Source organism: Chiloscyllium plagiosum, unplaced genomic scaffold, assembly GCF_037043375.1.
Source record: "Chiloscyllium plagiosum isolate Xiang-an unplaced genomic scaffold, Cpla_swu_hap1 HiC_scaffold_26, whole genome shotgun sequence".
Taxonomy (NCBI): domain Eukaryota; kingdom Metazoa; phylum Chordata; class Chondrichthyes; order Orectolobiformes; family Hemiscylliidae; genus Chiloscyllium; species Chiloscyllium plagiosum.
This window is the reverse complement of record NW_028270164.1, coordinates 44,997,756-45,069,844: the sequence shown is the minus strand read 5'-3', so window position 1 is coordinate 45,069,844 and position 72,089 is coordinate 44,997,756. Positions and strand designations below refer to the sequence as shown.

The 72,089-nt window shown below is 42.6% G+C and overlaps 1 protein-coding gene and 1 pseudogene across 1 annotated transcript; one reads left to right on the top strand and one right to left on the bottom strand.

The window, feature by feature from the left end:
• Positions 1 to 15,004: 15,004 nt before the first annotated feature.
• Positions 15,005 to 31,527, top strand: LOC148145151 (RNA-binding protein, mRNA-processing factor 2a pseudogene; annotated as a pseudogene).
• Positions 31,528 to 32,086: 559 nt separating this feature from the next.
• Positions 32,087 to 39,057, bottom strand: LOC148145150 (uncharacterized). The gene is made up of 5 exons (XM_087973396.1): positions 38,996 to 39,057; positions 36,398 to 36,487; positions 34,945 to 35,034; positions 33,451 to 33,525; positions 32,087 to 32,592 (listed from the first exon to the last, which is right to left on the bottom strand). Exons 1-5 carry the CDS (start codon positions 39,055 to 39,057, stop codon positions 32,202 to 32,204), a joined length of 708 nt encoding a protein of 235 aa, XP_087829522.1. The 3' UTR covers positions 32,087 to 32,201.
• Between the last annotated feature and the right edge of the window lie 33,032 nt (positions 39,058 to 72,089).

The following is a 72,089-nucleotide window of genomic DNA, read 5'->3' as shown; positions in this document are numbered from 1 at the left end:
ATGTGAAATTGAAGTGTATTTTTCAACCATGTGAATTGCAGGCGGAATGTGACTTGTGGCACTTGTCTTTAAAATAAGAAAAGATTAGAATCTAGGCTGTCTGTTTGATATGTTTTGTGGGTGTTTAGTCTGGTCCATAACAACTTGGTGGCTCTTGTCAAGATCAAAATCTCTTTTTCCAGATTGGATTTATGGTGCAGTGAATGGTGTGTATTGGTGTTATCTTTTTTGGTATTGCATTTTATTGTGCCTGTGCAATAATGCCTTTTTCAGAGGTTGAGTGTTTGTTGGCTGTGGAAGAAGTCACTTGGTGTGGTTTACAGAAGATACGTAAGACAAAACCTGTGGAATTGGTGGACAAGCTGGAGGTGGGATTGCCTTTGTCTGTGTGAATAGGGGAGGTAGTTGCAGCAATAGCTTGACATCTACGATTGCCAGACATCTTTGGAAATGACTAAAATTCAATTGAAAATTAAACAACTTGAAATAAAGCCAATGGCAACGGAAAAAAGAAATAATAGTCCTGGCAGAAGTAAAACCGAGAGAGAGAAGAATGGGACAAAGAAAGAGAAAGGAAGGAAGAAAGAGTTTTTGAACTTGAGAGTTTGGAACTGAGAACACAAAGTTGACTTAAAATGGTGGAGGTAGTATGAAGACAATCCCATTGTTGCCAAAGACTGGCTGGGATCTGTTTAAATATGTTCAAGCATTGCCTAAATTCGATGAGAAGCCTTTTTCTTTTCATTTCATTTGAGGAAGTGGCTAAACAAATAAAATAGCTGGTAACCATGTGGATATAGTTGATCCAAATAAAATTGGTAGATAGAGCTAGTGAGTTATTTACATCACTATCAGAGGAGGTACCTGTGGAGTATGACTGCATAAGCATGGTGGTTGAATTTTGCCTGACGTGGCGTATGTGTCAGGTAATTGGAAAACCACAGGCAGTAATAAAACCAATACCCTTAATACATTGCATTATGCAGTATCATGGCTACAACGATTGTAGAAGGGTTACTTAAAATTTTTACTAAATATGGACTACCCACAGAAATACAATCAGATCAAGAATCCGATTGTACGTCAAAGTTATTCAAGGATGTTATGGTTAGTTTAGGAATAAAACAACTCAAATCTACCATGTACCATCTAGAATCGCATGGTGGCATCAAAGTTTAAAGACCATGTTGAGGGCTCATAGTTGAGACGTTCCAGAGGATTGGGGTAAAAGAATTCCTTTTGGACCGAATGACTCGACTAAATTTAGTCCATTTGAATTAGGTTTTGGGCATGAAGTGAGAGGACCATTGAAACCAACTTAGGAGGAATTGGTGAATTGGAGTTCAGAGATGATATATTTTGACTATGTCTCAAATTTTAAGGAGAGATTAAATAGAGCAGGTGATGCTACACCTGGCACTTGTCTTAAAGGGAATGTTCAGGTCTAGGCTATCTCCCATGGCATGTTTTGAGGGGTTTAGTCTGGTCCATAACAAGTGTTTTAAGCCTTATTTTTTCTTTGAATACAAAATGTTTCACACTTCCACAAAGGGACTCATCTCACTTCAGGTGGACAGTATTGAATGTTGAATCTTGGGATTACAATTCAAAGTTTTCCCCTGCCACTCCTGGTGAGATTGTGCCTGATCGTCACCAGTTTTTTTTCCAATGGTATAAATTCATCTGAGATTATACAGGCAAGCTTAGAGCCACTATGACTATTGTAGCTTGATACTCCTGGTTGCCTTTTGTGTAGATAGCTGACAGGTGCTGTGTGCTTTTAGGCTGCTGAATATTTAAAGATATATTCACAGTTTTCTGATTGAAAATTTTATTTTCCTTTTTTTTTCCCCCTTGGATGGCTATGGCAACTGAATGAATGTTTTTTTTTTCTCAGGCTAGTACTGTCTGGTCAAAATCTGCATCACTGCTACCATCTTGTAATCAGCAATAAGCTCACTGCTGTCAGGATCTAGTAAATGATCTGGAATATCACTGTCACTGACCCTCGTTACTGGTTACGCACAACCCAGATGGCCTCCTTCTTCAAGGACCGCTATTTCCCCCCCCCCCCCCGACGTGGTCGACGATGCCATCCACCGCATCTCTTCCACTTCCCGCTCCTCTGCCCTTGAACCCCGCCCCTCCAACCGCCACCAGGACAGAACCCCACTGGTCCTCACCTACCACCGCACCAATCTCCATGTACAACGCATCATCCGCCGTCATTTCCGCTACCTCCAAACGGACCCCACCACCAAGGATATATTTCCCTCCCCTCCCCTATCAGCATTCCGTAAAGACCACTCCCTCCGTGACTCCCTCGTCAGATCCACACCCCCCACCAACCCAACCTCCACTCCCGGCACCTTCCCCTGCAACCGCAGGAGGTGCAAGACTTGCGCCCACACCTCCCCCCTCACCTCCCTCCAAGGCCCCAAAGGAAACTTCCATATCTGCCACAGATTCACCTGCACCTTCACACATATCATCTATTGCATCCTCTGCACCCGATGTGGCCTCCACTATATTGGGGAGACAGGCCGGCGACTTGCGGAGCGTTTCAGAGAACACCTCTGGGACACCCGGACCAACCAACCCAACCACCCTGTAGCTCAACATTTCAATTCCCCCTCCCACTCCACCAAGGATATGCAGGTCTTTGGACTCCTCCATCGTCAGACCACAACAAAACGACGGTTGGAGGAAGAATGCCTCATCTTCCGGCTAGGAACCCTCCAACCACAAGGGATGAACTCGGATTTCACCAGTTTCCTCATTTCCCCTCCCCCCACCCTGTCTCAGTCAAATCCATCAAATTCAGCACCGCCTTCCTAACCTGAGATCTTCTTCCCTACCTCTCCGCCCCCACCCCAGTCTGACCTATCACCCTCACCTTGACCTCTTTCCACCTATCACATTTCCGACGCCCCTCCCCCAAGTCCCTCCTCCCTACCTTTTATCTTAGCCTGCTGGACAAACTTTCCCCATTCCTGAAGAAGGGCTTATGCCCGAAACGTCGATTCTCCTGTTCCCTGGATGCTGCCTGACCTGCGCTTTTCCAGCAACACATTTCCAGCTCTGATCTCCAGCATCTGCAGACCTCACTTTCTCCTCCTTATTGGTTACTATACCCTACTGTTAGAATGTTGGGTGGACTTGCTATTGATGAGCAATTAATAGGTTTATTATGTATCACTAAAAATCAAGTTCAATTGTATCTAAACTTTTTTTTTCTTGTGAGATGCCAGGCTCAACCTGTTAATTTTACTTTGTAACTTTTAAAATATTCTCACACAGTATTGGTAACAAGCACAAAAGCAGAATCAATTAAGACACTGGTTTAGATCCTCCCAGGAAGAATCCTTATAACCTGATGGTGAGAAGGATTTTGTAATGTCAAATGGTGGTTGAATTTTGCAATGTCAAAATGGTATCGTGAAACTATTCCTACTTTGTTTGACATTTCTTGACCAAGTGACACAGTACGTTGTATCTACCCTGTCATAGCTCCTCATAGGAGAGAGTGAGGAGTGCAGATGCTGGAGATCAGAGCTGAAAATGTGTTGCTGGAAAAGCGCAGCAGGTCAGGCAGCATCCAAGGAGCAGGAGAATCGACGTTTCGGGCATGAGCCCTTCTTCAGGAATGAAGAAGGGCTCATGCCCGAAACGTCGATTCTCCTGCTCCTTGGATGCTGCCTGACCTGCTGCACTTTTCCAGCAACACATTTTCAGCTCATAGCTCCTCATAACCTTGAATGTTACCTCATCTTCTGAATTCCAGATAAAATGGAGCCAATTTATTTAGCTGCATTGTAAATAACCCAGGAATCCAGCAACTGAACCTTTGCTGTACTATCTGCAATGCAAGAGATTATGGGTAATCAAAGATGGAGGACGGGAAAAATTTCTGGCTGTATCAGCTGCTCCTTTTTTTTTGAGGTATTTTAGGTGCTGGAGGTGATTTCCTCGAATTCCAGGAGCAGTAATTGCTGTTTTATATGCTGTTGCATTGTTTTGTAATTTTAGGAAAAAAAAGTCAAAACAACAGCAGTTTTAAAAGGGAGAAGAACAGACAAAGGAAGCACATGGTGAGGACAGTGCAGGAGAGAGAGAGAAAACCTGCACAGTTACTGCCTTTGCTGTTTGAATTCATGTATCGTTGGACATCGGAGTGCATCTGGGAAAATTATCAAACAGTGAAATTCACAACTGATCTTGGAGGAACTATTGGGCAAAGTTCACAGCACAGAGTCAGATAAGTTAATTGTTGTTTTAACTGTGGCCTACAGAGAATCTGCAGTAGTGAGTAGAGTGGTTTCTTTCTTGATTATATGTTTTTGGAGATATGTCTCTTGATTAAACTTAAAATATAAGCCATAGCTATTAATTTAACCTGGGGCAGTGTTTATAGAGAAATGAGACGGTGTTATTTTCTGGGTCTGTAGATTGTGAAGGAGCAAAAATGACCTTTAGTAGAGTGATATATGCTTCTTATTTCAGATGCGGGACTTTAAAGAGAGTTTAAGGGTTACTGCAGATTATATCTGCCATAAATGCTGTTGGCTGTGAATCTTATCAGATCGAATGGGTCAGCTGGAGAGACAGTTAGAAGCAATGAGGAATTTGCAACAGCAACAATATGTGATGGATGGCAGTTATAGGAAGGGGGGAAAGTCTCAGAGGTGGAACCTGTAATGTTAACTGCAGTCACATAGATGGGTTAATTCCAGGAAAGGTTAGAGAAGTAGGCAGCTAGTGCAGGAGTCTTTTGTGGATATACCCATTTCAAACAGGTATGCTGATTTGGAAAATGTTGGGGGTGATGGATTCTCAGGGGAATGTAGCATGAACAGCCAAATAAGAAGGATTTGGTGAGTTATGGGCCGAGTGCTGGCAGGTGGGAGTAGATTGGGTTGGGATAGCTGGTCAGCATGGACGGGTTGGACCGAAGGGTCTGTTTCCATGCTGTACATCTCTATGACTCTATGTCTCTAAGTATGTGCTTCTTTAAAACTGGAGATGAGAATGGCACCTATACTTTAAATCTCTCCAGGATTAGAATACAAGAATAAAGGAAAACATTTCATTTGCTTTCCTAGTTGCTTGTTTTACTTTGATGCTAACTTTCCATGTTCTTTGTATGAGCAGGATTAAGTGTACTTGAACATGAATATTTCTAAGTCTCGCCCCTTTTTAAAAAAGAAATCTGTTGATATATTATGATGGAATTAAATAATCTCACAATTGACCACATTACGCTCATCTGCCATCCTGTCCGTACACTAAACCTCTTTTCAGTCTCTTGGTGCCTTCCTCACAAATTTCGCCCCCATCTAGCTTTGCCATCAGCAACTTAGATATGTTTTATCTTAATGTAAGCTTTGATGTAGATTATAAATAGGAGGAATCCTTGCACTTGTCACACTTTGCAAATTTACAGATACCTTATTAATTTTTACTGTTTGGTTCCGATCTATTATCTAATCATATACCATGCTAATATACCACCCTCCAAGGCCTTATATTGTATATTAATCATTTGTGTACTAACGTATCAAATTCCTTTTAGAAGTTGTGTACTACATCCACTATTTCCCTTTTATCTTCCACACCAGTTGTCTCCTCAAAACAGATAAACTTGTTAATTGTCGTTTCCCTTTCTTAAAACTTGTTGGACTAGTTCTAATCATGCTATTTCTTTCCACCTGCAATGTTAAGACTCTCACAACAATAGATTTCAGGACTTTCCCAATGTGTGATGTCAGGTTTTCTCTGACCTTTTCATCTCTGTCTATCTTTTCTTGAGTAGCATTATATTTACTGGCTACCAATGTACTAGGATCTTTTCAATATCGAAGTAACTTTGGAAAATAATTGGAAACACAGCTGTTTTCTTTGCAGTTTCCAGAACTTTGATTAAGCATGTCAGGTTCTGGAAATTTGTTGAGTCTTAGACTCTTGAGTTTTTCCAATATTATTTCTCTGCTGATGTTAATTTCCTTAATCTTCTCATTCTTATTAGTAGCCTCTTTACTGTGTTCCATTTCTGGTAGAAAAGCTCTGTGCAGAAGGACACAACTATTTCATGTTTTTAACTGTTGTCAAAGAGCCAATGTTTATTCTCTTTGTTTTTACCTACATGGAAAAGTTTTGAAAATTGTTTTCTATATTCATGCACAGTTAATTTTATGTCTTTTTGATAAACCTTTTTTGATAATCCTTAAGTTTCTAAAACACCCTTAACTTCAGAATTACTGCTGATTTTTTGCAATATTAATGTCTCTTCCTTTTAATCTAATGCCATCCTTAACTCTCCCGGTAAGCCATGGATGGATCTTTCTTGCTTAGTTTACTTTTGTCAACAGAATGTATTTTGAACAATTTTAATTGTTCTGTTAAATGGTTAACACTGTTTCTTTATTGCAATATCTTTGAGTCCATTTAACCAGTCAAGCTTGGACAATTCTCTTCTCCAGAAGACCTTAAGACATAGAGCAGAAATTAGGCCATTTGGCCCATCCAGTCTACTCCGGCATTCGATCATTTTTGATAGGTTCTTCTATCTCATTTTCCCACTTTCTCCCCGTAGCCTTTGATCCCGTTGACAATCAAGAACTTATCTATCTCTGTTTCAAATACATTCAATGACCTGGCCTCCACAGCCTTCTGTGGAATTGAATTCCACAGATTTTCCACTTTCTATCAAAAGAATGTTCTGTTTATCTCCATTCTAAAAGATTTTCCCTTTACTCTAAGACTGTGCCCTTGGGTCCTTGTCTCTCCTGCCAATGGAAACATCTTTCCAATGTCCACTCTGTCCAGGCCGTTTGGTATTCTGAAAGTTTCAATCAGATCCCCCCCCCCCCCCCCCCCCATTAATCTTCTCCATCGAATATAGTCCCAGAGTCCTCAAATGTGCCTTTCATTCCTGGGATTATTCTTGGGCAGCAAGGTGGCTCAGTGGTTAGCACTGCTGCCTCTGATCACCAGGGACCCGGGTTTGATTCCACCCTCGCGCGACTGTCTGTGGAGTTTGCACACACTCCCCGTGTCTGCGTGCGTTTCCTCTGGGTACTCTGGTTTCCTCCCACAGTCCAAAGACGTGCAGGTTAGATGAATTGGCCAAGCTAAATGGCCCATAGTGTTCAGGGATGTGTAAGTTAGATACATTAGTCAGGGGTAAGTTTAGAGTAAAAGGATAGGGCAATGGGTCTGGGTGGGGTTACTTTTCAGAAGGTTGGTGTGGGACTCGTCAGACCGAATGGACTGTATCCACACAGTAGGGTTTCTATGATTCTCCTCTGGACCTGCAGTAGGGCCAATATATCCTTCCTGCGGTAAATTGATCACAATATTCTAAATGTGGTCTGACCAGAGCCTTATGAAGTAGACAGGCAGGAGGCTAGAAGGACGATGCAAGCCCGGCAGCATCAGGAGGTGCAGAAGTCAACGTTTTGGGTGTAACCCTTCTTCAGGACTAGAGGTGGGTGTGGGGAAGGTGCAGAAAAAGAGGGAGGTGGAGGCAGGGTGATGAGGTGGGGATAGGTGAAGGCAAGTAAAGGGTCTGACCTAGTTGGTCAATGGGAGGAATGAATCCGATTGATGGCAGTGAGCAGTGGCAGGAAGGGGCTTGGAAGGGAGTCGGGGTGGAGGTCTCTCATAGAGCTTTATAAAGCCTCAGAAGTGCATCCCTACATTTCTACTGTAGTCCTCCCTAGATGAATGACAACATTGTATTTGCTTTCCTAACTACTGACTCAAACTGCAAGTTTACCTGAAGAGAAACCCGACCAGGAGTCCCAAGTCCCTTTGAACTTCAAATTTATGAATTTTCTCCCCATTTAGAAAGTAGTCCATGCCTTTATTCTTCCTACCAAAGTGCATGACCTCACACTTTCCCATGTTGTATTTCATCTGCCACTTCTTTGCCCACTAATCCAACCCTATCCAAGTCTTTCTGTGCCCGCCCTGCCAATTCAATACTACCTGTTGCTCCATCTATCTTTGTATCATTTGCGAACTTAACCAGAATGTCCTCAGTTCCTTCATCCAGATCATTCATATATAAAGTGAAAAGTTGTGGCCCAACACTGACCCTCCTGGAACGCCACAGGTCACCGGCTTCTATCCTGAGAAGGAGCCTTTTATCCCTACCCTCTGCCTTCTGCCAGACAATCTGTCTTGTATCCATGCCAATACCTTGTCTCTAATACCATGGTCTCTTATCTTACTCCTGTGCAGCGACTTATCACAGGCCTTCTTGAAGTCCAGATAGTTTGCATCCATTGGCTCTCCATGGTCTAACCTGCTCATTACCTCCCCAAATAATTTTAACAGATTTTCAGGCATGGCCTCCCTTTGATGAAACTAAGCTGAATTTGATCTATTTTACCATGCATTTCCAAATATTCAGAGATCCTCATCCTTCACAACCAACTCCAAAGTCTTTCCAATGACTGAGGTCAGATTAATCGGCATCGAATTTCCCTTCTTTTCCCTTACTCTCTTCTTAAACGGAGTTACATTAGCGATTGTCCAGTCTTCTGGGACCCTCCCTGACTCCAGCAATTCCTGAAAGATCACTACTAAAACCTCAATTATCTCTTCAGCTATCGCCTTGAACTATATCTCTTATCCCTGCAACTAGCTTTGCCTTGTTTACAATTCTTGTTTTGTATTGGTGTATGTTTTCATATTTAGAATAAAATTCAGTTGTATTGTGAACAGTATTTCTCAGTGGAGCTTTTACTATGGCAGTCCTAATTCAACCTTGTTGCACAATACTAGGTCTGAAATAGCTTTATCCCTAGCTCTAAGAAACTTTCGCTGAATCAGTCCTTGACCACCATTTGATTGGTCCATACTAAGTGATGATTAAGTTTCTGCATTGATAATATTGTTCTTACCAGCTCCGGCAATGTCTTGTTTACTATTTGGGGATGTATAAATTGCTTCCACCAATGCTTTCTGACCCTTACTAGTCCTAATCTCCACCCATGCTGATTCTACTTATCGATTTTCTGAGCCAAAATTCTTCCTTGCTCATGTTTGTGTACTATTCTTTAATATCAGGGCTACATGTGCTTATCGTCCTGTACGCCAGTCTTTCCAAAATGTTTCTGGTATTAACTGCCTTTTGCAACCCATGCATGTCCCAATAATATATACCCTGTCTGGTTGTGTAGCTCCTGATATTGTAATTTTCCAAGGAGAAGCAGATTCATGCCAGTACTTTCTGTCATTATCAATGCAACCATATTGGTAAATCTCTGCGTCCTCTCGGACTCTCATATCCTTCTTAAAGTGGTGACCAGAGCTGGATGCAATAGTCCCGTTATGACTTAACAAAAGCTGTATAAAGGTTCAACTTAACTTGCTTGCTTAAATAAACAATACCTATATTTACAAAGTTGCCATATGCTTTGCGACCCACAAACTCCACATGTTACACCACCTTCAAAGATTGATACACATACACCCTCAGGTCCATTGGTCCCTACAAATTCATTGTGCTATTCTCTAAAATGCCTCTCCCTATAAGTTCATATGAACATTAAACATTGTATTCCCCTCATGTACCTCTGTCAAATCTTAGAAATGTCATTAGTCAAGCCACTTACAAATTCCCCCCCGACTCTCCTCAATTAACTTGAACTACTCCAAGTGCCTGCTGATTTGTTTCCTGTTGATTAGTTTCTCTAGCTCTTATCTAAAGCCTAATTTGTGAAAATGATTGGCTTTAGTTTCTAGCAATGTTTTCATCGTCTCTCTTGAATAAAGGATGTCACATTTACCACTTGCCAATTCTCTGATACTTTGCACATTTGGAGGGAAGATTAGGATATTAGTACAAGTGATCTGCTAACCCAGTTTTCACTTTCTTTAGTGATCTAAAATGCAAGCCACTTCTGTAAATCACTTGGACTGGGCTGACTCTCCTGCCCTATCACTGTATCCTTGTGAGGTTACTTTGCTCAAGTACTCATCAAATCTCCTTTTGAAATCGCCAATACAAACCACGTAGACCATTTGACTTGGGTCCATCTCACATAAGAATAAGATATACATATTTATCAGCAGAGGAATGTAGAAAGGAATAGGAAGAAGACGTTTGAATCTCAAGGCTGCTCAATCATTCAGTAAGATTAGATTACCTACAGTATGGAAACAGGCCAATTGGCCCAACAATTCCAAACTGACCCTCCGCAGAGCAACACACTCAGACCCACCCACATCAATCTCTATTTACCCCTGACAAATGCAGCTAACACTATGGGCAATTTGCCATGGCCAATTCACCTGACCTACACATCTTTGGACAGTGGGAGGAAACCCACACAGACATTGGGAGAATGTGCAAACTCCATGCAGACAGTCACCCGAGATGGGAATCGAACCGGGTCCCTGGTGCTGTGAGGCAGCAGTGCTAACCACTGAGCCACTGTGCCATCCCCAATTATGATTGATCTTCTAAATTAACTGTATTTTACTGTTTCTATTCTCATATTCCTTATTTTCCATATTGCTCAATAATCTATTCAGTCTTGAATATACTCAATGAATGAGCATCCAGTAATCTCTGGAGTAGAGAGTTTCAGCAATTCTTAACTCTGAAGAATCTCCTGCTCTGAGTCCTAGTAGCAAGCTGTTTATTTTGAAACCTGGCCTAGTAATGTTATCAGCCAGGAGAGACAGCATTTCAGCAACTACTGTTTATCTGTCTTTAAATTTTTGTTTCAGTTCCTCTAAACTTGAGCAAAAGTAGTCAAGAGTGTGGTGCTGGAAAAGCACAGCACGTCAGGCAGCATCTGAGGAGCAGGAGAATCGATGCTTTGATCATAAGCCCTTCATCAGCCCTTTCTTCCTGATGAAGGGCTTGTGCCCGAAACATCAATCTTCCTGCACCTTGGATGCTGCTTGTGCTTCTCCAGCATCACACTTTTGACTCTGATCTCCAGCATCTGCAGTCCTCACTTTGTCCTTGAGAAAAATAGGGCAATTCTACTTGTCATGGACAGCCCTCTCACCTTAGAAATCAAACTTTTGAACATTTCCATTATATTCCCTGTGAATATAATGGAAATGTTCCAAATGTGAATGCAGCCAAAAATTATCTTTTCTAATTTTCCTCCCTAAGGGAATAATTTCCTCTTTCCCCACATTCAGATCATTTGCCATCTTGTTACCTATCACTAAATGTTGCACTTTCTTGATATCCCTTTGAATGATTATCACACCTTATTTTCATACCAACTGGTTCTTCGGTATGAATAGTTGGAATGCTTTGACTGTAACCGAGGCCTGAGACCTGATCCTGCTTACACTCTGTAGATTACAACCGACCACTCTGAAAGTAACCCAACTGTGATGCTGTATATTAATCAATACTTAAATGCTGGTAATCAATTTCATGCATCAACTCCTTGTGAGACATCTTATTAAAAGCCTTTAAGAAACCAATTATATTATTTCCAATGATGTGGTGGTGCTGGTGTTGGACTGGGGTGGACAAATTTGAAAATCACACAACACCAGGTTACAGTCCAGCACATTTATTTGAAAGTACTCAGTGTTGATATGTGTGATCTTCTTTGAGATCCTCTCCATAAACCTGTTGGACTGTAACCTGGTGTCAAATTATTTCAAATGGTTTGCCTTTCTCTACTGAGCCAATTGCAACTTGAAAAAAACCTGACAGCTGATCAATATTATCAATTTCTATATCCCAAAATGCTAATTTATTCTAATCAGGGACATTTGTGTTTGTTCCTGAATATCATTGAGTGTCAGATGTTGCTGTAGTTGTTCGGGTGCTTGTGCATGTGCCTCAAAGTTTGGGTTTGAGTTCCATTGAAAATTAACCACAAAAGCTAGGTTGATCCTACAATAGACTGGAGAATTCTGCCTTTTATGTGAGCTGTTCAACCAGTTCAATGGATGTCAAAGATTGTTCCTTTAAACCTGTGGCTGGCAGATCCATAGGAGTATTGCTCTATTGTCATAGAGGCATAGAGTCATCCTTCAAATTCTGGTGTATTTGAGGCATTGAAAAGGACAACAGAACGAACATACGTATACCGGAAAGTATATTGGAATTTTGGACTCAAATCAAATTAAAACAGGGAGAGATGCTTATCCAGGATTATGAGATGGCATGATACTTATGGAAAACATGCGTGGGTGCACATTTTTAACTGATCATTTTTTATTGAGAGTCAATTAATGAGGCAATGAACTGTTAGAATGTTTTAAATGACTCCAACACAAAACGTAGCGGTGATGATTATTTGTGGCTTCTTTTCTAATGATGGTTACATTTACAGAAGCAGTATCCTCGAACAAAGCAGTGATTTGGAGGTTGTTACCCTTCAGGGTCTGCCCGTGCTCTATTTCTTTGATTGATTTCTTGCATGTTATGCAGGAGCATGCTGTCCCCTGAAGAATGGTTTTGTACAGACTCATCCAGTGTTACTTCATCATCTTGAATGCCTAAAACACACACAGGAGGATCTGCATCAGTATCGCTGTATGGTTTTGTTTGTCATTACATTGGTACCTTTGGATCCCTTTTCAACATTCTCCAGCATTAATTTACCTGTCAGAATAAAAAGTCTGCAAACAAGGAAAGACAGTTATTGATTCATCATTTATTTTTAATTTTTTGGAACTCAGCAATGAAATACAGAGGAATTCCATTGAGTAATGTTGCTATTCTTGGGGCAGGCCAGAGAGGAACTTGAGACAAGATTAATTTTGAGTTGGGTGCATGGACTGTGATAATGAAGTGAATCCTACTTTAATCCTGAACAGGACTAGGTAGTTGAGATGCTTGAAGTACAGGCCAACCAAGGGGACTGGCAAATTGTAAAAGGACTGACTATGAGCAGTACAGTTTCTTTTTCAAGAATATTGATTCTTGTACAGAAATTGACCTATTAAACAAAAACTTCAAATGTTTATATTTCTCAGGGCTCAGTTGTTGTATGTGACCTCTCTTCTGATTTTCAAGTAATGGGATGAGTATCAAACAAATTCAGTCCCATATCTCCAATCCCAAGAACTGACATTGGCCGGGTGCACGTTCATAGAGTGACAAACATTTTACTTTGGTAAAAGTAATCTGGACCCAGAAGTGGGTGTGGAGACTCAGGGCATTGAACTAGTATATAGAGTTAAGTTAGAAAGTTGAGACTTAAAAATGGGACAGATGTTGTATAATTCGGGTGTTGGAACCCCTCTGTATCTATTTTGCCGTGATGACCCCCAAAACAAGGAACAGTTCAGGTGCCTGCCTGGATGTTTAAATAAAAAATTGGGAAATTAAATTTGTCCAATGGGAGTAACTTGGGACATAGATAAATGTTTAAAATCAGAAGAAGCAATTTGGAAATGTAATACGGGGACTAAATGGAAAACTTTAATACCCGTGTGCAGAAAGACTGCTGAGGAAATAACAAATAAATCTAAACAGGCCAGTTAGGAGATTGACACACGTCAAAGAGGAATTACTGTGTGTGATCATGAGGGAAACCCTAAGTCTTGGGAGGTGCTGAATAGTCAGTGTAAGGCTTCTGATATGAGTAGAGAAAAACAGGAAAAGTTGGGAAAGGAGAGGCAAAATAAGGAATCAGGGTTGAAATGCCAAGCCGCACTATCAGGTGGGAATAAAGCGGTACCTCCTGACGAGTCTGATCTGCCAATAATGTTTCAGAATAATGACACTAATGACCAGGAGGAGGATTGTCTTCCAAAGCAATTGGCCATAATCAAATGTGCTGCCCAAGTAATGGACAATACGGACATCAGCAATAGCAATGCCAGAGCTGATCGAGCTGCCAAAGATATGGCAGCAGCCCGCAATTCTGTTGTGTCCTCTGTGAACCAGCATGTGCTCTAAAACAACAGGCAAACCAGGATCTACGGGGGATGCCCCTGACCCAGGAAAACAAATATGGAAGACGCATGGGCGTCACAATCTGCGTCAAAAGGACACTGGATCACTTCAGTTGGTCAAGTGTATATACCTGATGCTTTGTTACCCATCAGAAATTTATCTGTACCTCTACCAATGTCATCTACTGCATCGGTTGTACCCGATGTGGTCTCCTGCACATCAGGGAGACAGGACGCCTTCTTGCGGATCGTTTCAGAGAGCATCTCTCGGACACCCGCACCCACTAACCCTACCGCCCTGTGGCTGAACACTTCAACTCCCCCTCCGACTCAGTCAAGAACATGCTGGTCCTGGTCCTCCTCCACCACCAAACCTTTACCACCCGACGCTTGGAGGAGGAACGCCTTATATTCTGCAACCACACGAGAATAATGTTGAGTTCAATAGCTTCCTCAATTCTCCTCCCCCCACGTTATCCCAGTCCCAAGCCTCCAACTCTGCACACCCTCTGGACCTGTCCATCACACCCCCCCGCCCCACCCCGATCTATCACCTTTTCCCTCACCTTCATCCACCTATCGCTTTCTGAGTTACCTTCCCCCAAACCCCATTTATCTCTCAGCCGTGACCCACCAGCCTCATTCCTGATGACAGGCTTATGCCCAAATCGTCGATTCTCCTGCTCCTTGGATGCTACCTGACCTGCTGTGCTTTTCCAGCAGCACACTCTCAACTCTGCTTTGTTACCAATGCTTAGTGACTGTCTTCATACTGATACACACCTTGGCAAGCAGGGAATGAGAGAGGAAATGCAAAGACACTTTTAGCAGCTAACATTGTCTCTATTCACAGGTAAAGCATACCTTCAGACCACCATCTACCCCTCCACAACCTGATTCAAGTGTCACTCCACTTACCCAGGCCCATGGAAATTTTACCCATTGCACACTCAGTGCAAGTCTTATGCCTGGGAACCTTGTTCAGCGCTTCTGATAGACCATTGACCCAGAACGTATCGCACCCATTCAGGCGAACCCTCTTACTCTTCCAGACCAGCACTCCGTGCCCGCAGTAGGGGACACAATGGATTCAATCAGCTCACCAGTCATGAGCATGAAAAGTGATGAAGCTAACAACGGTGAAGAGGAGGTCCATGCGCTTTTTGTCAGTGGACTTCCTATGGATATTAAACCACGTGAGCTTTACTTTCTCTTTCAACCACTTAAGCGATATGAAGGTTAACTGATCAAGCTAACATCAAAACAACCACTTAGCTTTGTTACATTTGACAGCAGAGTGGGAGCAGAAGCAGCAAAGAATGCATTAAATGCTATTCGATATGATCCTGAAAATCCTCAGACTCTCTTGTTTGAATTTGCAAAGGCTAACACAAAAATGGCCAAAAGAAAACTTATGGTTACACCTGAACCTCGAAATATGCACCTTGCATTGGGAGCACACTTCATTACACGGGATCTCTATGATGCTGTAGGAACAGCATTTAACCCTGCATCTCTAGAGGCCTGGACTCCCTAGCCACTTTACACGACAGCCATTCCACATACTACATTCACCTACGCCAATGCTGCAGCTACCACACTTCAGGCAGAGATGTGCTAGTATCATCCATCTGAAGCATCTCCACAAGGATGGAATCTATTCAGTTTTGTTAAGTATTTAACTGCCCTTATCCAAGAATTCAGATTTCTCCATGGAGTGATAGAGCCATAGAGTCATAGAGCTGTACAGGACAGAACTAGACCCTTTACTCCAACTTGTCGAGGCTGACCAGATATCCCAACCCATTCTAGTCCCATTTGCCAGCACTTGGCCCATATCCCTCTAAACCCTTCCAATTCACATACCCATCCAGATGCCTTTTCAATGTTGCAATTGTACCAGTTTCCACCACTTCCTCTGGCAGCTCATTGCACACATGCACCATCTTCTGCATGAAAAAGTGCCTCTTACGTCCCTTTTATATATTTCCCCCTCACCCTAAACCTATGCCCTCTAGCTCTGGATTGCCCCACCCCAGGGAAAAGACTTTGTCTATTTATCCTATCTATGGCCCTCATGATTTTATACTCCTACTATGAGGTCACCCTTCAGCCTTCGCTCCACGGAAAACAGCCCCAGCCTGTTCAACTTCTCCCTACAGTTCACATCCTCCAACCCTGGCAACGTCCTTGTAAATCTTTCCTGAACCCTTTCAAGTTTCACAACATCCTTCCGATAGGGAGGAGACCAGAATCGCACGCAATATTCCAACAGTGGCCTAACCAATGTCCCATACAGCTGCAACATGACCTCCCAACTCCTGAAGAAGGGCTTATGCCCGAAACGTCGATTCTCCTGTTCCTGAGATGCTGCCTGACCTGCTGCACTTTTCCAGCAACACATTTTCAGCTCCCAACTCCTGTACTCAATACTCTGACCAATAAAGGAACGCATAACAAATGCCTTCTTCGCTATCCTATCTACCTGTGATTCGACTTCCAAGGAACCATGAACCTGCAGTCCAAGGTCTCTTTGTTCAGCAACACTCTCTAGAACCTTACCATTAAGTGTATAAGCCCTGATAATATTTGCTTTCCCAAAATGCAGCACCTCGCATTTATCTAAATTAAACTCCATCTGCCACTCCTCAGCCCATTGGCCCATCTGATCAAGATCCCATTTTAATCTGAGGTAACCTTCTTCACTGTCCAATACACTTCCAATTTACAACTATACCTCTTATGCTCACATCCAAATCGTTTATATAAATAACAAAAAGTAGTGGACCCAGCACCGATCATTGTGGCACTCCACTGGTCACAGGCCTCCAATCTGAAAAACAACTCTCCACCACCACCCTCTGTCTTCTACCTTTGAGGCTGTTCTGTATCCAAATGGCTAGTTCTCCCTGTATTCCATGAGATCTAATCTTGCTAGCTAGTCTCCGATGGAGAACCTTATTGAACGCTTTACTGTAGTCTATATAGATCATATCCACCACTCTGCCCTCATCACTCCTCTGTTACATTTTCAAAAAACTCAAACATGTTCATGAGACATGATTTCCCATGCACAAAGCAATGCTGACTATCCCTCATCAGTCTTCGCCTTTCCAAATATGTGTAAATCCTGTCCCTCAGGATTCCCTCCAACATGTTTCCCACGACCGACATCAGGCTCACTGATCTATAGTTCCCTGGCTTGTACTTACGACCCTTCTTAAACAGTGGGACCACGTTAGCCAGCCTCCAGTCTTCCGGCACCTCACCTGTGACTATCGATGATACAAATATCTCAGCAAGAGGCCCAGCAATCACTTCCTTGGCTTCCCACAGAGTTCTAGGGTACACTTGATCAGGTCCTGGGGATTTATCCATCTTTATGCATTTCAAGACATCTTGCACTTCCTCCTCTGTAATATGGATATTTTTCAACATGTTACCATCTATTTACCTAAATTCTATATCTTCCGTGTCTTTCTCCACAGTAAATACTGATGCAAACTACTCATTTAGTATCTCCCCCATCTCCTGCAGCTTCACACATAGGTCGCCTCGCTGATCTTTGAAGGGCCCTATTGTCTCCCTGGTTACCCTTTGTCCTGAGGAATTTGTTACATTTGTCCTGAATGTATTTGTAAAAACTCTTTGGATTCTCCTTAACCTTTTTTTTTGCCAAAACTATCTCATGTATACTCCTGCCTTTATGCTCTTCTCAGGATTCACTTGATCTCTCCTGTCTCTACCTGACATATGCTGCCTTCTTTACCAAACCCTCAATTTCTCTCATCATCCAACATTCACTACACTTGTCAGCCTTTCCTTTCATCCTCACAGGGATATGTTGTTTCTGGATTCTCATTATTTCATTTCTGAAGGCTTCCCATTTCTCAGCTGTTCATTTACCAGCGAACATTTGACCCCAATCAGCTTCTAAAAGTTCTTGCGGAATACCATCAAAATTAGCCTTCCTCCAATTTAGAACTCCAACTGTTAAATCTGATCTATCCTTTTCTATCACTATTTTAAAACTAATAGAATTATGGTTGCTGGCCCCAAAGTGCTCCCCCACTGACACCTCCGTCATCTGCCCTGCCTTATTTCCCAGAGTAGGTCAAGTTTTGCACTTTCTCTAATCGGTGCATCCACATATTGAATCAGAAAATTTTCTTGTAGACACTTAACAAATTCCTCTCCATCTGACCACTTAACACGATGGCAGTCCCAGTCTATGTTTGGAAAGTTAAAATCCCCTACCATAAACACCCTATTATTCTTGCAGATAACTGAGATCTCCTTACAAATTTGTTTTTCAAGCTCTCGCTCACTATTAGAGGGTGTATAATACAATTGCAATAAGGTGATCATCCTTTTCTTATTTCTCAGTTTCACCCAAATAACGTGCCTGGATGTATTTTCGGGAATACCCTCCCTCAGTACAGCTGTAATGCTATCCCTTATCAAAAATGCCATTCACCCTCCTCTCTTGCCTCCCAAACTGTCCTTTCTATAGCATTTGTATCCTGGAACATTAAGCCTGCCAGTCCTGTCCATCCCTGAGCTATGTTTCAGTAATTGCTAAGACATCCCAGTCCCATGTTCCTAACCATGCCCTGAGTTCATCTGTTGGGCCTCTTGCATTGAAATAAATGCAGTTTGATTTATCAGTCCTCCCTTGTTTGCTGCATTGTCCCTATCTGCCCTGACTGTTTGACTCGCTTCTTTTCTCAACTGTTAAAAATCACACAACACCAGGTTATAGTCCAACAGGTTTAATTGGAAGCACACTAGCTTTTGGAGCGACGCTCCTTCATCAGGTGATGAAGGAGCGTCGCTCCGAAAGCTAGTGTGCTTCCAATTAAACCTGTTGGACTATAACCTGGTGTTGTGTGATTTTTAACTTTGTACACCCCAGTCCAACACCGGCATCTCTCAACTACCAGTCTCAGATTGACGTCTTCTCTGACTATCTCCCTGGGTCCCATCTCCCACCACCCAACGCCCCCCCACCCACCCCAAATCTTACTGGTTTAAATGCGCCTGAGTAGCTCTAGCAAATCTCCCTGCCAGTATACTAGTCCCCTTCCAATTCAGGTGTAATCTGTCCTTCTTGTACAGGTCACTTCTACCCCAGAAGAGATTCTGATGATCCAAAAATGTGAATCCTTCTCCCATACACCAGCTCCTCAGCCATGCATTCATCTGCTCTATCCTCCTATTCTTACCCTCCACAGCTTGTAGCAACAGGAGTATTCCAGATATTACTACTCTTGAGGATCTCCTTTTTAAATTCCTGCCTAACTCTATATTCTCCCTTTAGAATCTCATCTTTTCCCTTCCTGTGTCATTTGTTCCAGTGTGTATAATGACCTCCTGCTGGTCCCTCTCCGCCTTGAGAATATTCTGCACCCTCTCTGAGACATGCTTGATCCTTGATCCTGGCACCAGAGAGGCAACACACCATTCTGATTTTTCGCTGCTGGCCACAGAAATGTCTGTCTCCACCTCTGACTGGAGGCTCCTTTAACACTATTGATCTTATGGACCCCAACGTACCCCTCATTGCAATGGAGCCAATCTTGATGCCAGAAACTTGGCTGTTCGTGCTACATTCCCCTGAAAGACCATCACCTCGTACATTTTCCAGAACAGTATACTTATTTGAAATGGGGATAGCCACAGAATACTCCTGTACTATCTGCCTACCTTTCCTACCTTTCTTGGAGTTAAACCATCTACCTGACTGCATCTGCGGCTTTTCTCTCTTCCTATAACTGCTATCCATCACACTCCCGAGCTCTTGTAAATTCCTCATTGGATCAGTTAGAGCAACAGTTAGAGGCAATCTATCTGACAGGATTTGCAACCAAAGACTTTTGTTGCAGATGTATTCTTCAGTAACTCGTAAACTCTCTCAAATCTCCCACATCTGACAAGAAGAGCATGTCACTCTACTAAAGGCCATTTTGCTCCTTCCAATCTGCAGACCTAGAAAATAGCACCGTCTCATTGCTGTACAAAACACCACTCCAGGCTAACTTAATACTTAGTGCTTATATTTTTAAAATTTAAGCAAATGGCAGATCCCAGTAAAACCATATAATCAAGAAAGAACCCACTGTATTGACTATTGTAGATTTACAGCAATGCCATACTTAAAATTATTTACCTATCTGTTTTTGTGCTGCGACCTCTCCCAAACAGGTTCTTCCAATATCAGTTGTGAATTTTGCTGTTTGTTAAGTTTTCTTGGACACACTCTGATGTCCAGTGATACCTGAATTCAAGCAACAAAGTTAGTAACTGTGCAGATTCACTGATGTAATGGAAGATTGGATTTTATTTTCAGGTTGGAGTTTCCTGAAGGAGTTTTTGGATAACTGGCTCATTTCCACTCAACTTGGAGGAGTGGAGTAGTCACTAAGGACTGTGGATTTAAGAACTTTACTGGTGAACACTTTTTTTCCACTAGGGAGAATCCTGGGGATCCTATCTTCTGCATGGACTAGTAATTCTTGTTGTTATAATCATTGTATGTTGTGTGTGAATAAATGGCTTAAATACTGGCTGTCAGATTCTCATGAATAAGCTGCTAGCGCCTTTTTCAGTCCCATGTAGTTGGTTATCATGGAATGATAAAAGTAGGGAATGAGATATGAAATGGTTAAGTTGTTCTGCTGACATGTAAGCAATTGGATGTCCGGGGTGTGTGTTTTCCTGTCTTGTAGGCAATTTGACAATCTGATCATATTCTGTAAATGCTGTAGTTAAAGGAATAACTTAATTACATATCTTTTTAAGGAACAACCTAATCGGACATTGTTTCTGGAAATAATCTAATCACTTTACGTTGTTTTTGGATGTGACTATTGGGGAGGGGGGAGTCTGTCTTGCATGCATGACTGACTGTGATGTAAAACCCTGAATAAAGGAGGGACGGTCCCTTTGTTCAGAGAGCATCGTGAAGAGTGTTCAGTGATCCTCCAAAAGCTTGTACTTATTGAAATAAATCATGCTATTCACAGTTGTTGGTGAGTTACAAGTGCGTGTCAGGATCTCAAGAAGGGAACTGAACTGTAGCATCTGGATAAAAGGACCTCACGTCTAATCTCTGTGCAAATTCACAAATAATAAACAGTTGTCATTTGACTTGAGAACAGTCAATAAGCAATCTTTTTAGTTATCCAGATAATAATTCATTTGAAGAATTAAACCTGGACAGAAGAAGAAAATAAATACAACAGTTGGAGAAGCTTCACTTAAACTTTGTCACTTTTGGTTAATTACAGAGTATGATACTGCATTAGAGCAAAATGTACAGGCCAAAGTTAAAGTGGGCTTGCCTGAAGAGGACCTGCATTTGGGCTCAGTTTGACACAATAATTGATATTTCCACTGTTTGAAAAGACTCTAAATGAGAATGGAAAGTTATTTTCAAGAACAAAAACGGTTTTAAAAGACATAAGAACTTGGAGTAGGCAACTTAACCGCTCAAGCCTCCTTTGCCATTCTATACAATCAAGATTGATCTCACTTTGGTCTTGTTTCCACTCTCCAGCCTGTTTCCCATAACCCTTCAAGCAATTACTAATTAAAAATCTATCTGTCTCCTGAAATTTACTCAATGTCCTGGCATCTACTGCATTTGGATGTACATAGAACAGTACAGCACAGTACAGGCTCTTCGTCCCTCGATGTTGTGCCAATCTTTTATCCTATTCTAAGATTGAACTATCATCCATGTGCCTATTCAAGAGTCGCTTAAATGTCCCTAATGTCTCTGACTCTCCTACCTCCACTGGCAGTGCATCCTAGGTGCCCACCACTCTCCATGTAAAGAACCTACCTTTGACATCTCCCCAAAACCTTCCTCCAGTCACTTTAAAATTATGTCCCCTTGTGATAACCATTTCTGCCCTCTAGTTATCTACTCGGTATATTCCTCTCATTACCTTGTATACATCTATCAATTCACCTCTCTTGTTTCTCTATGAAAAGCCCTAGCTCACTCCACCCTTCTTCATAAGACATACCCTCCAATCCAGGCAGCATCCTGATTAATCTCCTCTGCTCCCTCTGTGAAGCAGCTACATCCTTCCTATAATGAGGCAACCAGAACTGGAAACAATATTCCAAATGTTGTGTAACCAGGGTTTTATAGAACTGCAGCAAAACCTCACAGCTTTTAAATTCAATCCCCCATTAATGAAACTCAAAACACTGTACACTTTCTTAACAACCGTCTCAACCTGGGTAGCAACTTAGATGGATCTATATATGCTGTTTCTCCACACTGCCAGGAATTCTGTCTTTAATCCTGTATTCAGCATTTAAATTCAACCTTCCAAAATAAATCACATCACATTTGTCCAGGTGGAATTCCATCTGCCCCTTCTCAGCCCAGCTCTGCATCCTGTCAATGTCTTGTTGTAGCCTGCAACAGTCCTCGACATCACTGACATTTGTGTCATCGGCAAACTTACTAAGCCACCCTTTCACTTCTTCATCCAAGACATTTATAAAAACCACAAAAAGCTGAGGCCCGAGAACAGATCCCTGTGGGACACAATTGGTCACTGACCTTGAGGTGGAATACTTTTCATTCGCTACCACTCGCTGTTTTCTTTTGGCCAGCCAATTCTGTATCCAACCAACTAAATTTCCCTGTCTCCCATACCTCCTAGCTTTCTGAATGAGCCTACCATGGGGAATCTTATCAAATACCTTACTGAGATCCATATATATCACATCACATTTGTCCAGGTGGAATTCCATCTGCCCCTTCTCAGCCCAGCTCTGCATCCTGTCAATGTCTTGTTGTAGCCTGCAACAGTCCTCGACATCACTGACATTTGTGTCATCGGCAAACTTACTAAGCCACCCTTTCACTTCTTCATCCAAGACATTTATAAAAACCACAAAAAGCTGAGGCCCGAGAACAGATCCCTGTGGGACACAATTGGTCACTGACCTTGAGGTCAACTTGTCTTGTCATATCCTCAAAGCACTCAATAAGCCTTGTGAGGAATGCTCTGCCCTTTACAAAGCCATGCTGGCTATCTTTAATCAAACTATATTTTTCCAAATAGTAATAATAGATGGGTCTAATAGATTTCCAGGGGCCATTTCATTATGTCGTATCACAGCTAATAGGATTGTTGCAATGTTACTTAAATTTTTTGTCTAAAAATGGACTAACCACAGAAATTCAATCAGATCGTGAAACAAACTTTACATCCAAGTTATTGAATGAAGTTATAGATAGTTTAACAATAAAACAATTCAAATATACTAGGTACCATCCAGAAATGCAGGGAGCATTAGAACAGCAGCATCAAACTTTAAAGACCATGTTGAGGGCTTATAGTCAAGATGGGCGGCATGGTGGCACAGTGGTTAGCACTGCTGCCTCACAGCGCCAGAGACCCGGGTTCAATTCCCGCCTTAGGCGACTGACTGTGTGGAGTTTGCACGTTCTCCCCGTGTCTGCGTGGGTTTCCTCCGGGTGCTCTGGTTTCCTCCCACAGTCCAAAGATGTGCAGGGTCAGGCAATTGACCATACTAAATTGCCCGTAGTGTTAGGTGAGGGGTATATGTAGGGGTATGGGTGGATTTCGCTTCGGCGGGTCAGTGTGGACTTGTTGGGCCGAAGGGCCTGTTTCCACACTGTAATCTAATCTGATCTAGAGTATTGGGTTCAAAGAATTCCATTTGTACATAATAAATCAATTAAATTCAGTCCATTTGAATTAGTGTTTGGGCATGAGGTGAGAGGACCACTGAATTCAATTAAGGAGAAATTGGCAAGTCGGAGTTCAGAAATGACATATTTGAACTATGTCTCAAAATTTGGGGAGAGATTAAATAGAGAGGGTGATTCAACATCTGGCACTTGTATTTAAAATAAGAAAATGTTAGAGTCTAGGCTATCTCCTTGATATGTTTTGAGGGGTTTACTTTGGTCCATAACAAGTGTTTTAAGCCTTATTTTATCTTTGAAGCCTTAAATTTTTCTTTGAATACAAAATGTTTCACACTTCCACAAAAGGACTCTTCTCACATCGGTGGACAATATTGCATGTTGTATCTTAGGATTGCAATTCAAAGCTTTCCCCTGCCACTTTGGTGAGATTGTGGTTGATACTCACTGGCTTTCACAGTAGTATTAACTGATCTGAGATTTTACAAGCAAGCTTAGAGCTACTATGGCTATTGCAGCTTTATAATCCTGGTTGCCATTTGTAGAGATAGCTTACAGATGCTGAGTGCTATTGAGCTGCTGAATACTTAAAGATAGATTAACCGTTTTCTGATTGAACATTTTTTTTCAACTTGGATGGCTGTGGCAACTGAATATTTTTTCAGGCTAGTACTGTCTGGTCAAAATCTACACCACTGCTACCAATTGAAATTGACAATAACCTCATTGGTGTCAGGATCTAGTACAGTAATAGTTTATTTGATCTGGGATATCACTGTTACTGATTCTCCTTATTGGTTACTTTCCCCAACATGAGCATTTTGTGAAGCTGCCCTTATGGTGCCTTTACCAGTAACCGGACTCACTATTGATGAACAAGGAATAGGTTTATTACGTCCCATGAAATAGCAAGTTAAATTACAGCTACGCTGTGTGGTTTTTTATTGTGAAATGCCAGGCTCAATCTACGATGAAGCTCACTTCATAACTTCTAAAATATTCTCACATAGTATTGGTAACCAGCTCAGAAGCAGAACCAATTAGGAGACTGGTTAGGTCCTCCCAAGAAGAATCTTTATATCCTGATGGGTGAAGGTGATTTTGGGATGTCCATATGGTATCTTGAAACTATTTCCACTTTATTCAATATTTCTTGACCCAGTCATAGCTCTTTGTAACCTTGAATGTTTTAATGAGATCACCTCTCATCTTCTGAACTCCAGATAATATGGAGCCAATTTACTTAGCTGCTTTGTAGATAACCCATTTTGAACAGAGCAGCAAGGAGAGAGGGCGGAGAGAAACAAGGGCTGCTGGGAAGTTTTTAAGTGGGTGAGATCTGAACCTGAGACACTACACCGTAGGGCCTCCCTCCTATCCACCTGCTCTAACTTGACTAAGAGTCTCGGAAAACTCGGTAAGTTTTCAGGTTTTCTCATTTTTTTCTTTTATTCTCTTCCTTGTTTAGTCCTAAGTTAAAAATCACACAACACCAGGTTATAGTCCAACAGGTTTAATTGGAAGCACATTAGCTTTTGGAGCGACCCTCCTTCATCAGGTGATAGTCGCTCCGAAAGCTAGTGTGCTTCCAATTAAACCTGTTGGACTATAACCTGGTGTTGTGTGATTTTTAACTTTGTACACCCCAGTCCAACATCAGCATCTCCAAATCTTGTTTAGTCCTGTGTGGGCTTTCAGATTAGCCGGGTATGGCTGATAGGGCAGTTGCATGTTCCTCCTGCAGAATGTGGCAGGTGAGAGACATGACACATGTTTCTGCCGATCACATCTGCGGGAAGTGCTTCCAACTCCAGCTCCTCGAAAACTGAGTCAGGGAACTGGAGCTGGAGCTGGTTGAACTGTGGATCATCCAGAAGGCTGAGGGAGAAATTGAGAGGATGTGCAGGGAGGTGGTCACTCCGCAGACACAGGATAAGGATAGCTGGATTACTGGGAGAAAGTGAGGACTGCAGATTCTGGAGATCATAGCTTAAAAATGTTTTGCTGGAAAAGCGCAGCAGGTCAGGCAGCATCAAAGGAACAAGAGAATCGATGTTTTGGGCATAAGCCCTTTTTCAGGAAGATTACTTCTGGATTACTGTCTGGATTACACCTGAATTACTGTCAGGGGGCAGAAAGGGAACCTACAGTCAGAGCAGGAATCCTCTGTGGCAGTTTCCCTCAGCAATAAGTATACTGTTTTGGATACTGCTGGTGGGGACGGTCTACCAGGGGAAAGCCATAGTTGTCAGGTCTCTGGCAATGAGGCTCAGAAGGAAGGTGGGTGAGAATAGAAATGCGCTTGTGGTAGGGGACCCAATAGTTAGAAGGATTGACAGATTTTGTGGTCAGGAACGGGACTCCCAGAAGGTATGTTGATTCCCAGAAGGTATGTTGCCTCCCCGGTGCCAGGATCCGGGATGTCGCCGAACGGGTTTACAGGATTTTGAAGGCGGGTGGGAGGGGGTGAGTGGGTGGTGCGGAGTGAGCATCCAGAAATCGTGGTACATATTGGCACCAATGATAAAGCCAGGAAAGGGATTGAGGACCTGAAAAGTGACTACAGAGAGCTAGGTTGGAAGCTGAAAAGCAGGACAAATAGAGTAGTGTTCTCAGGTTTGCTACAGGTGCCAAGAGATAGTGAGGTGAGGAACAGGCAGCTAGTGCAGCTTAACATGTGGCTGCGCATTTGGTGCAGGAGAGAGGGATTCAGAAATTTAGACCATTGGGGTGCCTTCTGGTGAAGGTGGGACTGTACATGAGGGACAAGTTGCACCTGAATTGGAGGGGCACAAATGTCCTGGTTGGGAAATATGCTTGTGTGGTTCGAGAGGGTTTAAATTAGTTTGGCAGGGGTATGGGAACCAGAGCTGCATATTTGAGAGTGGGATAGTTAGATATGGGGCAGTGGCAGAATGTAGTGAATCTATCGGGAAGTTTATTCATGTGATGGAACAAAAGGATTGGTTCAAGTGTGTTTGCTTTAAAGCAAGGAGTGTCAGAAATAAGAGTGATGAACTTAGAGCTTGGATCAGTACTTGGGACTATGATGTTGTGGCCATAACAGGGACTTGGGTTTCACAGGGTCAGGAATAGTTGCTAGATGTTCCAGAGTTTAGAACATTTAAAAACGATAGGGAGAGTGGAAAAAGAGGAGGCGGTGTAGCATTGCTAATCGGAGAGTGCATCACAGCTACAGAAATGAAGGTTATTGAGGAAGGTTTGTCAACTGAGTCAGTATGGGTGGAAGTTAGAAACAGCAAGGGAGCAGCCACCTCATTGCGGGTTTTCTACAGACTCCCTAATGGCAGTAGGGAGATTGAAGAACTCATAGACTGGCAGGTTTTGGAAAAAAATGCAATTATCGCAGGGTGTTGTTGTGGGTGACTTCAACTTTTCCAATATCAACTGGAACCTCCTTGGTGCAGATGGTTTGGATGGAACCGTTTTTGTCAGATGTGTTCAGGAGGGCTTCCTCACTCAGTGTGTACACAGGCCGACGAGGGGAGAGGCCATTTTGGATTTGGTGCTCGGCAGTGAGCCAGGACAGGTGTCAGATCTCGTGGTGGGAGAACACTTTGGTGACTGATCACAACTGCCTCACATTTACTATAGTCTTGGAGAGGGAAAGGCGCAGTTACCAAGGGAAGATATTTAATTGGGGAAAAGGAAATTATGACACTATCAGACAGGAGTAGGGTAGTACAGATTAGGAGCAATTATTCCACAGAAAGGACACAACAGACATGTGGAAACTGTTTAAGGAGCAGTTGTTGCGAGTGATGCACAAATTTGCCCCTCTGAGACAGGCAAGAAAGGGTAAGATTAAGGAGCCTTGGATGACGAGAAAGGAGGAGCTTCTCGTCAAAAGGAAGAAGGCAGCTTATGTAAGGTGGAGGAAGCAAGGATCTAGCACAGCTTTAAAGCATTACAGGCTTACTAGAAAGGAGCTCATAAATAGACTGAGGAGAGCCAAAAAGGCTTGGTAGGAATGTTTAGACATTTTATTCATACGTGAGGAATAGGAGAATGATCTGGGAGAAGATGGGCCGATCAGGGATCGTGTAGGGAACTTGTGTGTGGAGTCTGAGCAGATAGGGGAAACCCTAAATAAGTTTTTTGTTTCAATTTTCACTAAGGAAAGGGACCTTGTTGTGAATGAGAACTTTGAGGAGCTGGGAAACAGGCTTGCACAAATCAAGATTGATGAAGTTGATGTGCTGGAAATTTTGGCAAACATTAAGATTGATAAGTCCCCAGGGCCAGACTAGATTTATCCTAGGTTGCTCCGGGAAGTGAGAAAGGAGGTTGCTAAGCCACTGGCGAAGATTTTTGCTTCCTCACTCTCCACAGGAGTCGTATCGGAGGATTGGAGGGAGGCGAATGTTGTTTCTCTTTATAGGGAAATCCCTGGCAATTACAGACCAATTAGTCTTATGCCTGTGCCTGGACTGGAGGGCTTGTCTTATGAAGAGAGGTTGACTAAGCTCGGACTTTTCTCTCTGGAGAGAAGGAGGAAAAGAGGTGACCTGATAGAGGTATACAAGGTAATGAGAGGCATGGATAGAATCAATAGCCGGAGACTTTTCCCCAGAGCAGGATTGACTGGCATAAGGGGTCAAAGTTTTAAGATATTAGGAGGAAGATATAGAGGAGACTTCAGAGGTAGGTTCTGAATGCATTAAATGCATTGCCAGCAGTGGTGGTGGAAGCAGAATCATTTAAGCAACTGCTGGACATGCACATGGACAGCAGTGAGTTGAGGGGTGCATAGGTTAGGTTATTTTATTTTAGCTTAGGAATTATTCTCGGCACAACATCGTGGGCCGAAGGACCTGTTCTGTGCTGTACTTTTCTATGTTCCATGTTCTATAACCCATAACCAAGGAATCCAGCAACTGAACCTTTGCTGTACTGTCTGCAATGCAAGTATGTTCTTCTTTAAAACTGGAGACCAGAATGGCACTGATACTTTAAATCTCTCTCAATCTTGTACAATTGTAACAATTGTTTGCTAGGGGATTCAAATGCAAGAATAAAGGAAAGCATTTGATTTGCTTTCCTAGTTGCTTACTTTACTTGCATGCTAACTTTCTGTGTTCCCTACATGAACAGGCTCAAAGTCTGTCTAAACATGAACGTTTCTGTTTCACTGCTTTCTTAAAATGAGAATCTGCTGATCTGTTATGATGGAATTAAATAATCTCACACTTTGCCACATTAAGCTCATCTGCCATCTTGTTGTCTATAGACTTAACCTGTCTGTGTCTCTTGTCAGGCGGAAGTGGGTACTGCAGATGCTGGAGATGAGAGTCTAGATTAGAGTGGTGCTGGAAAAGTACAGCAGGTCAGGCAGCATCTGAGGAGCAGGAAAATCGATGTTTCGGGCAAAAGCCAATTGATGGTGAAGGGCTGATGAAGGGTTTTTGCCCGAAATGTTGATTTTCCTGCTTCTTGGATGTTGCCTGACTCTATGTCTCTTTTCAGTCTCTTGGTGCCTTCCTCACAAATTTCAACCCAATCTAACTTTGCCATCAGCAGCTTAGATATGTTTTATCCTTATGTAAGCTTGAATCTAGGTTCTAAATATGAGTGATCCTTGCACTTGTCACTGTCCACAGACTGACAAATGCCTCATTAATACCTACTGTTTGGTTCCGATCTATTATCTGATCCTACACCATGCTCTTATAGCACCCTCTAATGACACAAGTCCTTTAATGCGTATTAATCTTATGTATAGTAACAGATCAAATTCCTTATAGAGATTTATGTGTACTATATCTACCGGTCCCCCTTTATCTACCCCACATGTTGTTCCTTGAAACAAATAAACTTGTTTATTGTCATTTCACTTTCTTAAACCTTGTTGACTGGTTCTAATCATGCTATTTCTTTTCAAGTGCATTGTTAAGACACACGTAATAATAGATTTCAGGACTTTCCCAATGTGTAATATCGCGTTTTCTCAGAACATTTTTCTCTGTCCTTTCTTGAATAGCAGTGTTACATTGACTGGCTACCAATGTACGAAGAGATTTCCAATATTGAAGTAATTTTGGAAAGTAATTGGCAACAGATCTGTTCTCTCTGCAGTTTCTAGAACTTTATATTTAGATTGTTAGGTTCTGGAAATTTGTTGAGTCTTAGTCTCTTGAGTTTTTCCAGGACTATTTCTCTGCTGATGTTAATTTTCTTAATCTTCTCATTTTTATTAGTCCCTTTGCTATGTTCCATATCTGGTATAAAACCTCTGTGCAGAAGGACACAGAACTATTTTATCTTTTTAACTATCTTTTTACATACACGGAAACATTTTGAAGATCATTTTCTATATTCATGCACAGTTGATTTCATGTCTTTTTGATCATCTTTTTTTGGTAATCCTTAACTTTCTAGAACACCCACAACCTTCAGAATTACTGCTGTTTGTTTACAATATTAAAGTCTCTTTCTTTAATGTAATACCATCCTTAACTTTCATGGTAAGCCATGGATGGATCTTTCTTGCTTAGTTTATTTTCATCAATTGAATGTATTTTGTTGAACAATTTTAATTGTTCTGTTAAATGGTTACCACTCCTTCTTTATTGCATTATCTTTCAGTCAATTTATCCAGACAAGCTTGGACAGTTCCCCTCTTATACCTGTGCAACTAGCTTTGTTTTGTTTCAATTCTTGTTTAGTATTGAGGTATGTTTTCATATTTGGAATAAAATTCAGTTGTATTATGAACAGTATTTCTCAGTAGAGCCTTTACTATGACATTATTAATTAACACAACCTCATTGAACAATATGAGATCTGAAATAGCCTTATCCATAGTTGGTTGCACAACATAGCGCTCTAAGAAACTTTCACTGAATCAGTCTATGAACTCATCTTCCTTGACCACCATTTGTTTGATCTAGACTAAATGATGATTAAGTTTCCGTATCAATAACATTGTTGTTACAAGGTCCAGTAATTTCTTGTTTACTGTGTGGGGATGTATAAATTACTTCCTCCAGTGCTTTCTGACCCAAAACAATCCTAATCTCCATCCATTCTGATTCTACTTGCTGTGTATTAATCAATCCTCAAATGTCTTCTAATCAATCTAATGTATAAACTCCTTGCGAGAAACCTTATTGAGAGCCTTTTTAAAACCAATTATACCATGCGATTGTGGTTTGCTCACTGAGCTGGTGGGTTGTGATGCAAACATTTTGTCACCATGCTGGGTAACATCATCTGTGTGACTTCCATGAAGTATTGTTGGTCTGCTCTGCTTGATACTTGTATGATCCGGTCTGTTAAGTGGGTGGTGTCATTTCTAGTTTCGTCTGCAGTGGTTTGTATTTGGGTCTATTTCTACATGCTTGTTGATGGCATTTCGCTTTAAAAACTAGGCCTCTAGGGATTCCTGTGCATGTCTTTGGTGAGCTTGTCCTAGGGTGGTTACGTTGTCCCAGTCAAGTTGATGACCCTCCTTGACTGTGTGTATTGAGATGAGGGAGTTGGTCGTGCTGTTTTGCTGCTAGTTGCTATTTGTGTATCTGCATTGCTATTTTTCTTCCAGTCAGTCTGATGCAGTGTTTATGGTTACTTGGGATTTTGTATTTTTGTTGGCCCTGCATGTTGTAGCTTTGGGGTCTTTTGACCTTGTGAGTAGTTGGCATAGTGTGTCTGTGGGTTGGTGTGCTATCATGGTTCCTAGTGGTCGTAGGAGTCTGCTTGTCTTTTCTGATATGTTGTTAATATAGGGTAGCACAAAACCGGAAATGACATCACCCGCCTTCACAGACCGGATCATACAAATATCAAGCGGGATATTACAACACCGCTTCACAGAGGTCGCACAGATGATATTACCGAGCACAGTGACCAAAGTTGGGTATGACAACTTGCCAGCCTCGGTGATCAAACCAACAGCCGTATCCATGATCTGAACTACAAATCTTCACAAAAAACCTGAAAAACAGTTATATTATTTTCAATACTTTTGTCTTTCTCTACTTAGCCAATTACACCTTGAGAAAAGCTGAACAGCTGAATTATATTATCTATTTCTATCCTTATGATGCTAATTTATTCCAATTTGGCACATTTAATTTTGTTCCTGGATATCATTGGGTGTCAAATGTTGCTCTAGTGTGCTTGCTTGTGTGCCAGAATATCGTAGGTTCCAGATCCATTCAGAATTGACTACAAAACCGAGGTTGACACTACAATAGAGTGGGGATTCTGTCTTTCAGGTGAGCTGTTCCATGGATGTCAAAGATTGTTCCTTTAACCCTGCAGCTGGTCTTTCCATAGAAATATTACACAATCGTCCTTCAAGTTCTGATGTATTTCAGTCTTTGAAAAGGACAGCAGAGCAAATATTTGTGTATCGGAAAGTATATTGAAATTTTGGACTTGATCAAATTAAAACAGGAGAGAGTTTTGCGCGAGAATAGCACAAGGCAACACTGAAACTTACAGACAACACATGCACACGCACACATGTTTAACTGATAATTTTTTTATTGAGAGTCTGAATTAATGAGGCAATGCACTGACTGTTAGAATGTTTTAAGTGACTCAACAGAGAAAGTAACAATGTTGGTTATTTGTAGCTTTTCTAATTTTTGATGGTTACACATATAGCATCAGTACCCTCCAACATACAAGTGATTTGGAGATTTTTAACCTTCAGGATCTGCAGATACTCTATTTCTGTGATTGATTTCTTGGACATCATGCTTGAGGATGCCTCTCCCTGAAGCATAGTTTTGTACAGAATCTCATTCAGTGTTACTTTCTTATCTTGAATACTCAAAACACACACTGGAGGGTCTGTGTCACTGTAGGTGGATGGTTTGTAGAAGAGTACCAGCAGTTGCTTGTCTCCACATTGGTACCCAAGGATCCCAGCACAACCTTCTGATCCTTCAATGAAGGAAATTGTCTTTTCTTTGCCTTTTTCAACATTCTCCAGTGTTGACAATAATTTACCTTTCACAATGAAATGTCTGCAAACAAGAAAAGACATTAATTGATCAGCTTATATTGTTTCAATTAGAGAACTCAGCAATGGAATTCCATTGAGAAATGTTGCTGTTCTTGTAGCAGGAGTGAGGAACATGAGACAAGATTCCTGTTGAGTTGGGTGCATGGACTGTGGTAATGAAGTCAATCCTGCTCTTGTCCTCATCTGTTCTGGGTAGTTGAGATGCCTGAAGAATAGGCCATCAAAGTCAACTTGCAAATTCTAAAAGGTTAGCACTTCGTACTGCAATTCATCTAAAGGATATTGATTCTGGTACAGAAAATGAATGATGAAACAAAAGCTGTATCCCACCAATGTTGTATGTGACCCCTATTCTTAATTTTGGGAGCACCAAACAAATTCAGTCATATATCTCCAATCCCAAGAATTGATATTAGTCAGGTTGATATTCATGGCAAACATTCTGCTTTAGCAAAAGTCTGGACACTTTCCATCTAAAAGTACTCTCATGGATATATGGGGCGAAAATTACTCAAATGCCAGGGAGTGTTTGAGCTTATGTGATATTGTTTTGTCATGTCCAATGTTAATCGCATTTGATTTTCGCACAGCACTAGGCTATAGTCAAACAAGTTTATTTGGATGCACTAGCTTTCCAGACTTAACAACAGATCAGCTCCTCCTTCAATTAGCAACACTGAAATCCCTTGGTGCACACACAGCCCACTGCTGTGGCTGAGGTTAATGAAATGAGTCCAAGCAGGGAATCAAAGTTAAGACCTTGCAGATCTGAAGGACTTTGTACCAAATTGATCTGATCATTTCTTCTTTATTTATGCTTTTTACAACAAGAATGCAACAAGGTAGAAAACATACATACTCTGGGTCAGTCAGCTCGATGGTATTTGTATCATTTTTGATATAAATGCAAGCAGTCTTGTCAGCAGCTTGTTGGCTGTAAAAGAGAACAAGTTAACACTCAAAGAAAAAAATCAAATCAAGTTGGGAAGGAAGGCTTGCTGACTGTGGAGTTGCGAACTCTTTGTGTGATGTGAACTTTGACCAGCACAGGCACCAGCTTTAGAACAGTGCGGATAGGCATATGAAGGCTGCAGTCGTGTGATGGATCCACAGGGATATGTTCAACATTATGTTCAACCCTACCTGATGGATACGTGTATGAAAGCACTGACCAGTGTAAAAGTGATCCATGGTTTGATACACGTTGGTATTGAGAGAGCTGACCTCAATTAGGACAGACAACGGTGCAGCAACTGTCCTTGTCCTGGAACAGGATGAAATCAAGTAGCAGAAAGTGAGGACTACAGATGCTGGAGATCAGAACTGAAAAATGTGTTGCTGGAAAAGCACAGCAGGTCAGGCAGCATCAAAGGAGCAGGAGAATTGACATTTCGGGCATAAGCCTGAAGAAGCGCTTTTCCAGCAACACATTTTTCAGCACAGGATGAAATCAGCCTAGATACCTTGTCCTGGTGATTAACCAATAATCACTACTGGTAAATAGACTCAGCCAACTAATCAGCACTTCCCTGTCACTCATTTTAAATATTGTCTTTTTTTCTACTTTATTGATGTTCTTGTGAGCTGTTGTGATGATTTCAAGCTGAACTGCTTTGACATACCATGTCCTTTTTCAGTAGTATTCCAGCTCTGCACAACCAAAAGCCTACTTCATATTCCTCCTTGCGTTAAACTCAACCGCAGAGGACAAATTGAATCTCAGGCCTATCTCAACAGTCCCAATTAGCTACTCCCTGATTAGGTCTTTTACATATATGCAGCTTCTTTGGCCTCCATGTTGACCAATTTCTTTCAGTTGCAGAGTTCAAATTCTCTTTTTTCTCTTTATTCCAATATAAACACATGCCTGTTCATGAGCTTTGCAGGAGATACAAAGTTAAAAATCACACAGCACCAGGTTATAGTCCAATAGGTTTAATTGGAAGCACTAGCTTTTGGAGCGCCGTTCCTTCATCAGGCCAATTCTTATCATTTGCATTGATGTAAAACACATTGTTGCACCATTAACAGATGGCAAATATTTTTTCCTCAACATAGAAATTCCATTTACTGTTGAATATCACACCTTGGAATTGTAGACTGGAAGGAAACAATTGGATAAAGGGAGCCCACACCTAATCTCTGTGCAAACCCACAAACAATAAATTTGACTGAAGAATAGTCAATAAGCAATCTTTTTTTGCTGTTCAGATAATCAATCATTTGAAGGATTAAACCTGGACAAGGGGACAGTGAAAATACAACAGCTGAAGAAACTTGACTGAAACTTTGTCACTTGGTTAATCGTAAAGAATGATACTACGTTGGAGGTAAATATGTAGAACACACTTACACTGGGCTTGCCTGAAGAGTACCTGCATTTGGGCTTGCTCTGACAGTTATATTTCCAGTGTTTGAATAGTTTGATGAGGCGTTTCCCATTCTGTAAATGAGAATGTAAAGTTATTTTCAAGAACAAAAGCAGCTTTAAAAGTTGTAAGAACTAGCGATAGGCAATTCAGCTCCTCAAGCCTCCTTTGACATTCTATACCACCAAGACTGATCTCACTTTGGCTTCATTTCCTCTTTCCTGCCTGTTCCCCATAACCCTTCAACCCATTACTAATGAAAAATGTGTCTGTCTTCTCCTTATATACACTCAATGTCCTGGCATCCACTTGGATTAAATTAGATTAAATTCCCTACAGCGTGGAAACAGGCCCTTCGGCCCAACTAGTCCACACCGACTTTCCGAAGAGTAACTCATCCCCCCTAATTAATGCATCAAACTCTATGGGTAATTTAGCATGACCAATTCACCCAACCTGCACATCTTTGGACTGTGGGAGGAAACCGGAGCACCCAGAGGGAACCCACGCAGACACGGGGAGAATGTGCAAACTCCACACAGACAGTCGCCCGAGGCTGGAATCGAACCGGGTCCATGGCGCTGTGAGACAGCAGTGCTAACCACTGAGCCACCGTGCCACCCCAAATAATTAAATTATTCCCTGATGATCGGGGTTGTTCTGCACTGTTCTGGAATCTTCAGAAATTTAAGATTCGAAACGAAGAGCCCGCTGCAATCATTCATGAACAAATAAAAATGGATTTGTTTCCTTTTCTTTCAACTTTCTGTTTATTACTGTTAACTAAACTGGGCATTAGAAAAGTCAATAATGATCGTGAAGTTTTTTTCCTATTTTACTTGGATTTGAAAAAAGGTTTGCACTATCTTCGGATGTTTCAGCTGCCTTTGGAGGGAGTGTGGAGTGTCCGAGACAAAGATATCAGGAACACATTCAGTTTGAACTGGCAATCCAGTTCGGTGGATAACTTTCTAAACGCACTGACCAGGCTGAACCTGAGCAGTTTCCAGTAGGAAAAATGGAGGAGGTGGTAGTGGAACAGATTGTAAAGATTCTCCAAAATAAAATGGAAAGGGAATGGTAGTGGAAATCGAGAAGACATTGTGGGAAATTTCAGGAGATTCCCAGATAAGCTCAGATGATTAGAACCCCAAGTATGTCCCTGTACCAGAAATTTATACCAGAAATATTAGCCATCCTTGCAACTGAAAAAGTTTGAGAATAGTTCTACCCATGAACCTGCACTAACAGAGAGTGCCATTCCTCAAAGCCACATCAAGTAGCATGATTGCATTTGACAGAAGTCTGATTAGGAAATCACAATGTCACATCTTATTGCAAGCCAAACTCTGATAGTGGAGATATGCTTCATCTTACACTCACTTAGAGTTTATACAAATTACAAAAGAAGTGAAGAATTAGTTATTTGAATCTTACCTGGCTCTTGGAGGTATCGCTGCGATGTTATGACTCTGTTTGAGGTAAAAACTGAGACTCAGCTGCTCCTTAATATATGTTTCATAGTGGCTATGAGAATGGTCATTCAGCCAATCACTGTGCAAATACTGGGCGTTTCACCATATTCAGCATTTTTTTAAATCTATTTCAGTTTGTGGGTGTTACTGGTTAGGCAAGCATTTATTGTCATTCTCTAATTGATCTTAAGAGGGTGAGCGTGAGCTTTCAGAAACTCTCCAACCAGTGGTTTATTGCCTAATTTTATTGCCTTTGGAGATTTCATAGAATCCCTACCATGGGGAAAGAGCTAATTGGGCTCAGTAAAGCAACACCAACCCTCAGAAGAGCATCCCACCCAGACTCAGCTTTGTACTCTATCCCCATAAGCCCACATGTAGCATGGCAAATCCACCTAACCTGCATGTTCCTGGACACTAAGGACAATTTAGCATAGCCAATCCACCTAACCTACTCCTGTTTCGACTAATGAGGAAAGCAGAGCACCCAGCAGAAATCCATATAGACATGGTAGAACAAATAGAGGCATGGGGTATTTTCTAAATTGGGAGGAAATACAGAAATCAGAAGTGGAAAGGGATTTGGGATTCCTAGTCCAGGTTTCTCTTAAGGTAACCTTACAGGTTCAGTCGGTGGTTAGGAACGCAGATACAATGTTGTCATTCATCTTGAGAGAGCTAGAATATAAAAGCAGGTATGTACTTCTGAGGCTTTATAAGGCACTGGTCAGACTACATTTAGAGTATTGTGAGCAACTTTGGATCCTATACCTCAGGAAAGATGTACTGGCCCTGGAGCGGGTCCAGAGGAGATTCACAAGAATAATGACAGGAGTGAAAGGCTTAACATGTGAGGAATGTTTGAGGACTCTGGAACTATATTCAACAGAATTTAGAAGGATGAGAGGGAATCTGATTAAAACTTACAGAATACTGAACAGCCTGGAGAGAGTGCACGTTCGGAAGATGTTTCCATTGGTAAGAGAGATGAGAACCTGAGGGCAGTGCCTTCGAGTAAAGAGAAGACCTTTTATATTGGAGATAAGGAGAAACTTCTTTAGCCAGAGAGTAGTCAACTTGTGGAATTCATTGCCACAGAAGGCTGTGGACTCTAGGTCATTGAGTATATTTAAACAGAGAAAGATAAGTTCTTGATTGCCAAGGGGATCAAATGTTCCGAGGAGAAAGCAGGAAAACGGGATTGAAAAACCGATCAGCCATGATTGATTGGCAGAGTGAGCTCAATGGGCCGAATGGCCTAATTTCAGCTCCGATGTCATATGATCTTATGGAGGACTCCACACAGTCACTGGAATTGTGCCCTGGTCCCTGGTACTGTGAGGCAGCAGTGCTAACCACTGAGCTACCATCATACTACCATATTATTGTGTGGTGTCAGACAATGAGTCCAACATTCACTTGTGGATTTCTCTTTCAGTCGCCTGTGGGACATGTGCATCGCTAACTGGCCAGCATTTATTGCCTGTCACTCGTTGCCTTTGTCAATGTGTGTTGTCAGAAGTCACATTTACTTGATACTGCAAAGAACCAAAACTGACAACTTATTGAATTAACTACAAACGAGGTGTAATTTCTTTCAGTTAAACATTGAGAATACCAAACCCTTTCCCTTCAGCCTTAGTACAGACTCTGTACCCTCACCATCAGTGACATTCTGCTGCGAATTTGAATGTTCACCTCACTGATATCGAATCTAACCCTGAGGTGAATTTCAGACACAACTGCTTTACTTCAAATAGTCATTGACTTCCACCTTGCTTTTGTACCCAATATGGTCAGTTTCCTGACTGGCAATGCTAAATGCAGGGTCCTTAATACACATGAATTGTTGGCAGTGATCCTGTTATTTTGAATATTCTCTACTGATAATTAATCTGGTTGGCCCAACTTTGCCACCAGTTGTAGTTCAGGCGTTTAATGTCTGGCCATTATTTCCTGTTCCTACCAGAAGTGATCATACCAGATTTTTCCTCAATGGTTTATGCCCACCCTGATTTTAATCCTTTCATACTTCTGGGCCAGCATGGCATCTAATTGGCATCTCTTACTAACCCAGTTTTCTCCCTGTGAATGGCACTGTGTCTTTTCCATGTTCACAAGCACACAGGGAGAAATCTTTTTTTTCTGTAAGTTAAGAGAACTTTAATTTACGTCAAGTAATGCTCACTTCTTTGCTGAAAAGCTGCAAAAAACTGAAATTGCATCAGCCCCGCACGTTTCCCATCCCATCGAAAGGACAGATGTATTGAGAGTTGTTAACATTAACTCTGGTCTCATTAGGTATCATAGCATCAGGCCAAATGTGGACAGGAAATTTTCTGTTGAATACCAAGTGCAGTCTGCACCTTTCAACCCTCTCTGAGCTCATGAATCACAAATTATCCTCCATGCTGTACTCCATTCAGAAGAAGAATTGGGGACAACAATGTCACAGAACCTAGTCTGGATGGGAGGGTGTCAATGTCCATCACCACGACTGCCTCAGCAGCGGGCATTACTGACAGAGCTGGACAGGTCCTAAAGGATATAGCTGACAGACTGAATCTGTGGACTTTTAGCAGCAGCAGCAGAACTGTAGTCAAACACAAACTGCAACGTCATCGCCCAGCATTTCCCCCACTCAACCATTATGATCAAGCCAGGGGATCAACCCTGGGTCAATGGAGAGTGCAGGAGGGCATGCCAGGAGCAGCACTGGGCATACCTAAAAATGAGGTGGAGCGAAATTGACGTTTCGGGCAAAAGCCCTTCATCAGGAATAAAGGCAGTGAGCCTGAAGCGTGGAGAGATAAGCTAGAGGAGGGTGGGGGTGGGGAGAAAGTAGCATAGAGTACAATAGGTGAGGGGGTAGGGGATGAAGGTGATAGGTCAGGGAGGAGAGGGTGGAGTGGATAGGTGGAAAAGGAGATAGGCAGGTAGGACAAGTCCGGATAAGTCATGGGGACAGTGCTGAGCTGGAAGTTTGGAACTAGGGTGAGGTGGGGGAAGGGGAAATAAGGAAACTGTTGAAGTCCACATTGATGCCCTGGGGTTGAAGTGTTCTGAGGCGGAAGACCCCACCCCCCATCACCAAACCATCATCTCCCAGACCATACAGAACCTCATCACCTCAGGAGATCTCCCACCCACAGCTTCCAACCTCATAGTCCGGGAACCCCGCACTGCCCGGTTCTACCTCCTTCCCAAGATCCACAAGCCTGACCACCCTGGCCGACCCATTGTCTCAGCATGCTCCTGCCCCTCTGAACTCATCTCTACCTACCTCGAAACTGTCCTATCCCCCCTAGTCCAGGAACTCCCCACATACGTTCGAGACACCCACGGCCTCCTCCTCCTCCAAGACTTCTGTTTCCACGGCCCCCAACGCCTCATCTTCACCATGGATATCCAATCCATTTACACCTCCATCCGCCATGACCAGGGCCTCCAAGCCCTCCGTTTTTTCCTCTCCAGACGTCCCCAACAGTACCCTTCCACTGACACTCTCATTCGTTTGGCTGAACTGGTCCTCACCCTTAACAATTTCTCCTTTGAATCCTCCCACTTCCTCCAGACCAAAGGGGTAGCCATGGGCACACGTATGGGCCCCAGCTATGCCTGTCTCTTTGTTGGCTACGTAGAGCAGTTGATCTTCTGTAATTACACCGGCACCACTCCCCACCTGTTCCTCCACTACATTGATGACTGCATTGGCGGCACCTCGTGCTCCCACGAGGAGGTTGAGCAATTCTTCAACTTCACCAACACATTCCACCCTGACCTTAAATTTACCTGGAGCATCTCTGACACCTCCCTCCCCTTCCTGGACCTCTCCATCTCCATTAATGACAACCGGCTTGACACTGACATTTTTTACAAACCCACCGACTCCCACAGCTACCTGGATTACACCTCTTCCCACCCTACCTCTTGCAAAAATGCCATCCCGTATTCCCAATTCCTCTGCCTCTGCCGTATCTGCTCCCAGGAGGACCAGTTCCACCATAGAACACACCAGATGATCTCCTTCTTTAGAGACCGCAATTTCCCTTCCCACGTGGTTAAAGATGCCCTCCAACGCATCTCGTCCACATCCCGCATCTTCGCCCTCAGACCCCACCCTTCCAACCGTAACAAGGACAGAATGCCCCTGGTGCTCACTTTCCACCCTACCAATCTTCGCATAAACCAAATCATCCGCCGACATTTCCGCCACCTCCAAAAAGACCGCACCACCAGGGATATATTTGCCTCCCCACCCCTTTCCACCTTCCGCAAAGACTGTTCCCTCCGTGACTACCTGGTCAGGTCCACGCCCCCCTACAACCCACCCTCCCATCCTGGCACTTTCCCCTGCCACCACAGGAACTGTAAAACCTGCACCCACACCTCCTCCCTCACCTCTATCCAAGGCCCTAAAGTAGCCTTCCACATCCATCAAAGTTTACCTTGCACATCCACTAATATCATTTATTGTATCCGTTGCTCCCGACTGGGCGCCTCCGAGCAGAGGGCTTTAGGGAACATCTCCGAGACACCCGCACCAATCAACCACACCGCCCCGAGGCCCAACATTTCAACTCCCCCTCCCACTCTGCTGAGGACATGGAGGTCCTGGGCCTCCTTCACCGCCGCTCCCTCACCACCAGACGCCTGGAGGAAGAACGCCTCATCTTCCGCCTCGGAACACTTCAACCCCAGGACATCAATGTGGACTTCAACAGTTTCCTCATTTCCCCTTCTCCCACCTCACCCTAGTTCCAAACTTCCAGCTCAGCACTGTCCCCATGACTTGTCCGGACTTGTCCTACCTTTTCCACCTATCCACTCCACCCTCTCCTCCCTCACCTATCACCTTCATCCCCTCCCCCACTCACCTATTGTACTCTATGCTACTTTCTCCCCACCCCCACCCTCCCCTAGCTTATCTCTCCACGCTTCAGGTTCACTGCCTTTATTCCTGATGAAGGGCTTTTGATCTTCACAGTGAAAACCAATGGAGTAAACCCAGAGGGAGGGCTACAAACAAAGAGAGAAGAGCACAATTAGAAACAGACTTCTATGGGCAACTAAAGGAAAAACATAGAACATTACATTACAGCACAGTACAGGCCCTTTGGCCCTTGATGTTGCGCCGACCTGTCATACCAATCTGAAGCCCATCTAACCTACACTATTCCATGTTCGTCCATATGCCTGTCCAATGACAACTTAAATGTACTTAAAGTTGGCGAATCTACTACCGTTGCAGGCAAAGCATTCCATACCCTTACTACTCTCTGAGTAAAGAAACTACCTCTGACATCTGTCCTACATCTATCACCCCTCAATTTAAAGCTATGCCCCCTCGTGCTCGCTGTCACCATACTTGGAAAAAGGCTCTCCCTGTCCACCCTATCTAACCCTCTGATTATCTTATATGTCTCTATTAGGCCACCTCTCAACCTTCTTCTCTCCAACAAAAACAGCCTCAAGTCCCTCAGCCTTTCCTCATAAGACCTTCCCTCCATACCAGGCAACATCCTAGTAAATCTCCTCTGCACCCTTTCCAAAGCTTCCACATCCTTCTTGTAATGCGGTGACCAGAACTGTACACAATACCCCAAGTGCGGCTGCACCAGAGTTTTGTACAGCTGTAGGATAACCTCATGGTTCCGGAACTTGATCCCTCTATTAGTAAAAGCTAAAACACTGTATGCCTTCTTAACAACCCTGTCAACCTGGGTGGCAACTTTCAAGGATCTGTGTACCTGGACTTTGCATTCCTGTTCCTCCGACCAAAGTGAATCACCTCACACTTGTCCGCATTAAACTCCATTTGCCACCTCTCAGCCCAGCTCTGCAGCTTATCTATGTCTCTCTGTAACCTACAACATCCTTCGTCACGATCCACAACTCCACCGACCTTAGTGTCATCTGCAAATTTACTAACCCACTCTTCTAGACACTCATCTAGGTCATTTATAAAAATGACGGACAGCAGTGGACCCAACACTGATCCTTGCGGTACACCACTAGTAACTGGACTCCAGGATGAATATTTCCCATCAACCACCACCCTCTGTCTTCTTTCAGCAAGCCAATTACTGATCCAAACTGCTATATCTCCCATTCTTCTGCATTTTGTACAATAGCCTACTGTGGGGAACCCTATTGAACGCCTTGCTGAAATCCATATACACCATATCAACCAGTTTACTCTCATCTACCTGTTTGGTCACCTTCTCAAAGAACTCAATAAGGTTTGTGAGGCACGACCTACCCTTCACAAAACCGTGCTATCCCTAATCAAATTATTCTTTTCTAGATGATTATAAATCCTATCTCTTATAACCTTTTCCAACACTTTACCAACAACTGAAGTAAGGCTCACTGGTCTATAATTACCAGGATTGTCTTTACTCCCCTTCTTGAACAGGGGAACCACATTTGCTATCCTCCAGTCTTCTGGCACTATTCCTGTAGACAATGACGATTTAAAGATCAATGCCAAAGGCTCGACAATCTCCTCCCTGGCTTCCCAGAGGATCCTAGGATAAATCCCATCCGGCCCAGGGGACTTATCTATTTTCACACTCTGCAGGATTTCTAATACCTCCTCCTTGTGAACCTCAATCCCACCTAGTCTAGTAGCCTGTATCTCAGTATTCTCCTCGACAACATTGTCGTTTTCTAGAGTGAATACTGTCGAAAAATATTCATTTAGTGCTTCCCCTATCTCCTCTGACTCCACACACAACTTCCCACTATTATCCTTGATTGGCCCTACTCGTCATTCTTTTATTCCTTAAATACCTATGGAAAGCCTTAGGGCTTACCCTGATCCTATCCACCAACAACTTCTCATGTCTCCTCCTGGCTCTTCTGAGCTCTTTCTTTAGGTCTTTCCTGGCTACCTTGTACCCCTTAAGTGCCCTAACTGAGCCTTTACATCTCAAGCTAACATAAGCCTTCTTCTTCCTCTTGACCAGAGATTCCACTTCCTTCGTAAACCATGGCTCCCGCGCTCTACAGCTTCCTCCCTGTCTGACAGGTACATACTTATCTAGGACACACAGGAGCATTTCCTTGAATAAGCTCCACATTTCTAATGTGCCCATCCTCTGCAGTTTCCTTCCCCATCCTATGCTTCCTAAATCTTGCCTAATCGCATCGTAATAGCCTTTCCCCCAGCTGTAATTCTTGCCCAGTGGTATACACCTATCCCTTTCTATTACTTAAGTAAACGGAACAGAATTGTGATCACTATCACCAAAGAGCTCACCTATTTCCAAATCTAACACCTGGCCGGGCTCATTACCCAGTACCAAATCTAAAGTGACTTTGCCCCTTGTTGGCCTGTCTACATACTGTGTCAGGAACCCCTCCTGCACACACTGGACAAAAACTTACCCATCTATAGTACTCGTACTATTGTGTTCCCAGTCAATATTTGGAAAACTGAAGTTGAAGGGAAAGTTGAAAAAGAATTAGAGAAGACAGAAATGCAGGTTGGGGAATTATAAATGGAGACATCGGCTATGAAGCCACTCAGTTGCATCAAGTCTGCTAAAAGAATCCCAATAAAAAATGTTTTAAACTGTTAATAGGATGTTGTTGTCATTATCTGGGTATTTAATTTCCATCCATATTTGAGAATTTAAAAAACACATCCATTTGTTATCTGCTGATTTTTTTTGCCCACTGTTGTTCCTATATGACAGACACATCTTGTTTAACCTTTATATGTGAACGTGTATATGATTGTTTTGACTGTCAGCCACACTACAGTTCGATGTAATGCTCGCAAACATGTTTCTTGAGTAAGATCCTCTTGTTATAATTGTTGGATTGTTATGTCACAAAAAAAGCCAAGGTAATGCTTGATTTAAGTCTTGAAACATGCAAATGTGTTTCTGAGGAAATGGTTTGTTGTTATGAAATGTGTGTTGATTTTTGTGATGATTCAATGCTCCCTTTTTCCAAAGAAGTGTCATAATGAGTTAAAGCAGTGTTATCTTGTTAATGATTAAACTACTTTTGTTTGCAGTCGGAAATCAGTCTTCGATAAACTGGATAAATTGTTATTTCAATTATTTTCCAATGAAGTGCTATTCATTCATAAAATTACAAAGAGTTGAGATCGCAGAAGAACGTTATTCATTTCAACACATTTATGCAGACACTTTTCACTTCTACATCAATTGTTATTTCCATATCGATAAGTGAGCACTGCACAGTCCGTGTGGAAAGAAAGTTCTGGCGTTACATTGAAGACACCCGTTATTGTGTTGAGTGGTGCTAACATTGTGCTCAATTAGATAGAATGAGTACAGATCTAGCAACATGAAACTGGCACACATGAGGTGCTGTGGGCGATTAGCAGCAGCAGAATTGTACTCAAACACAACCTGTAACTCCATGATCTGGCATATTCACCACCTGGCCATTACCATCGAATCAGGGAATCAATCCTGGGTCAATGAGAGCAGGAGGGCATGCCAGGAGCCATTGCCATGAATACTTAAAAATATGATGTTAACCCAGTGAAGCTACAACACAGGTTTACTTGCATCCCAAGCAGCATAATCAGCAAGGGATAGCGCTAAGCAGTTCCACAGCCAACAGATCAGCTCTGCACACTGCAGTCCTGCCACCTCCAACTGTGAATGATAGTGATAGATAAACAAGTCATAGAAGGTGAGGTTCCACAAACATCCCAATTGTCAATGAGAGGGGAGCTGTGCGAATCAGTGCAATATATAAGTTGAAGCTTTTGCAACAATCTTCAGCCAGATCTGATCTGCTAATTGTGGAATTGCTTAGCTCTGCCTTAGCCTTAGTTGTCCACCATCATTCACAGCTGATGGTGGCAGGACTGCACAACAACTCAGGGGTAGGCAATTATAAATGAAGAGGGAAGTACATTACTGGAATAGAAACCACTAAGACAAATGGCGTCCAAATGGCAGAATTGATATCACTCTTGGAGGCCTTGTCAGTGACAGTGCGTATGTTAACCTGTCTTTATACAGAAATGAATATCTTGTTCAAGTTGTGCTTGATCATTTGGTAGCCTTGATTAGGAGAGGGTATACTAGCTCAGGTGGAGGAGCAGTGCAACATGAAGTCATAGTAAATGCATTCATGAAAGCATTTAAGCTACCACATCATTAAGATGAAAGCTCATCAGAAGCTAGTGACTACACTGGAACTGTATAGTATCAGTGACTCCACAATTAGGTGTCCTTACCCAATATATGAGACAGTGAAGGCAAATTACGTGATTAATTTCAAAATGAACTGTACCACAGAGTCTGCGGCAACTGACGTGGAACCAACCCATGTATCCTGAATGGGTTAAGAACAATACAACACCACCATTTCCTAGATGTTGTTCTGGCACAGGTATTGGTGATGCCATTGGATAATTGAATCATGTACTTTCGATTGTAGTTGTTATCATGGGTGGCCAGGATTGAGCTGGTGGACATCTATTGATGATTCGATTAGATTCCCTACAGTATGGAAACAGGCCCTTCGGCCCAATATGTCCACACCGCCCTCCAAAGAGTAACCCACCCAGACCTATTCCCTCACCCAATTTACTCCTGACTAATGTACCTAACACTGTGGGCAATTTAGCATGGCCAATTCACTTGACCTGCATATCTTTCAATTATGGGAGGAAACCGGAGCACCCAAAGGAAACACACACAGACACAGGGAGAACGTGCAAACTCGACACAGACTGGACACCTGAGGCTGGAACCGAACCCGTGCCCCTGGTGCTGTAAGGCAGCAATGCTAACCACTGATGAGTAGGCATTTAGTTATAGAGTCATAGAGATGTACAGCACAGAACAGACCCTTCGGTCCAACTTGTCCATGCCGACCAGATATCCCAACCCAATCCAGTCCTATGTGTCAGCACCAAGCCCATCTCCGTCCAAACCCTTCCTATTCATATACTCATCCAGATGTTGTAATTGTACTAGCCTCAACCACTCTCTGGCAGCTCATTCCATAACAAACCACCCTCTGCATGAAAAAGTTACCCCTTAGGTCTCTTTTATATCTTACTCCTCTCACCCTAAACCTATGCCCTCTAATTCTGGACACCCCACCACAGGGAAAAGATTTTGTCTATTTATCCTATCCATGATTTTATAAACCTTTCTAAGGTCACCCCTCAGCCTCCGACACACCAGCGAAAACAGCCCTAGCCTATTCAACCTGTCTATATAGCTCAAATCCTCCAACCCTGGCAACATACTTGTAAATCTTTTCTGAACCCTTCCAAGTTTCACAACATCTTTCCGATCAGAAGGAGACCAGAATTGCATGAAATATTCCAACAGTGCCCTAACCAATGTCCTGTACAGCCACAACATGACCTCCCAACTCCTGTACTCAATACTCTGCCCAATAAAGGAAAGCATACCAAACGCCTTCTTCACTATCCTATCTACCTGCAACTCCACTTTCAAGGAGCTATGAACCTGCACTCCAAGGTCTCTTTGTTCAGCAACACTCCCTAGGATCTTACCATTAAGTGTATAAAGTCCTGCTAAGATTTGCTTTCCCAAAATGCAGCACCTCGCATTTATCTAAATTAAACTCCATCTGCCACTTCTCAGCCCACTGGCTCATATGATCAAGATCTCCTTGTAATCTGAGGTAATCTTCTTCACTGTCCACTACATCTCCAATTTTGGTGTCATCTGCAAACTTACTAACTATACCTCTTATACTCACATCCAAATCATTTATATAAATGATGAAGAGTAGTGGACCCAACACCGATCCTTGTGACATTCCACTGGTCACAGGCCTCCAATTTGAAAAACAACCCTCCACCACCACCCAGTTCTGTATCCAAATGGCTAGTTCTCCCTGTACTCCATTAGATCTAACCTTGCTAACCAGTCTCCCATGGGGAACCTTGCCGAACGCCTTACTGAAGTCTATAGAGATCACATCTACCGCTCTGCCCTCATCAATCCTCCTTGTTACATCTTCAAAAAGCTCAATCAAGTTTGTGAGACATGATTTCCCACGCACAAAACCATGTTGACTATCCCTAATCAGTCCTTGCTTTTCAAAATACATGTGCATCTCCAAAAACATGCCCACCACCGACATCAGGCTCACCGGTCTATAGTTCCCTGGCTTGTCCTTACCACCTTTCTTAAACAGTGGCGCATCGTTAGCCCACCTCCAGTCTTCCGGCACCTCACTTGTGACTATCAATGATACAAATATCTCAGTAAGAGGCCCAGCAATCACTTCTCTAGCTTCCCACAGAGTCCTCAGGTACACCTGATCAGATCCTGGGGAATTATCCACTTTGATGCATTTCAAGACATCTAGCACTTCCTCCTCTGTAATATGGACTTTTTTCAAGATGTCACCATCTATTTCCCTACATGCTATATCTTCCATGTCCTTTTCCACAGTAAATACTGATGCAAAGTATTCGCTTAGTATCCCTTCCATTTCCCGCGGCTCCACACAAAGACCACCTTGCTGACCTTTGAGGGGCCCTATTCTCTCCTTAGTTAACCTTTTGTCCTTAATGTATTTCTAAAAACTCTTTGGATTCTCCTTAACTCTATTTGCCAAAGATGTCTCATGTCCTCTTTTTGCCCTCCTGATTTCCCTCTTAAGTATACTCCTATTGCCTTTATGCTCTTCTTAGGATTCACTCGATCGATCCTGCCTATACCTAACATATGCTTCCTTCTTTTTCTTAACCAAACCCTAAATTTCTTTAGTCATCCAGTATTGTCTGTACCCAGCCTTTCTTTTCACCCTAACAGCAATATACTCTCATCTTCTCATTTCTGATGGCTTCTCATTTTCCAGCAGTCCCTTTACCTGCAGACATTTGCCCCCAATCAGTTTTTGAAAGTCCCGTCCTCCGGAACTGCTCGGATGCCATTAGCCATGAGGCTGGTACAGCTACCATCCCCACGGTGATCGATGATGTCATTCCACCCCCATCATGGCCGCTTTTGCAGCCACTCTCGCCCCTCAAGATTTCACATGTACTACACGTGACATCACTTCCGCCCCTCACGTCATTGCTAACGTCACACGCTCAGTGACTTCTGCCCCCTCTACTGCCATGTTCACTTCTTCCCCCACCAACGCCACTCACCTGCATACTGCTGACATGCCCCCCCACAGATCCCACTGTCACCAACCCCACCCCCCCAGAGCCCTGCAGGACAAATCACCCCTGCTCATGACTCCACCCCATTTCCCCTACCACCACACCCATTCCAGTTACAGGCTCTACCCCCAATCCCAGCTCCACACCTACCCCAGGTCCTAGCTCCCAGCCCTGCCAAGTTTTCACTATCCCCCCAGACCTCGCCCTCACTGAGGAAGAATGATCAGTCCTCAGCAAAGGCCTTACCTTTATCCTCCTCCGCCCACGCATCAATGAATGTAATATGCATCGTGATGTCGAACACTTCTTCTGCCGCCTCTGCCTCCGAACTTACTTTTACAATCAGGACCCCCCCCCGCCCACCTTCAGAGGACCCCTTCACACGCCTCCAACACATTCCATCCACCTGGACACCACGTGCTGGTCTACCCGCCCTCGATCTCTTAATTTCCAACTGCCATCAAGATATTAACTGCCTCAACCTGTCTACCCCCCTCCCCCACTCCAACCACTCACCCTCACAACACGGAGTCCTCCACTCCCTCTGCTCCAATCCCAACCTCACCATCAAACCAGCAGATAAAGGGGGTGCAGTGGTAGTTTGCTGCACTGACCTATACACCACTAAAGCCAGGCACCAACTCGAAGACATTTCCTCCTACCGCCCCCTCGACCATGACCCCACCCCCCATCACCAAACCATCATCTCCCAGACCATACACAACCTCATCACCTCAGGAGATCTTCCACCCACAGCTTCCAACCTCATAGTCTGGGCAACCCGCACTGCCCGATTCTACCTCCTTCCCAAGATCCACAAGCCTGACCACCCCGGCTGACCCATTGTCTCTGCATGCTTCTGCCCCACTGAACTCGTCTCCACCTACCTCGATACTGTTCTATTCCCCCCTAGTCCAGGAACTCCCCACGTACATTTGAGACACCACCCATGCTCTCTACCTCCTCCAATACCTCCATTTCCCATGCCCCCAACGCCTCATCTTCACCATGGCCATCCAATCCCTCTACACCTCCATCTGCCATGACCAGGCCCTCCAAGCCCTCCATTTCTTCCTCTCCCGACGTGCCCAACAGTACCCTTCTACTGACACTCTCATTCGTTTGGCTGAACTGGTCCTCACCTTAAACAATTTCTCCTTCGAATCCTCCCACTTCCTCCAGACCAAAAGGGCAGCTACGGGCACCCGTATGGGCCCCAGCTATGCCTGTCTCTTTGTTGGCTACGTAGAACAGTCCATCTTCTGTAGTTACACTGGCACCACTCCCTACCTCTTCCTCCACTACATTGGTGACTGCATTGGCACCATCTGGTGCTCCCGCAAGGAGGTTGAGCTATTCATCAACTTCACCAACACATTCCACCCTGACCTCAAATTTACCTGGACCATCTCTGACACCTCCCTCTCCTTCCTGGATCCCTCCATCTCCATCAATGATGACCGACTTGACACGGACCTATTTTACAAACCCACCGACTCCCACAGCTACCTGGATTACACCTCTTCCCACTCTATCTCCTGCAAACATGCTATCCCGTATTCCCAATTCCTCCGCCTCTGCAGTATCTGCTCCCAGGAGGACCGGTTTCACCACAGAACACACCAGGTGGCCTCCTTCTTTAAAGACCGCAATTTCCCTTCCCACCTGGTTGAAGATGCCCTCCAATGCATCTCATCCACATCCTGCACCTTCGCCGTCAAACCCCACCCCTCCAATTGTAACAAGGACAGACCCCCCCAGTCTTCACCTTCCACCCTACCAACCTTCGCATAAACCGCATCATCCACCAACATTTCCGCCAGCTCCAAATGGACCCCACCACCAGACATATATTTCCCTCCCCACCCCTTTCCACTTTCTGCAAAGGCCGTTCCCTCCGTGACTACCTGGTCAGGTTCATGCCCCCCCCCCCCCCCCCCCCTCCCCCAACAACCCACTCTCCCATCCTGGCACCTTTCCCTGACACCGCAGGAATTGCAAAACCTTAGCCCACACCTCCTCCCTCACCTCCATCCAAGGCCCCAAAGGAGCCTTCCACATCCATCAACATTTCACCTGCACATCAACCAATGTCATTTACTGTATCCGTTGCTCCCGATGTGGCCTCCTCTACACTGGGAAGACTGGACATCTTCTCACAGAGCGCTTTAGGGAACATCTCCTGGACACCTGCATCAATCAACCCCACCACCCTGTGGCCGAACATTTCAACTCCCCCTCCCACTCTGCCGAGGACATGCAGGTCCTGGGCCTCCTCCACCACCACTCCCTCACCACCTGACACCTGGAGGAAGAACGTGCCATCTTCCACCTCGGAACACTTCATCCCCAGGGCATCAATGTGGACTTTACCAGTTTCCTAATTTCCCCTCCTGTGGAAAATGTGTGGAAACGTTGCTTCTGCAGAAGTCACATACTCAGCAGTCATAACACTTAGTGTTGCCTCAGCAGTCATAGGACCACGCTAACAATAGACTACAAAGGGATGTGGTAAAACGGTCAAACTAGCAGCTGCAATTCTCATGTATAAGGGACTGGATAGGATAAAGGTAACCAAATAAGGCAAGAAATAAACATGGGTGTGGGGGGGCAATAGAATTAGAGTAATGGGAGAAGTAAACAGAGAAGGAGTGAAGCTAGGGCTTGTGATAGGCTACACGCATTAGCGAAATCAACCAATGAGGTGAAAGGGGGAGTACCGAGAGACTCAGGGAGACTAGATAAAAATGCAGTGCTTTTGTTCAGTGCTGTTCCTGCTGTGTGGACACCCACTCTTGCAAGGACGTATGAATAAAAACTGCTTCAGAATTTGACTCGGACTAAAATTATTTGGCAGTGAGCTGCGTTTCTCACACTCCCCCCACCTTATCCCAGTTCCAACCTTCTAGCTCAGCACCATCCTCATGACCTGTCCTATCTGTCACTCTTCCTTCCACCTATCTGCTGCACTCTCCTCTCTGTCCAATCACCTTCACCCCCACCTCCATACACCTATTGTACTCTTTGCTAACTTCTCCCCAGCCTCACCCCCCCCCATTTATCTTTCCATCCTGGAGGCTCCCTGCCTTCATTCCTGATGAAGGGCTTTTGTCCGAAAAGTCAATTTTCCTGCCTCCTTGGATAGTGCCTGACGTGCTGTGCTTTTCCTGCACCACTCTAATCTAGACTCCGATTTCCAGCATCTGCCATCCTCACTTTTGCCTTTTGGAAGTTCTTGCCTAATACCGTTAAAATTGGCCTTTCTCCAATTTAGAGCTTCAACTTTTAGATCTGATCTATCTTTTTCCATCACTATTTTAAAACTAATAGAGTTGTATCAATTCTGGTTAAAATATTCTGCATGGGTTTCCTCCGGGTGCTCCGGTTTCCTCCGACAGTCCAAAAATGTTAGGTGAATTGGCCATGCTAAGTTGCCTGTAGTGTTAGGTGAAGGGGTAAATGTAGGGGAATGGGTCTGGGTGGGTTGCGTTTAGCGGGTCGGTGTGGACTTGTTTTGCCGAAGGGCCTGTTTCTACACTGTAAGTAATCTAATCTAAAAAAAACTCACTAAAAGGAACTTTAAAAAAATGTTCTTGGGATCTGGTTGTTCCTGTGTATTCCAACATTCATTGCTCAGCCATTTTTGCGAATTTTAAAAATCCCAATGATTTGTTATCTGCTGAATTTGTTTGTCTATTTGTGCTCCTGTGTGTTTGTCAACATCTTTTATTGTTTTTAACTTTATATATGAATTTGCATAAGAATTTCTGTATGTCCGGCACATTACAATTCAACCTGTTAACTGAAGTCATTCTTTTTTTGATCTGCCTATTATGATTGTTGCATTTTAATTACCCTAAAATGTCAAAGGTCATGTTTGATTTAAATTCAGAGAATCATGCAAGTATAATTCTGAAGAAAGTATTCAGGGCTATTAAAACTGACGTGAATTCCACTGAAGTTTTACTGCTCCCATTTTCCAAAGAAATGTAATTCTCAGTTGAAGCAGTGTTTACTCTTTAGTTATTCAATTACTTTTATTATCAGCAGGTAAACAATCCTCTCCTGGAGTTGTATAAGTTGTTCTTTCAATTAATTGCCAGTAGAATGTTATTTATATGTAAAATTACAAAGGGCTTTGTGGAAGCATGTTGCTCAGTTCAACATGTTTATGTAGATGCTTTTCAGTTCTGTATTATATATTATTTCGTGTCGGTAAGAATAACCACTGCACACTCCTTGTGGTGACAAAGTTCTGCTTTTAGGTTGAGAACACCTTCCATTGTGTTGTGTGGCACTATTGCAGTACTAAATGGGATGGAATCAAAAAACAAGGCGCAGAAGAAATCATGTGATTCAACTATGAAGTTAAGTTGAATTGATAACAAATCTTAATTCTTCAGGACATTGTTTGTGAAGATTTTTTAACTTTAACATTTTGTTTTTCTTTTCAGAACTTTCCTTAATTTCTGTTAATTAAAGGTTAAAAGTTAATAAATCTTTCATCCTCCCATTTTTGTTGTAAAAATAGTGTTTGCACTTGTAAATTTATTGAAATTTAAATTTGAGAAATACAATAGTTTAGCATTTTGTTCAAAATGTAGGAAGCCTGTATTCCCCTTCTTTGCCATTGCTTTTACATCCTGTTTAGCAGGATGGATGATTCAAGACTTTCCTGCTTTACCTCTCAACGTTTTACACAGTTTTGCGTTGAAACAAAATAGCTTCATACTGCTCTCACTTCTTTAGTAATAACTTTACTCGAACAATAAAATCTTTTCCTTCTCTTCAAAATACTATATTAATAAATCACCGCGTCTTCAGTGTTTCTACATTTGTTAGCTGATTTATACTGCTATTTTAGCAATTTTCTTAATGAGTGTCATTTTTCTTTTGAAGATAGTTCTCGCAGCCATTTTCATCTTTGTTTGAAAAAGAATTACAAGAACAATGCCTATTTGCTTAATATAGCATGTTACGAGATGTTCCTTTAAGAAGGACTTGTTTTTCCAAATTTCTTTGGAAAACCACTGTTGTAAACTTGGATTCAAGTTGTCTGCTTTGATTTTTCGAAGCACACAGTCCATGTGTTTACAGGTTTTGCTTTTTAGTTGGTGAACTGTGATTTTCAAGGAAGATCCAGCTCTCTGTCTCTCTCTGCAAAAGCTGTTGTTCTGTCCTTACTGCTGGGTTTGTGTTTTCGAGCTGTTGATAAGATGCTGCTATGTTGGAGCAGCTGGTCAGTTGTAGTCAACATGCTTTAATATTACTTGGTTAAACATTTTGGTAGAGTTACAGTTAAGCCAGTTCTTTTTTTAAAATGTTGTCTGCATTTTAAGTTTAGTGTGAAAATAAAGTGTGTTTTCTTAAAGAAGAGTAGTTTGACCTATCAAATTGCACTCCAAATGCAATGCCTGTCACATGCCTTTAAAATAAGAAAATGTTAGGTTCTAGGCTGTCTCCTTGACATGTTTTGTGTGTGTTTGTCCTGTTCCGTAACAAGTTGGGAGTTTTTGTCAGGATCAAAGTTTGAAATTCCAGGTTGGGTTTAGAGATATTGGATTTAAGGACAGTGAGTGGTGAGTGTTGGTGTTCTCTTTTCGGGTGTTGCATTCACTTTGTTTATACAGGGAATGTCTGTGTAGTAATGGCTCTTTCAGAGGCTAATAGTTTTCTGGGTGTGGAAGAAATCACTGGGGGTTGTTTTCAGGAGGTTCGTAGGCACAACTAATGGAAATGGCGCACAATGTGCAGTTGGGGCTGCCTTTGTTCATGTGAAAAGGAGAAGTAGCTGCAGCAAAGGATTGACATCTACGATTGCCAGATATGCACTCAAAATATTTGAAAATTACTAAAATTCAATTGAAAATGAAGTACCTTGAATTAGAGGCAATGGAAAGGGAAGAAGGAAAGGAAAGAATTGCTCTGGCAAAAGAAAGAAGCAGAAAGAGAGAAGAATGGGAAAATGAGAGAAACAAAAGGAGAGAGCGTTTTTGAACTTCAGAGGTTGGAACTGAAAATGGTGGAGGTAGAGATGAAAAATAGGAGGAGTGGTGAGGACAGTGATGAAGAGCAATCCCATTGTTGCCAAAGCCCTGGTAGGGATCTGTTTAAGTATGTTCAATTGTTGCCTAAGTTTGATGTGAAGCACGTTGAATCCCTTTTTCATTTCATTTGAGAAAGTGGCAAAGCAGAGTGTTAAGACTGAGAGATTAGTAGTAGAAATGGCTGATGACTATTAGTTGATTCGCAAATCAAAATTTGGCTTCTGACATCAATTTCAATCTGTAAGGACTAGAAATTGGAGGAAAGAAATCTTCAGGTGCTATGGGAAAAGGAGTTCTTGTTGAAGATAATAAAGATGGTTCACCACAATCTAAAAAGGAAATTAGTGAGGGGAAAAGAGATGTAAAAAAGTTTAGATTTTTACAGTAATAAAGCTAGCCATATGAAGTCACAGTGTTGGTGGTTTAAAAAGAGAGCTGCGAAGAGGGATGTGGGGAAACAGGATAAGCCAGTGAGTTTTGCTGAAATGGTAAAGGAAAGCAGAGTGGAATCTAAAAAGCTGCAAAAGTATGTACAGCCTGGTCAGGGGTTGGGCGAGAAGAAAATGCCAGATATCTTTAAAGAATTTGAAGATTTTATTTGTGTTGGCCAAGCTACTCGTCTATGTCAGGAGGAGCAGGTAACAAAATTAAAATTTTAAGAGACTTGGGAGGAAGTCAATATTTGACAGTGAGAGATGAGGAGATATGTATTTTGGAAGGAGTATTGCCAGAAAATATGTGGAATTCATAGTCGGAAGAGCATTGTTCCATTATATAAGATGAGGTTGGAAAGTCGGATGAAAAGTAGTGATGTGGGGGTTGGAGTGCGAGAGGAGAAAGTGAGGACTGCAGATGCTGGAGACTGAGAGTTGATAAAGCATGGCACCAGAAGGAGCACAGCAGGTCACGCAGCATCTGAGGAGCAAGAGAGTGAATGTTTCGAGCAGACCCCTTCAATCCCAAAGGAGAGTTATACCCGAAACATCGACTCTCTTGCTCCAAGGAGGTTGCCTGACATGCTGTGCTTTATGCAGCGCCAGCCTTTATCAGCTGGAGTAATAGAGACATTCTCGGTTCCAGGAATACAGCTTCTTATTGGTCATGATATAGCTGGATCACAAGTGGGAGTGATGCTGACCTTGTATCTCCCCTGTCATAGCTATTGGGAACCTTGAATGTTTTAATGAGATCACCTCTCATCTTCTTAACTCCAGATAATATGGAGCCAATTTACTTCGCCACATTGTAGATAACCCTCCCCCCAGGAATCCAACATCTGAACCTTTGTTGTACTATTTGCAATGCAAGTATATCCTTCTTTAAAACTGGAGACCAGAATTGCACCCATACTTTAAATCTCTCCCAATCTTGTACAATTATAACAAGAGCTCGTTGCTAGGGGATTAGAATACAAGAATAAAGGAAAACATTTCTTTTGCTTTCCTAGTTGTTTGTTTTACTTGCATGCCAACTTTCTGTGTTCCCTATATGAACAAGTTCAGGTATGTCTGAACATGAACATTGTTTCACCCCTTTTTCTAAAAACAATCTGCTAATCTATTATGACAGAATTAAATAATCTCACACTTTGCCACATTATACTCATCTGCCATCTTGTTGTCCATAGATTTAACCTGTCTGTGTCTCTCTTCAGTCTCTTGGTGCCTTCCTCACAAATTTCACCCCCATATAGCTTTGCCATCAGTAACTTAGATATGATTTATCTTTGTGTGAGCATTAATATATATTAAAAATAGGAGTGATTCGTGCACTTGTCACTGTCCACGAACTGACAAAAGCCTCATTAACTGTTTGGTTCTGATCTATTATATAATTCTTTCCCATGCTAATATAGCACACTCCAATGGCACAGGTCCTAATATTGGATATTAATCTTTTGTGTCAAATTTGTTTTAGAAGTTTATGTGTACTACATCCACTGGTTCCCCTTTATCTCCCACACCTGTTGTATCCTCAAAATGAATGAACTTGCCAATCGTCATTTCCCTTTCTTAAACCTTGTTGACTAATTCTATTCATGCTATTTTTTTCCCCGTGCATTGTTAAGACTCTCATAACAATAGATTTCAGGACTTTCCCAATGTATGATATGAGGCTTTCTCTGACCTTTTTTCTCTGTCTGTCCTTTCTTGAGTAGCAGTGTTACATTGACTGGCTACCAATGTACTAGGAAATTTCCAATATCGAAGTAACTTTGGAAAATAATTGGCAACAAATCTGTTTCCCCTGCAGTTTCTAGAACTTTGGATAAAGATTGTCAGGTTCTGGAAATTTGTTGAGTCTTCGTCTTTTGAGTTTCTTCAATCCTATTTCTCTGCTGATGTTAATTGTCTTAATCTTCTCAGTCTTACTAGCTTCCTTGCTATGTTCCAGTTCTGGAATAAAACCTCTGTGCAGAACTTTCATTTTACATGCATGGCAAAGTTTTGAAAAACATTTTCTATATTCATGCACAGTTCGCTTCATGTCTTTTTGATCATCATTTTTTGGTAATCCTTAACTTTCTAGAACACCCCCAACCTTCAGAATTACTGCCGTTTTTTTGCAATATTAACGTCTCTTTCTTTAATGTAATACCATCCTTAAATTTCTTGGTATGCCATGGATGGATATTTCTTGCATAGTTTATTTTCATCAATAGAATGTGTTTTGTTGAAAAATTTTAATTGTTCTGTTAAATGGTTACACTACCCCTTTATTGCAATATCTTTAAGTCCAATTAGCCAGTCAACCGTGGACAGTTCCCCTCTTTTACCCATGCAACCAGCTTTGTTTTGTTTCCAATTCTTGTTTAGTATTGGGGTATGTTTTCATATTTGGAATAAAATTCAGTTCAGTATTATGAACAATATTTCTCAGTGGAGCTTTTACTATGGCAATCTAATTAATGTAACCTCATTGAACAATACGAGATCTCAAATAGCTTTAACCCTAGTTGGTTGCAGAACAAAGCGCTCTAAGAAACTTTCACTGAATCAGTCTATGATCTCATCTTCCTTGACCACCATTTGATTGGTCCACACTAAGTGACGATAAAGTTCCCATATCAATAATATTGCTGTTACAAGCTCCAGTAATTTCCTGTTTATGCATTGGGGATAGCGAGTTTTGAGAAAATTTGTAGCTCAAGTTGAGGTTCTTGATGTAAGTTTGCTCGCTGAGCTGGAAGGTTCGTTTTCAGACTTTTCATCACCATACAAGGCAACATTATCAGTGAGCCTCTGATGAAGTTATTTGGAGATGTATAAATTACTTCCACCAGTGCTTTCTGACCCTATCCAATCCTAATCTCCATCCATTCTGATGCTATTTATGAATTTTCTGAGCCACCATCCTTCCTTACTCATGTTCCTATGTTATTCTTTATTATCAGGGCTACACATGCTCCTTATCCCTTGTGCCAGTCTTTCCCAAATATTGCCTACCTGGGAATGATTATTTCCTGCCCTTTGTAACTAAGTGAGCAAATCTGAGGTTTTTCTTCAGAGGTTTACAGAACTAAGAATGGGCTGGGGAGACTAAATGGAGAGAGACTGTATCACGCAAAAACAGAAATTGCAGGGAAACTCAGCGGGTCTGGCAGCATCTGTGGAGAGAAAATAGAGTTAATGTTTTGAGTCCAGCAACCCTTCTTCTGACCTTTTCTCTGACAAAGTCTGTTTTTGTGTGTTACAGATCTCCAGTATCTGCAATTTTTTGATTTATTTTCAAACGAGGCTGTTCCTGTTCATAAAAGAAAGAAGAACAGGGGGGCACAGATTTAAAGTTGTCTATGAAACAAGGATGACATGATATAGAGAAACGTTTTGACACAGCAAGTAGTTAGAGAATGGAGTGTACTGTCTGGAAATGGGGCTGGGGCTGGGCCTGGTTTAATTGATGCATTGAAGAATGCATTGAATGATTATTTGAATAGAAATGGTGTGCAGGGACATGGGGACAGCAGGAGATGGGCAGTAGGTAGTAGAACCAGTACAGGCATAAGGGGCTTCGTAGCTTCCTTCTTCACTATAACAACCTGTGACCTGTCCCTTTGAGGTATTAACTACCTTTTCCCACGCAAGCATCCACCAGTGCTATATTCTACCTAGTTGTGTAGTACCTGACATTAAATTTTTCAAAGGAGCAGCAAATTCATGCCACTGCTTTCTCACGTTACCCACAAAGCCATTCTGGTAAATCTTTGTGCCCTGTCACAAACTGTTCTTTAAGCGGTGACCAGAGCTGATTAAAGATTCTACTTAACATCCCTGTATTTATAACCAATGCCCATATTTAGGAAGTGCAAGATCACATATGCTTTGCTAGCCACAGACTACATGTAGAACATAGAACAGTGCAGCGCCGAAGAGGCCCTTTGGCCCTCGATGTTGCCCCTTACCTGTGAACTAATCAAAGCCCATCCCCCTACACTATCCCATCATCATCTATATATTATCCAAGGATTGTTTAAGTCTCCCTAATGTGGTTGAGTTAACTGCATTGGCAGGCAGGGCATTCCACACTCTTATCACTCTCTGAGTAAAGAACCTGCCTCTGACATCTGTCTTAAATCAATTATCCCTCAATCTGTAGCTGTGCCCCCTCATACAAGCCAACGTCATCATCCTAGAAAAAAGACTCTCACTGTACCCCCTATCTAATCCTCTGATCATCTTGTATGTTTCTATTAAATTCCCTCTTAGCCTTCTTCTCTGCAATGAGAACAGACCTTCCCTCCAGACCAGGCAACATCCTGGTAAATCTCCTCTGGACCTTTTCCAATGTTTCCACATCCTTCCTGTAATGGGGCGACCAGAACTATACTCAATATTCTAAGTGAGGCTGCGCTAGTGTTTTGTACAGTTGCACAATGACATCATGGCTCCAGAACGCAATCCCTCTACCAATAAAACTTAACACACCATATGCCTTCTTAACAGCACTATCAATCTGGATGGCAACTTTCAGGGATCTGTGTACATGGACTTCAAGATTCTTCTGCACATCCACACTTCCAAGAATCTTTCCATCGACCCAGTATTCTGCCTTACTGTTATTCTTTCCGAAGTGAATCACCTCATGTTTATCTGCATTGAACTCCATTTGCCACCTCTCAGCCCTATTCTGCAGTTTATCCAAGTCCCCCTGCAATCTGCAACATTCTTCCACACTGACCACCACTCCAACGACTTTAGTGACATCTGCAAATTTACTAACCCACCCACCTATGCTTACGTCCAAGTCATTTATAAAAATGTCGAACAGCAGTGGTCCCAAAACAGGTCCTTGTGGCACACTACCAAGAACCGGACTCCAGGCTGAATATTTTCCACCAACTACCACTCGCTGCCTTCTTACAGAAAGCCAGTTTCTAATCCAAACCGCTAAATCACCCTCCATCCACGCTTCTGCATTTTCTCCAAAAGCCTACCATGTGGACCCTTATCAAAGGCTTTACTGAAGTCCATGTTCACCATGTCAACTGCCTCATTCACATGCTTGATCACCTTCTCAGAACATTCAGTGAGGTTTGTGAGACATGACCTGCCCTTGATGAAACCATGTTGACTATCTCCAATCAAATTGTTGCTTGCTGGATGAGTATAAATCCTATCTCTTATAATCCTTTCCAAACCTTTTCCTACAACAGACGTAAGGCTCATTGGTCTATAATTATCTGGGTCATCTCTACTGGCCATCTTGAATAAGGGCACAACATTTGCAATCCTTCAGACCTCTGGTACTAAACCTGTAGACAATAATGGCTCAAAGATCAAAGCCAAAGGCTCCGCCAACTGCTCCCTAGCTTCTCAAAGAATCCTCGGATAAATCCGATCTGGCGCAGGGGTCTTATCTACTTTCACTCTTTCTAGTATTGATAACACTTCCTCCTTACTGACCTCAATCTTTTCTAGTCTAATAGCCTGTATCTCAGTCTTCCACTCTACAATATTCTCCTTTTCCTGAGTGAAAACCGATGAGAAATATTCATTTAGCACCTCTCCAATCTCCACAGGGTCCACACACAACTTCCCATTTCTGCCTTTGACTGACCCTACTCCTAATCTAGTCATCCTTTAATTCCTCACATACCAACAGAGAGCTTTAGGGTTCTCCTTTATTCCACCTGCTAAAGACTGCTCATGTCCCCTCCTTGCTCTTCTTAACTGTCTCTTTAAATCCTTCCTAGCTAATCTGTAACTCTCCGTCGCCTCATCTGACCATCTCGTTTCAATCTCACATAAGCCTCCCTCTTCCGCTTAACAAGAGACCCAATTTCTGTAGTAAACCACGGTTCCCTTACCTTATCACTTCCACCCTGCCTGACAGGGACATACCTATCAAGGACACGCAATATCTGTTCCTTAAACCAGCTCCACATTTCGATTGCCCCCATCCCCTGCATTTTGCTACCCCATTCTGTGCCTATTACATGATAATTGCCCTTCCCCCACCAATAACTCTTACCCTGTGGCATGTACCTATCCCTTTCCATCGCTAAACTAAACGTAACCGAATCATGGTCACGCTCTCCAAAGTGCTTACCTAACACTAAATCAAACACCTGGCCTGGTTCATTACCAAGTACCAGATCTAATGTGGCCTTCCCTCTTGCTGGCCCTTCGACATACTTTGTCAGGAAACCCTCCTGCATGCTTTGGACAAAGACAGATCCATCTGACGTACTAGAGTTATAGCATTTCCAGTCAATATTGGGAAGTTGAAGTCCCCCATAATGACCACCCTGTTCCTTTCACTCCTACCCAGAATTGTTTTGCCAGACCTCTCCTCTACATCCCTGGAACTTTGCGGGGGCATATAAAAAGCTCCCAGCAGTGTGACAAGTCTTCTCTTGTTTCTAACTTCAGCCAACACTACCTCAGTAGACGAGTTCTCATCAAATGCTCTTTCAGCCACCATTATACTGTTCTTGACTAACAAAGCAACATCTCCCCCTCTTTTACCATCTTCCCTGGTCTCAATGAAAGATCTAAACCCTGGAACCTGCAACATCTATTCCTGACCCTGCTCTATCCATGTTTCTGAAATGGCCACAACATTGAAGTCCCAGGTATCTATCCTTGCTGCAAACTCACCTACCTTATTTCGGACACTCCTGGCGTTGAAGTAGACATACTTCAAACCAGCTTGCTGTCTGCCAGCACACTCCTGTGACCGTGAAATCCTGTCCATGTCCTCCCTACTCACAATCTCTTGTGCACTGGAACTACACCACAGGTTCTTAATCCCTGCTGAGCAAGTTTAAACCCCACCCGAATAGCACTAGCAAATTTCCCACCTAGGATATTATTTCTCCTCTGGTCCTGTTTGTAGAGGTCCCATCTTCCCCCAGAATGAGCCCCAATTATCCATATACCTGAAACCCTCTCTCCTGCGCTATTCCTGCAGCCATGAGTTCAGATGATATCTCTCCCTGTTTTTCGCCTTGCTATCACATGGCATGGGTAACAAACCAGAGATAACAACTATGTTAGTTCCAGCTCTCGGCTTCCATCTTAGCTCCCTGAAATTCCACCTTACATCCCTATCCCGTTTTCTACCTATGTCGTTGGGACCTATGTGGCCCATGACTTGAAGCTGGACACCCTCTCCCTTCCGGACCCCAAAGACATAATCCGAAACATCACGGACTCAGGCACCTGGGAGGTAACATACCAACCATGAGTCTCTTTTGTTCCCAACAAAGCTTCTATCTGACCCTCTAACTATTGAGTCCCCAGTGACTAGCACTCTCCTCCTTTCACCCCTTCCCGTCTATACCCCTGGTAAGTCGTCTCCCCCAACAGTATCCAAAACAGTATACTTGTTTTTCAGGAGAACGACCACAGGGGATCCCTGCACTGACTGTTTTTTCCCCTTCTAACAGTTACCCAGATTTCTTCGTGCCTAGGAGTAACTACTTCCCTGTAACTCTTATCTATCACAGACTCTGCCTCCCAAATGATCCGAAGTTCATTCAGCTCCCACTCCTATTCCCTAACCACGTCTTAGAGGAGCAAGAGTTAGCTGCACTTCCTGCAGATGTACTTGGATGGGACACTAATGGTGTCCTTCACTTTAAACATCATGCAGGAGGAACATTCCTCTCCCTGCACTGCCATCCTTGCTTGTCCCCTTATCAGAAAGTAAAAAAAGAAGAGAAGCTTACCTGATGTGTCCCTGCTGTTTAAGGTTAGAGGAGTTGGATGAGTGGGAGGCCCGACAAGGATAGGGTCTCAGGTTTAGAAAGCACTCACTTATATAGCTGAGGGGAAAAAGAAGTCCTTTCTTTCCCAGAAACCTCTGCATTCTGATGTCAGATGTAAAGATTTAAATTAGTGACTCACCTTTCCCGACAGGCTCCTGGTCCAAGCTCTCGCTCTTCCTGCTGCAGAAGTTAGAAATGGAGAACTCTGACGTTAAAGATTTATGTTCACCCCTTCAAACATTGGTGCACATGCAGTCTCAGGTCCCTTGGTTCCTACACGTTTATAGTGCCATTGTCTAAAATACCTCTCCCTGATGCATTTACCGATGCAGCATGTTTTAAAAAATTAAAAAATTGTCCATTCTTCTAGTCTATCCATGTCTGGCGCAGTCGGTTAGTATCATCCTCACTGCCTACCACACCTCTAAATTTTATACCATGCGCAAGTTTTGATATTTTACTATGTATTCCAATATCCAAATTATTTACATCCATCAAAATGTTCATGTCTCCAGTACTAACACCTGCCTACAGCAATATCTATCATCCTCCACTCTAAAAAAACAATGATTTATTATGACCCATAATTTTCTGTCCTCAAGCTGATCATTTATCCAAGCTGACGAACCCTCCTATTTCATGAGCCTCAATCTTGTTATGCAGCTATTTATGGGATACTCTATCAAATGCTTTCTTAAAATTAATATGGATATCCCTGGATATCCATACATTGCAATCAAACATTGGATATCCCTGGATATCAAACATTGCAATCCCTTCATTAGCCTCCATCACATCTTCAGAACTTAGACTAGTCAAGCCTTTTACAAATCCCAAACAAAAACAGAAGTTGCTGGAAAAGCTCAGCAGATCTGGCAGCATCTGTGAAGAGAAATCAGGTCAAAACTCACACGACACCAGGTTATAGTCCACACAAGCTTTTGGAACTTCAGTCCTTGTTCAGGTGCTCGCGAAAGAGAGGACATCCGACACAGAATTTATAAATAACAGATCAAAGGGTCATACAACTGACGTGAATGTATTGAACAAACCTATTTGGTTGTTAAGTCTTCAATCAGTTAGAATGGAGATGCAGGTTTCGATTAAGGTGCAAATCCCAGAATTTCTTTCAAATCGCTGCCCCGACATAACTTAAGGTTTCCTCAGTCTAAAAGAGGTGTCATGTCACATCAGACAATGCATTTTAAGTGTGAGGCTTTATTTAGAACCTTTGATCTTTTACTTATAAGTGAAAGCAAGGCCTGGTGTGTGGGTAATGAGGCTACTACATGAGAGAGTTCAGGCCCTAAAATGATTGAACTCAGAGGGTTTCAGAGTCCCCAAACGGAAAATGAGGTGTCATTTTACCAGCTTGTGCTGAGCTTCACTGGAACACTCAAGCAAGGCTGAGACAGAGATGTTGGCCAGGGAAGAGGGTGGTGTGTTAACGTGGCAGGCAACTGGAAGCTCGCGGTCCTTTTTGTGAACCAAACATAGATGTTCTGTGAAGTGCTCACCCAGTCTACACTTTGTTTCCTCAGTGTAGAGGAGACCACATTGTGAGCAGCGAATGCAATTGTCTAGATTATGGGAAGTGGGGGTAAAGTGCTGCGTCTCCTGGAAGATACGTTTGAGCTCTTGGATACTGAAGAGGGAGGAAGTAGATGGGTAGGTGTTAGATCTTTGGCAGGTGCAAATTTACAAATCTGCCCTAGTTCTTCCCAGTTAATCTAAACCATTCCAAGTGCCTGCTGATATGTTACCTGATGATTATTTTCTCTAAAGCCTTATCTTAAACCTAATCTGAAAATGACAGCCTTTGTTATTCATGATGTCCTCACACCCTTTCTTGAACAAAGAGTGTCACATTTGAGGAGGTGGTGGAGGCTGGTAAAATTACAATATTTAAAAGGCATCTTTTAAATATATAAATAGGAAGGGATTAGAGGGATATGGGCCAAGTGCTGGCAAATGAGGTTAGGTTAATTTAGGCTTCATGGTCAGCATGGATGAGTTGGACTGAAGCGTCTGTTTCCATGTTGTACTTCTCTCTAACTCTATTTGTCAGTTGCTAATTCTCTGGCACATCGCACATTTACAGGGAAGGTTAGAATGTTACAACAAGGTCTCTGCTATCTCAGTTTCCCCTTTCTTTAGTGATCAGGAATGCAAACTATTTATGTAGAGAAATTTGACCAGTCTAACTCTCCTGCCGTCACATCATATCATTGCAAGATTACTTTGCTCAAGTAATTACTTTGCTTGTCTAATCTCCTTTTGAAATCACCAATGCAAACCACTTGGACTATTTAAATGATCTACAAATAGGTATTAATATTTTTCACTAGAGGAATATAGAAAGGAACAGGAAGAGACCATTCAAAGCGCAAGTTTGCTCAACCATTCAATAAGATTGTGATTAATCTCCCCATTTAAATGCACTTTGCTGTTTCTATTCCCATATTCCTTGTTTTCCATATTGCCCAACAATCTATTCATCCAAGTCTTGAGTATACTCAACGATTGTACATCCACTGACCTCTGGAGTCGAGAATTTCAGCAATTCTTAACTCTAACTGAAGAAACTCCTGACCTCAATCCGAGTAGCAAGCTGTTTATTTTGAAACCTGGCCCAGTAGTGATATCAGAGCTGAAAATGTGTTGCTGGAAAAGCGCAGCAGGTCAGGCAGCATCAAAGGAACAGGAGAATCGACGTTTCCAGCACAGCCCTTCTTCAGGAATTCCTGAAGAAGGGCTTATGCCCGAAACATCGATTCTCCTGTTCCTTGGATGCTGCCTGACCTGCTGCACTTTTCCAACAACACATTTTCAGCTCTGATACTCCAGCATCTGCAGACCTAACTTTCTCCCAGTAGTGTTATCAGCCAGGAGAAATAGCATCTCAGTAACTACTCTGTTTATCTGTCTTTAAATTTGTTTGTTTCAAGTTTTCTGAACTTGGGAAAAATAGTCAAGAGTGTGGTGCTGGAAAAGTACAGCAGGTCAGGCATCATCCGAGGAACAGGAGAACGATGTTTTGGGCATTAGCCCTTCATCAGCTCTTTCTTCCTGATGAAGGGCTTGTGCCCGAAACATCGATTCTCTTGCTCCTCGGATGCTGCCTGTGCTTTTCCAGCACCACACCTTTGACTCTGAACTCCAGCATCTGCAGTACTCACTTTGTCCTTGAGAAAATAGGGTAATTCTACAGAACAACTTGTCATGGACAGCCCTCTCATCGTAGAAATCAATTTTTTGAACATTTCCATTGTATTCCCCGTGAAGCATAACCTTCCCTGTGAATTCAGCCAAAGATGATCTTTTCTAATTTTCTTCCCTAAGGGAATAATTGCCTCTTTCCCCACGTTCAGATCATCTGCCATCTTGTTACCTATCACTAAATGTTGCACTTTCTTGATATCCCTTTGAATGTCTGCATGATTATTGCACCTTATTTTCATACCAACTGGTTCTTCGGTATGAATAGTTGGAATGCTTTGACTGTAACCGAGGCCTGAGACCTGATCCTGCTTACACTCTGTAGATTACAACCGACCACTCTGAAAGTAACCCAATTGTGATGCTGTATATTAATCAATACTCAAATGCTGGTAATCAATTTCATGCATCAACTCCTTGTGAGACATCTTATTAAAAGCCTTTAAGAAACCAATTATATTATTTCCAATGATGTGGTGGTGCTGGTGTTGGACTGGGGTGGACAAATTTGAAAATCACACAACACCAGGTTACAGTCCAGCACATTTATTTGAAAGTACTCAGTGTTGATATGTGTGATCTTCTTTGAGATCCTCTCCATAAACCTGTTGGACTGTAACCTGGTGTCAAATTATTTCAAATGGTTTGCCTTTCTCTACTTAGCCAATTGCAACTTGAAAAAAAACCTGATCAATATTATCAATTTCTATAGCCCAAAATGCTAATTTATTCTAATCAGGGACATTTGTGTTTGTTCCTGAATATCATTGAGTGTCAGATGTTGCTGTAGTTGTTCGGGTGTCTGTGCATGTGCCACAAAGTTTGGATTTGAGTTCCATTGAAAATTAACCACAAAAGCTAGGTTGACCCTACAATAGGCTGGAGATTCTGCCTTTCAGATGAGCTGTTCAACCAGTTCAATGGATGTCAAAGATTGTTCCTTTAAACCTGTGGCTGGCAGATCCATAGGAGTATTGCTCTATTGTCATAGAGGCATAGAGTCATCCTTCAGATTCTGGTGTATTTGAGGCATTGAAAAGGACAACAGAACGAACATACGTATACCGGAAAGTATATTGGAATTTTGGACTCAAATCAAATTAAAACAGGGAGAGATGCTTATCCAGGATTATGAGATGGCATGATACTTATGGAAAACATGCGTGGGTGCACATTTTTAACTGATCATTTTTTATTGAGAGTTAATTAATGAGGCAATGAACTGTTAGAATGTTTTAAATGACTCCAACACAAAACGTAGCGGTGGTGATTATTTGTGGCTTCTTTTCTAATGATGGTTACATTTACAGAAGCAGTATCCTCGAACAAAGCAGTGATTTGGAGGTTGTTACCCTTCAGGGTCTGCAGGTGCTCTATTTCTTTGATTGATTTCTTGCATGTTATGCAGGAGCATGCTGTCCTCTGAAGCATGGTTTTGTACAGACTCATCCAGTGTTACTTCATCATCTTGAATGCCCAAAACCACACACAGGAGGGTCTGCATCATTCTAGGTGGATGGTTTGTAGAAGAGTAGTAGTATTGCTTGTCACCACATTGGTACCTGAGGATACTGTCACAACCTTCTTCTGGTCCTTCTATGAAGGAAATTTTCTTTTCTTCACATTTTTCAACATTCTCCAGCATTAATTTACCTGTCAGAGTAAAAAGTCTGCAAACAAGGAAAGACAATTATTGATTCATCATATATTGTTTTAATTGGGGAACTCAACAATGAAATACAGAGGAATTCCATTGAGTAATATTGCTATTCTTGTGGCAGGCCAGAGAGGAACTTGAGAAAAGATTAATTTTGACTTAGGTGCATGGACTGTGTTAATGAAGTTAATGAGTTAATGAATCCTGCTTTATCCTCAACAGTACTCGGTAGTTGCAATGCCTGAAGAACACGTCAACCAGTGGCCTGACTATGAGCACCACAGTTATTCTCAAACGTATTGACTCTTGTACAGAAATTGACCGACTAACAAAAACTGCAAATGTTTATTTTTCTCAGGACTTATCACTACTGTGGTATGTGACCTCTCTTCTGATTTCAAGTGATAGGGCAAGCATTAAGCAAATTCAGTCCCATATCTCCAATCCCGAGAATTGACATTGGTCAGGTTCATGTTCATGGAGTGACAAACATTCTACTTTGCCAAAATACTCTGGACCCTTTCCTCCCAAAAGTGCTCCCAAGGATATCTGGGGCTAAATTTCCTCAACTGCCAGGGAGTGTTTGAGCTTATGTGATATTATTTTGTCAGCTCCAATGTTTATCATGTTTGATTTTAATGTGGGTGGTGTCAGAACTGATCTGGAATCTGCTTACATTCCAGATTTCATGACAGTTCAGCTCCTCGTTCAACTAGCAACACTAAAATCCATTGGCACATATGATGTGGAGGTGCCAGTGTTGAATTGGGGTAGACAAGTTCAGAAGTACTATGACATAGGTGTGCAACCTTGTGCTTTCAAATAAACCTGTTGGACTATAACCTGGTGTCATGCGACTCTGTCCATTGGCACACACAGACCACTGCAGTGGCTGAGGTTAGGGAAATGAGTCCAAGCAGGAAATCAAACTTTTGACCTTGCAGATCTGAAGGACTCTGTACCAAATTGATCTGGCCATTTCTGTGTGTGTGTGCTTCTTACAATAAGAATGCAGCAAAGTCAAGAGCATATGTACTCTGGGTTAGTCAGGTTGATTTTTTTTTAGATTCCCAACATTTGTATCATTTTTGACATAAATGTAGGCAGTCTTGTCAGCAGCTTGTTGGCTGGAAAAGAATGCTCAAGTTAACTCTCCGATACAAAAGCAAATCAAATTGGGAAGGATAGCTTGCCAACTGTAGAGTTGCTAACCCTTCGTGTGTTGTGAATTTTGACCAGCACGGGCAGCAGCTTTAGGACAATGCAGATAGGTATTTGAAGGCTGCAGTTACGTGGTGGAGTATTCAGGGCTATGTTCAATGATATGTTGAAGCCTGCCTGATGCATACATGAATGAAAGCACTGGCCAGTGTAAAAGTGAACACATTGATGTTGAGAGAGCTGACCTGAATTAAAGCAGAGAAGGGTGCAACAACTGTCCTTGTTATACCTGTGCTGGGACAGGATAAAAACATCCTGAGTACTTTGTCCTGTTGGTGAACCAATAATCGCTCCTGATAATTGATAATTGCCAACTAACCAGCAATTCCCTGTCACACAGTATAAAGATTTTTTTTCCTGCTTTCTTTCATGTTCTTGTGAGTTGTTCTGATGATTTCAAGATGAGCTGCTTTGACATACCGTGTCCTTTTTCAGCAATATTCAAGCTCTGCACAACCAAATGCTGCTTTCGTATTTCTCCTTGAGTTCAGCTCAACCGCAGAGGGGAAATTGAATCTCAGGCCTATCTAGTGCAAGTGAGGTAGACCATGATTAGGTCTCTTACATGTATGCAACTTCTCCGGGCTGCATTGTGACCAATTTCTTTCAATTGCAGAGTTCAAAATGTGCTCTGCAATTCTTATCATTGTCGTTGCTGTAAAACACATTGTTACACCATTAACAAATTGAAGATAATTTTTCCTCAACGTGGAAAATTGATTTTCTTGAACATATATGGAGCTTCTAGGCGGACTGAGTAAGTGATCGCTTGTGTGACAGTAACGTGAGACGGACGGGCCCACTAGGTAAGATTTACTTTGATCTCTCTCACTAACCTATCACTCAGTCGATCGCTCGTCCCCAAGCACTCTGAGGTGACAGAATCTTTGAGATAACTTATGCACTTGTACACTAATGAGTTTGTTCTAGGGAGGATAGAGTCCCCCTGGAAGTCAGAGGTTAGAGTCCTCGAATAGTGGGATTTGAGGCCCCGGAACATAGTCCAGAAGGTAAAGGATAACTACTGTGTCTGTCTCGATCACCCTGCCTTCGACCGGTTGTTAAGAGATGGGTGTGGAGACTCAGGGCATTGAACTAGTATATAGAGATAAGTTTGGAAGTTGAGACTTTAAAAATGGGACAGACGTTGGATAATTCGGGTGCCAGAACCCTTTTACATCGGTTATGCCAGGATGACCCCCAAAATGAAGAACTATTCAGGTGCCTGCCAAAGATGTTTAAATAAAAAATTGGGTTGGTAGGGCGGCACGGTGGCTCAGTGGTTAGCACTGCTGCCTCACAGCACCAAGGTCCCACGTTCTATTCTAGCCTCGGAGTGGAATTTGCACACTCTCCCCGTGTCAACATGGTTTGCTCTGGTTTCCACCCACAGTCCAAAGATGCGCAGGTCAGGTGAATTGGACATGCTGAATTGCCCATAGTGTTAGGTGCATTAGTCAGAGGAAATGGGTCAGGGTGGGTTACTCTTTGGAAGGTCAGTGTGGACTTGTTGGGCCGAAGGGCCTGTTTCCACACTGTAGGGAATCTAATCTAATCCAAATTTGTCCAATGGGAGGAACTTGGGACAGAGATAAATGTTTAAAAGCAGAAGAGGCAATTTGGAAATGCAATATGGGGACTAAATGGAAAATTTTAATATCCATGTGGAGAAAGACTGTTGAGAAAATAATAAATAAATCTAAACAGGCCAGTTGGGATATTGATACACGTCAAAGAGGGATTATTGAGTGTGATCATGATGGAAACTCTAAGCCTTGGGGGGCGTTGAAGAGTCAGTGTGAGAATTATAATATGAGAAGAGAAAAACAGGAAAAGTTGGGAAAGGAGAGGCAAAATAAGAAATCAGGATTGAAACACCAAGCGGACAATCAGGTGGGAATAAAATGAAGGTACCTGCTGACAGGTCTGGTCTGCCAATAATGTTTCAAAATAATGACACTAATGACCAGGAGTAGGATTGCCTCCCCAAGCAATTGGCCATAATCAAATGTGCTGCCCATGTAATGGATAATACGGGCATCAGCAATAGCAATGCCAGAGCTGATGGAGCTGCCAAAGACACGGCAGCAACCCGCAATTCGATTAGAGTCAAAGAGATGTACAGCATGGAGACAGATCCTTTGGTCCAACCCGTCCATGCCGACCAGATATCCCAACCCAATCTAGTCCAAACTGCCAGCACCCGGTCCACATCCTTCCAAACACTTCCTATTCATATAACCCATCCAAAAGCTTCTTAAATGTTGCAATTGTACCAACCTCCACCACTTCCTCTGGCAGCTCATTCCATACCGGTACCACCCTCTGTGTGAAAAAGTTGCCCCTTAGGTCTCTTTTATATCTTTCCCCTCTCACCCTAAACCTATGCCCTCGAGTTCTGGACTCCCCGACCCCAGGGAAAAGACTTTGCCTATTTACCCTATCCATGCCCCTCATAATTTTGTAAACCTCTATAAGGTCACCCCCCAGCCTCTGACGCTCCAGGGAAAACAGCCTTAGCCTGTTCAGCCTCTCCTTATATCTCAAATCCTCCAATCCTGGCAACATCCTTATAATTCTTTTCTGAACCCTTTCAATTTTCACAACATCTGTCCAATAGGAAGGAGACCAGAATTGCATGCAATTATCCAACAGTGGCCTATCTAATGTCCTGTACAGCCGCAACATGGCCTCTCAACTCCTGTACTCAATTCTCTGACCAATAAAAGAAAGCATACCAAATGCCTTCTTCACTATCCTATCTACCTGAGTCTCCACTTTCAAGGAGCTATGAACCTGCACTCCAAGGTCTCTTTGTTCAACAACACTCCCTCGAACCTTACCAGTAAGTGTATAAGTCCTGCTAAGATTTGCTTTCCAAAAATGCAGCACCTTGCATTTATCTGAATTAAACTCCATCTGTCACTTCTAAGCCCACTGGCCCATCTGGTCAAGATTCTGTTGTAATTTGAGGTAACCCTCTTCACTGTCCACTGCACCTCCAATTTTGGTGTAATCTGCAAACTTACTAACTGTATGTCTTATGCTCGCATCCAAACCATTTATGTAAATGACAAAAAGTAGTGGACCCAGCACCAATCCTTGTAGCACTCCACTGGTCACAGGCCTCCAATCTGAAAA

What these genes read in the sequence shown, in the direction of transcription:
- LOC148145150 (XM_087973396.1), bottom strand. Translation starts at nt 39,057, where the DNA reads ATGACGTTGCAGTTTGTGTTTGACTACAGTTCTGCTGCTGCTGCTAAA. An exon ending in GCGATACCTCCAAGAGCCAG is followed by an intron (nt 35,035 to 36,397) that starts GTAAGATTCAAA and finishes TCTCATTTACAG; the next exon opens with AATGGGAAACGCCTCATCAA. An exon ending in ATCGAGCTGACTGACCCAGA is followed by an intron (nt 32,593 to 33,450) that starts GTATGTATGTTT and finishes TCTTGTTTGCAG; the next exon opens with ACATTTCATTGTGAAAGGTA.